Below are 70,767 nucleotides of genomic sequence, written 5' to 3'. Positions count from 1 at the left end.
AGGAAAACCCATTTCGAGAATGGCTTTGATAAAGCCATTGCGAAACTGAAAAGACCCAGATCTTAGAAACAGTGATGGTGGATCTGTGTGTGAGTTACAGCTACAAGGCTACACAAAGAAGAAAGCAAAAAAAAAAGAAAAAAAAAAAAAGAAGAAGAATTACAGATCCGTATACATAATCATTGCTGACAACATGTAAAAGAATTCATTTTTAGAAATAGATCGTAACAAATATAGAAAACAACGCAAAGATAAGGGATTCGGTTATTAAAAATGGAAAAAGAACGAGAGAAATGGCACAGATCTGTGAAAATTTGTACAGGAAAATGAAATGGGAAAAGGAGGAGAAGAAGAGAGAAACGAACCTGTGGAGCGAGATCGGATCAAAGCACAGATCTGATTTTGTTGTTGATCTGAGGATCTTTCTTTCTCTCTCTGTCTCTCTCTGAGTGGAGAAAATCAGGGGTGAGCGATAAAAGAAAGGCAAGATTGGGAAGGGGAACCCTATGCTATATGCTATGCTATGCTATGCTATGAGAATGAGATAACTGGAACCTTCCTTCAATGAGAAATTCTCACGCCACTGATAAAAGTGATGGAAGGTTAATACCACGATTATCAAATAGATGTGGGTGAGGCGTTATTGTTAAACTTTTTTTTTTTTTTAATCAAATTGAAAGGGAAATAAATTTGCATAATAAGTATGTAATAAATGATGTTTTATATTTTACCTTAATTAACACTTTTTTAACTTAATTAATTAGGTAAACACGTGATAAGTATTTATTAGTAGAGTATAGAGTCGAGTAAAAAAAGTAAGGCAGAAAATTTAGACTTAATTAATTAAGGGCTTCTTTTTAATAATTAAAAAAAAAAAAGTTAAATGCTATCAACTAATGAATGATTTCTTATCTCACCCCCCCCAACAAAAAAAAAAAAAACATGGTTTTTTTTAAATGATGTACATGGTTGCTAATAATTAGTATTTATTTTTTATTTTTTGAGAAACACACTCTCACACAAGAAAAAGAGGAAAATGTTATAATACAAAGACATATCACGACTCTTAAATCTTATATATTCAAATCTTTTATATATATAGAAAAGATAATTGCATATATTCTTTTCTACCTTTTTTTTTTAATAAGGGTAAAATTTATTAAAAATATATTTAGGATGACAAAAGGAATCTGTCCATCAACTGCCTTAGTCCCAGTAAAGGCCTATGAAGGGAGGGTGGAGCTTGGTTGCGGTCTACAAGTAAGTACAGAAGGAGTTCTGGCAAGTAAAATTGTGCATCGGCCCATTTAGCGATATGGGCTTAAAAAGAAAGAAAACTTAGAAAGTAAATTTGTATAAGAGGGCTTTGTATGTTTGTGGTGATTTAGTGGAGTTCTCATTCTAATCGGTAAGTGAAATAGGTAAAAACATAATCTGAATTATGACTTATCAACTATCTCAATTCATAGGTTTTTTAAAGGGTCAATCACAATATTAGCACCCCCTTCAATTGACAAACTTAAGACCTTGGTTACACCAGAATAAAGTGGTAGTAAATGAGGCCATTATTTCAAATGAATTTTCCAACAATTTTAGAAGATATTTAAAGATTAATAGGTATTTTGTTCAAGAAGTCAAATAGCATTTAATTGAGGTTTTTTTTAGGGAATATTTAACTTTTATGTTTTAGTTCTCCTAGGCATACAAGTAATTTATTTTGTTCATAGTTCCTATGAGTGAGTCAAGGTCTTAAAAATGTAATGTTTTTAATTGCTAATTTCATTCTCTTATGTTCTAAGCATTATATAAGTCATTTGGCTGAATTGAATAAAAGCATATTATAATGTTTTTTCATATTAAAAAGCTTTGTGCTTCAGAAGATGGATTTCTTCTTTTAAACTCTTATCCCTTTAAGGATTCCTTAGGTAGTGAGTTCTGGTTCGGTATTGAAAAGCTTGAATTTGTGCTAAAACACAAGAGCTTGTTTAGACACCCAATTTTAAATTACGGCGTAATTGCTTTTACTCTAACTTATCTAAGTGCAGAATAAGAATAAATGACGCGCAATAAACTGGAACTACTCTAGTGCATAAACATGAACAATAAATAATAAAAGTAAAGTACAAGAGTAACAGAAGAGAGATGCAAATACAAGATAACACCAAAATGTGTTATCGAAAAGGAAACTGAAAAACTTAGCGAACAACCTCTCTGCGACCCTCCAAGTTGAAATTGATCCACTAATGAATAAGTTGGAGTACACAAATAACAAAAGACTCTTCAAGCCTAGTCTATCCAATGTACTTGAGCCCTCCAAGCTCCTGTTACCAACGGACTTCTCGGAGTCTTGTCTTCACTAACTTTCCGGATCCCGCAATACCGCCCGATTGCATCCGCCAAGTCTCACCAGTTTCTTTTGGCAAATCCCCAAAGTTTTCCAAGCTCTAAAACACTTTCTACACTCTAAATATGTGTGGATTGTGTTTGGGTACAAATCTCCTCTCAAGGTATGACAATGAGAGAGAGAAGGAGAAGATGCTACAATGATTTCTCACTAAGGATGAGTAGCTCTTTCTCTAAAAATGTGGGTGTATTATGTTGTAGAAACCTTTCTAGGGTTTTTTTTTTTTTTTTTTTTTTGACCTATTTTACTTTTGTGGGTAATGAGGGTATATATAGTATGGGTGAAGGGTAAGAAAGTCACACTTAAAATCCTCCAGGTAGAGAGTTTCACGGGTACCTCTCAAGATGGCCTGTCTCGCGAAGTACTCACGAAATGCAATCCGGCACTTGACTCTTCAGCTTCCAAAATATGCTTCTCATGTGCCCTTTTCGCGAGAACCTTTCTCATGAACTTCTTGTGAGCTAGTAGCAAAAATGCACTGATCTTCATTTCATGCTTGATTCTTTACCAACTTAATACTAAACCCAATACAATAAAATCCCACAAAATACAAAGAAAAAATTTAATGCACTTACAACAATTTTTGTCATGGAATAAAACTAACATAAAATATAGTTGTAAATCACAACTTTATAGGTATCTCTTTGGGCAATGTTTTTGTATCCCATATAGTGATGAGTCATTTATCCCTTTTATTTATTAAGTGTTTTGTTCAAACCATTGTACCATATTGCATTCTAGCCATCCTTTACTCCCTTATCGGATCAATTTGGTTTTTCCCTTACAAATTTGGTATCACTTGGTATCAGAGTAAGTTTTTCCTGTTGGATTTGTTGCTATTCTCAATCTGTTCCAAATCTATCTCTTCATTGTATTTGTCAATTTTGTATTTTGTCGTGAGGAATTTGTGCTCTTGCCATATATTTTTGGAAAGGCCTATCTCTCTAGTTTCTAACCAAAAAAAAAAAAAAAAGCGGATCATGATTTTGAGTTTTCTAGAGTGAGATATTCACAATTAACTGAACAATTGTTAATTTCTCAGAAAATGAAGAATTTGCTTATTCTTGTTCAAGATGGCTCCAAGAAGTGTACAATCTAAGCTGGTTGAGATGAGACAACTTTGTGAAGCTCTTCATCAAAGGATGAATAAACTTGATAGTTAAATTCCAGCCTCTCTAATTCATATTTGTAGGAGAAAGCATGTGATTCCTTGCAAAGAAGTTGATCCTTCAATTTCTATTGCAAAATCTACTATTGAGGGTCAATGGCCTTTGGATTGTTTTGTTCAATTGTATTTGAAGATGGTGAGGATTGCTCAAGAGACAATGTTGTAGTGGATGGTATTCTTCACCAATCTTTGATGAGTACCATGATGAAGAACCAAAAGATGATTTGAATGAAGAATATCAAGATGGTAATTTGTGGTGCTAAAAGTTTTGATATCCAACCAATGATGACTACCCAAGGAAATGAGATAGCTTATTTTAAAGTTGTGGAAAATTACGAGAAACAAGCAACTCATGTTCCAAATGATGATCAAAGCTTGATTGAAAGATTCAATTGCTTATCTCTTGATGATAATGATGATGATACTTTTTTTTGTTCTAATACAAAAGGTCGTTGATTTTACGAAACATAATTGTTCAAAGGTAAGATTCATTGCTTTAGCCATAGAACAGAAGGGTATCAAGATATTATCTCTTGAAGAGAAATATCCACATGATGATTTTCTTGGGGTTGACAAGTATTTATTTCCTAATTATAAATTCGATATTGATCTTATTCCATCAATTGAGATTAAGGCTCCATGTCTTGAAGTAATTCAAGGGGGTTCAATGCTTACAAAGATAAGACCTCAAAAACTGTGTAAAGATAGAAATCAAGGATCAGTAGATCAATATACTGATTTGTTCTTCACCTTTGTTACATGTGATGTATGGAAAAACAAATCACAAATCAGAATTTGTTCAGTTAGGTTTATCATGAGCGAGAAAATATTGGTTAGCAGCATATCACCACATGTATTGTTGAAAATAAAGGCATGAAAAGGAATGATTGGACAACCAATTGATCAAGGCAAGGATCTGAACTTAAACTTAAGGACTAGTTTTCTCAAGAAAGGGAGTGACACCATAATAAAGTGGCAAAAAATAAGGCTATTATTTTAAATGATTTTTCCAACAATTTTAGAAGATATTTGAAGATTAATTGGTATTTTGTCCAAGAAGTAAAATAACATTTAATTAGGGTTTTTCTAGGAAATATACTTTTATGTTCTAGTACTTCTAGGCAAACAAGTCATTTATTTTGTTTGTAGTTCCTATAAGTCAAGGTCTTAAAAATGTAATGTTTTTAATTGTTAACTTCGCTCTCCCATGCTTAGAGGGTTGTTATAAGCATTATATAAGTCATTGGCTGAATTGAATAAAAGCATATTATAGAGTGTATTTTCAGATTAAAAAGCTTTTTGTTTAAGAAGATGGATTTCTTCTTTTAAACTCTTGTCCCTTTAGTGGATTATTTGGGTGGTGAGTTCTGGTTCTATATCTTTTTGGGTGGTGTTTCTATATCCCATAGAGTGGTGAGTCATTTATCCTTTTTATTTAGTAAGGGTTTTTTTTTAAATCATCGTACCATATTACATTCCAGCCATCCTTCACTCCCTTATAGGATCAATTTGGTTTTTCCCTTACAAATCTGGTATCACTTGGTTTGTAGTTGTTGTAATTGCAAGAAGTGCAGCCTTAATTGCTATTCAAACCAATGAGTGAGTGGTGTCTATTACAGTTGTAGATACCCATTTTCACAACACATTTTTTACAAACCTAACTAGACCAAGCTCAACCTCCTTGTGGACCTAATTGATGTATTATATTATACTTTATTCTTTTAAGCATGACCCAAGCCCATGTAATATAAAGGGAATTTAAGGAAGTGTGTTTTGGAGAACTGAGTAAACCTTTTTTAGGCTTTTTGCATGAGTCCATATCATGTGTGTTGCAAAGTGGGCTGGGGACACTTGTAACACCTAGAGCTCATGGAAATGGTCTGATACTTGAAATTTTCACATAGTTGAAGGTTTATTGTATGTGGCTAAACATTCTGACCAACTCATTTTAGCCCCTAGAACTTGGCTAAGAATGGCTTCCCAATGAGTTTAAATGACTGGGGAAGAATACCCAATTAGGTAGTCAAATAAATTCCTCAATTGTGCTTAAAACAAGCCAATCTCTTATCCAAACAAAAGCAAATTGAACCAAACCATCATTTTAGCATTTTGGTGGTCCAAAACTTTAGCCATTAGCCAAAAATTAGTCCTTAAGGATGACCCAAGCTTGATTTAAAACCCCCAAATTAGATCAAACACAACCAATTCACGTTTTACCCTTAGACCTAAAACTTCATAACAAAAGCTCATACAACCATCAAGAAGTTACACAATTCTGATGCCCAGGGGTGAAAATAGTGGTACTAAGGAGTCTTCTCTCTTGCCCTCACCACCTCTTTCAAATTCCTCTTCCTCTGTATGTGTAAAACATTTCTAGATTTAATGAACTATGCATATTTTCCATCTCTTTGTTGTTTTGCACTTTGATTTCATTCTTGTGATGCACCACTAGCTTCTTTCATTGAATATTGAAATTTTGGGCTTGAATCTCTCCAGGTAATCACACTTTAAAGAATCCAATAAGAGTTTTGGGCTTGTCCTAGCATTTTCAGCCCTTGAAACAAAACGTCCCCAATAACAATTTTGATGGATAAGATTGTACTGTGTGAGTCTCTACAAACTAAAGAGAAGAATGGTAAAATCAAAGTTAAATTTCATCTATCCTGAATGTGATCTTCAACCAAAGGTTAACTCTTTAGGGGTTTTAGATTCTCATGCTTCAATGTGGAAATAAAAGGCTTTTTTATTTGTGTAGCAGGTAGGAAGGGGGAAGTGGAGGTATTTTTGAAGATAAGCTTGACTTTGTGCCACTATATGCAATCACAAATGGTTTTAGCTACGAGAAAAAAATGATGTTCCCTCTATTCTATCAAGACCAAGATTTATTGTTGGTTCACAGAAGCATCTGATCCAATCTAGTGCTAATTTCCTAGTTATCGATTCGAGATTGATTGATCATTTTGTGTATCTTCATATAATTGTTTTAATTGGATGTTCAATGAAGATATACACCATTGTTTCATAGCGTCGGTAGTATGAGGGTCGGGTCTTTTATACGTTCATCTTATAATGAATTTATTTGTAGGGGAATGATTTCCACACAATTTTATAGAGTATTAACTTGGGTTTTTCATTGACTTCGACTCCATAGTTTCTTCCATTTGTTGGATTCTTGGTCCACACTCTTGAATCACTCAAGAACATTAATTAAGTAATTAATTAACTAGCCTTTTCACATGTGCTATGTGCCTTTTCAAGGCCTTTATGAAAAATGTATTGATGGTCATTTCAAACAAATTTTCTACAAGGGTAATTCCAACCAAGCCTGACCTTCTTATGGGTCCAATTTATGTATTACATTATATTTTGTTTTTTTTTTTTAAGCATGACCCAAGCTCATATGACATAATGGGAATTTGAGGGAGTATGGTTTGGAGGGTATGGGTGGACTCTATTGGAACTTTTGCATGAGCCAAGGATATGTGTGCTATTAAGTGGGTTGGGGATACTAACAACACTAAAGCTAATGGAAAGGGTCTAGTATTCGAAATTTTCATCCAAAAGTGGCCTCTAGCTCTTGTTGTTTGTGGCTAAACTTTTTGGCCAAACCAGTTTTAGCCTCTAAAGCATGTTTGGCCCCTTAGCTAACCTTGGCTACATGCTACCACTAAGAGGAGCTTCCCAAGGGGCTAAATCAGATGAGAATATGCAACCAATCATACTTGTTCAAAATATTTCCTTAATTATACAAAAAGCAAGCCAACCCTTTTACACCAAACAAAGTAAATTTGACCACTACCATTAGTTTAACATCATGGGGGGTCATAGCCTCAACTATTATGCTTAGACCAGTCCTTGAGAGCATCCTAAGCTTGGTTTAAAAGCCCTCGATTAGATCAAACACAAAACTAAACCACATTTTGGTCAAAAACCATAACCTCAGAGTAACAACCCATTCAACCATCAAAGAGTTATATAATTCTGAGGTTTGGAGGTGAAAACAGTGGTACCAATGAGTCTTTTCTCTCTCTTCCTCATCACCTTTCTCAAATTCCTCTTCCTACTATCTGTAGAAAAAAGCTTTAGCCTTGATGTTCTAAGCATTTTTGTTAGTGTAATTTCAATTTTTTTTCCTCTCTTTTTAAAGCACCATTAGCCTTTGTTCATCACACATTTCGAATTGTGGACTTGACTCTTCAAAAACAATCATATTTAAAGAACCTTAGTGGAGATTTGGGCTTGTTTTACATTTTGGCCTTTTGCCCTAAACTTTGCATGAATTTCACTTTTTGTCCCTAAACTTTAAAATTTTTGTTTTTCGTTCTAAAATTTTTAAAGATATTTTTTTTCAATAGTTTATGGACAAAAAGGAATTTTTTAAAATAGTCTAGGGATGAAAAAAAAAACTTTTCAAATAGAGAAATGATAAGTGACATTTTCAATAGTTTAGAAATGAAAAATGAACATTTTAAAGTTTAGAAGCAAGATACGAAATTCATGCAAAGTTTAGAGACAAAAATAATATTTTAGCAACACAAGATAAAAAAGAGAGAAAGAAACGACATATTTAGAACAAAACAAACATGAAAGAGTAGAGAACCCAAAAACTTAAACTTAATCCCAATTAATAAAGACTGAAAGATTAGTTTTCAATTTATTGTCAAAAATATGATGATATGAATAGTGATGAACACAAGAAAATCAGTAGGCTGAATGTCTCAGGTGTTGATCTCAAAGTTGACTGGAATGTCCTGAAAAAATAAACACAAGATCAGAAGAGATCGGGGAAGACCGGCCAAGGATCCTCCGATGATAAAGTCAATATTTTCTGAATTCCAATTTGTATTAAAGTGTCAGAATGAATTACCTCTTCGTAAGGGAATGCTTATATAGTGCACATGGAATGGTTATTTGTTTAATAACCGTTCCTATTGTCGAGGAATTCAGAAGATTCAGAGGTAACTTTCATAACTACCATGAAAGTTATTTTATTTGTATTGTTGTTCCATAACGGTTAGTTGGACTTGGCTTGTTATGGTGCAATTTGTCTCTTACGCCTGGTGGAAATCATGTTCATCAAAAGATCAATATGCTCATGGTCCAANTTACAAAGATAAGACCTCAAAAACTGTGTAAAGATAGAAATCAAGGATCAGTAGATCAATATACTGATTTGTTCTTCACCTTTGTTACATGTGATGTATGGAAAAACAAATCACAAATCAGAATTTGTTCAGTTAGGTTTATCATGAGCGAGAAAATATTGGTTAGCAGCATATCACCACATGTATTGTTGAAAATAAAGGCATGAAAAGGAATGATTGGACAACCAATTGATCAAGGCAAGGATCTGAACTTAAACTTAAGGACTAGTTTTCTCAAGAAAGGGAGTGACACCATAATAAAGTGGCAAAAAATAAGGCTATTATTTAAAATGATTTTTCCAACAATTTTAGAAGATATTTAAAGATTAATTGGTATTTTGTCCAAGAAGTAAAATAACATTTAATTAGGGTTTTTCTAGGAAATATACTTTTATGTTCTAGTACTTCTAGGCAAACAAGTCATTTATTTTGTTTGTAGTTCCTATAAGTCAAGGTCTTAAAAATGTAATGTTTTTAATTGTTAACTTCGCTCTCCCATGCTTAGAGGGTTGTTATAAGCATTATATAAGTCATTGGCTGAATTGAATAAAAGCATATTATAGAGTGTATTTTCAGATTAAAAAGCTTTTTGTTTAAGAAGATGGATTTCTTCTTTTAAACTCTTGTCCCTTTAGTGGATTATTTGGGTGGTGAGTTCTGGTTCTATATCTTTTTGGGTGGTGTTTCTATATCCCATAGAGTGGTGAGTCATTTATCCTTTTTATTTAGTAAGGGTTTTTTTTTAAATCATCGTACCATATTACATTCCAGCCATCCTTCACTCCCTTATAGGATCAATTTGGTTTTTCCCTTACAAATCTGGTATCACTTGGTTTGCAGTTGTTGTAATTGCAAGAAGTGCAGCCTTAATTGCTATTCAAACCAATGAGTGAGTGGTGTCTATTACAGTTGTAGATACCCATTTTCACAACACATTTTTTACAAACCTAACTAGACCAAGCTCAACCTCCTTGTGGACCTAATTGATGTATTATATTATACTTTATTCTTTTAAGCATGACCCAAGCCCATGTAATATAAAGGGAATTTAAGGAAGTGTGTTTTGGAGAACTGAGTAAACCTTTTTTAGGCTTTTTGCATGAGTCCATATCATGTGTGTTGCAAAGTGGGCTGGGGACACTTGTAACACCTAGAGCTCATGGAAATGGTCTGATACTTGAAATTTTCACATAGTTGAAGGTTTATTGTATGTGGCTAAACATTCTGACCAACTCATTTTAGCCCCTAGAACTTGGCTAAGAATGGCTTCCCAATGAGTTTAAATGACTGGGGAAGAATACCCAATTAGATAGTCAAATAAATTCCTCAATTGTGCTTAAAACAAGCCAATCTCTTATCCAAACAAAAGCAAATTGAACCAAACCATCATTTTAGCATTTTGGTGGTCCAAAACTTTAGCCATTAGCCAAAAATTAGTCCTTAAGGATGACCCAAGCTTGATTTAAAACCCCCAAATTAGATCAAACACAACCAATTCACGTTTTGCCCTTAGACCTAAAACTTCATAACAAAAGCTCATACAACCATCAAGAAGTTACACAATTCTGATGCCCAGGGGTGAAAATAGTGGTACTAAGGAGTCTTCTCTCTTGCCCTCACCACCTCTTTCAAATTCCTCTTCCTCTGTATGTGTAAAACATTTCTAGATTTAATGAACTATGCATATTTTCCATCTCTTTGTTGTTTTGCACTTTGATTTCATTCTTGTGATGCACCACTAGCTTCTTTCATTGAATATTGAAATTTTGGGCTTGAATCTCTCCAGGTAATCACACTTTAAAGAATCCAATAAGAGTTTTGGGCTTGTCCTAGCATTTTCAGCCCTTGAAACAAAACGTCCCCAACAACAATTTTGATGGATAAGATTGTACTGTGTGAGTCTCTACAAACTAAAGAGAAGAATGGTAAAATCAAAGTTAAATTTCATCTATCCTGAATGTGATCTTCAACCAAAGGTTAACTCTTTAGGGGTTTTAGATTCTCATGCTTCAATGTGGAAATAAAAGGCTTTTTTATTTGTGTAGCAGGTAGGAAGGGGGAAGTGGAGGTATTTTTGAAGATAAGCTTGACTTTGTGCCACTATATGCAATCACAAATGGTTTTAGCTACGAGAAAAAAATGATGTTCCCTCTATTCTATCAAGACCAAGATTTATTGTTGGTTCACAGAAGCATCTGATCCAATCTAGTGCTAATTTCCTAGTTATCGATTAGAGATTGATTGATCATTTTGTGTATCTTCATATAATTGTTTTAATTGGATGTTCAATGAAGATATACACCATTGTTTTATAGCGTCGGTAGTATGAGGGTCGGGTCTTTTATACGTTCATCTTATAATGAATTTATTTGTAGGGGAACGATTTCCACACAATTTTATAGAGTATTAACTTGGGTTTTTCATTGACTTCGACTCCATAGTTTCTTCCATTTGTTGGATTCTTGGTCCACACTCTTGAATCACTCAAGAACATTAATTAAGTAATTAATTAACTAGCCTTTTCACATGTGCTATGTGCCTTTTCAAGGCCTTTATGAAAAATGTATTGATGGTCATTTCAAACAAATTTTCTACAAGGGTAATTCCAACCAAGCCTGACCTTCTTATGGGTCCAATTTATGTATTACATTATATTTTGTTTTTTTTTTTTAAGCATGACCCAAGCTCATATGACATAATGGGAATTTGAGGGAGTATGGTTTGGAGGGTATGGGTGGACTCTATTGGAACTTTTGCATGAGCCAAGGATATGTGTGCTATTAAGTGGGTTGGGGATACTAACAACACTAAAGCTAATGGAAAGGGTCTAGTATTCGAAATTTTCATCCAAAAGTGGCCTCTAGCTCTTGTTGTTTGTGGCTAAACTTTTTGGCCAAACCAGTTTTAGCCTCTAAAGCATGTTTGGCCCCTTAGCTAACCTTGGCTACATGCTACCACTAAGAGGAGCTTCCCAAGGGGCTAAATCAGATGAGAATATGCAACCAATCATACTTGGTCAAAATATTTCCTTAATTATACAAAAAGCAAGCCAACCCTTTTACACCAAACAAAGTAAATTTGACCACTACCATTAGTTTAACATCATGGGGGGTCATAGCCTCAACTATTATGCTTAGACCAGTCCTTGAGAGCATCCTAAGCTTGGTTTAAAAGCCCTCGATTAGATCAAACACAAAACTAAACCACATTTTGGTCAAAAACCATAACCTCAGAGTAACAACCCATTCAACCATCAAAGAGTTATATAATTCTGAGGTTTGGAGGTGAAAACAGTGGTACCAATGAGTCTTTTCTCTCTCTTCCTCATCACCTTTCTCAAATTCCTCTTCCTACTATCTGTAGAAAAAAGCTTTAGCCTTGATGTTCTAAGCATTTTTGTTAGTGTAATTTCAATTTTTTTTCCTCTCTTTTTAAAGCACCATTAGCCTTTGTTCATCACACATTTCGAATTGTGGACTTGACTCTTCAAAAACAATCATATTTAAAGAACCTTAGTGGAGATTTGGGCTTGTTTTACATTTTGGCCTTTTGCCCTAAACTTTGCATGAATTTCACTTTTTGTCCCTAAACTTTAAAATTTTTGTTTTTCGTTCTAAAATTTTTAAAGATATTTTTTTTCAATAGTTTATGGACAAAAAGGAATTTTTTAAAATAGTCTAGGGATGAAAAAAAAAACTTTTCAAATAGAGAAATGATAAGTGACATTTTCAATAGTTTAGAAATGAAAAATGAACATTTTAAAGTTTAGAAGCAAGATACGAAATTCATGCAAAGTTTAGAGACAAAAATAATATTTTAGCAACACAAGATAAAAAAGAGAGAAAGAAACGACATATTTAGAACAAAACAAACATGAAAGAGTAGAGAACCCAAAAACTTAAACTTAATCCCAATTAATAAAGACTGAAAGATTAGTTTTCAATTTATTGTCAAAAATATGATGATATGAATAGTGATGAACACAAGAAAATCAGTAGGCTGAATGTCTCAGGTGTTGATCTCAAAGTTGACTGGAATGTCCTGAAAAATAAACACAAGATCAGAAGAGATCGGGGAAGACCGGCCAAGGATCCTCCGATGATAAAGTCAATATTTCTGAATTCCAATTTGTATGAAAGTGTCAGAATGAATTACCTCTTCGTAAGGGAATGCTTATATAGTGCACATGGAATGGTTATTTGTTTAATAACCGTTCCTATTGTCGAGGAATTCAGAAGATTCAGAGGTAACTTTCATAACTACCATGAAAGTTATTTTATTTGTATTGTTGTTCCATAACGGTTAGTTGGACTTGGCTTGTTATGGTGCAATTTGTCTCTTACGCCTGGTGGAAATCATGTTCATCAAAAGATCAATATGCTCATGGTCCAATAAACTCATCCGTCCTTTATTAAGGACGGACAAGGTTATTAGGGACGAGCATGCTTCTCATGTCCCATCTCTCAATTCTTCTCTAACAGACAACCCATATGGACGAAATAGGACTTGTGCATTTTCATTACACCATTAGTTGCCCCTTTGTCTACAAGGGTCGTCCAAAGGGGGTAACCAGGTGTCATTTCCTTCAGACGCATATGTTTAGCATCAGAGTTGATGTGCCATGTGTCATCATTTTATTGGTGACTAGTCCCGTCGATTTGTTCTTTCGAGGTGAACACCACGTGTCATCTCCTGATTGGTTGTGTCGTTTCATGTGCCCAAGTCAGTTGCCTATAAATAGTGGAATACCTCCATTACCCTTCACATTTTTGAGATTTTTCGTCTTTGACATTCGTCGTCTAGAGCCTTGTCTAGGAGTTTCTTCGCGTCCATAACCTCTATCCGTCTTAGAGCCAGGTATTCCCTCCTTTCTCATCTTTTAGGTTTCTCTTCAATTTTTTTCAAAAAATATCGGAAACAGTTATTTCCTCGTCTAGTAATAGCACAAAGAAAGCCATTGACAAGTATAATGACGAGAGTAGTTATAGTAGTTCTAGTAGCATTAGTAATAGTAATGGGGGGAATACCATGGATGAGGAGTATGTTTCTAGCATCCCTGGGTTTCCTTTAGAAGTCATGCAAGAACAGCTTAGGCAAGCCTTAAGGTCCCAGGCAGGCACCTCGTCCAACATCCCTCCGTCTAGTTCTTTGGACAAGGTTGAGATTATTGTTATAGTTGTGCGGGAGATATTTCTTCCAAAACGGATGAGCAAAGACTTAACAATCTTAGGACATGGTACCAGATCCTAGACGAGTTTAACCCTAGGTTTCCCTTCTGTGGAGAATGGTGTTGTAATCCTAATTTTGGGATAGGTGTCTATAAAGCTCATCTTTTGGGGGTCTAAGATTTCCTTTAAATGCTTTTACTAGAGAGTTATTAGTTAGGCTAGGTTTAGGAGTATGTTAATTCAATCTTAATGCATCGAGATTGATTATCTCTATGCAAATTTTGTGGAGGGAAGTATTCGAAGGGGACCATCCTCTTACTGTGGACGAGTTCTTTTACTGTTACAAACTATCAAAAATACACCAGTCCTTTGGCTTTTACCAATTCATAGCCAGGGTTACAGACTGTAGATTGATTAGGTCCCTGGCCTCATCTGACAGAAAATGTAAGACGAAGTTTTTCTTTATCTCCGGCTTTTGGGCTAGGAATCCTATGGATGTTGGCCAGGACACGTTTGGTCGTTACACTGGGGACTTAGGAAACCTTCGTTCTGAAGGTAAGTCCCTCCCCCCCCCCCCCCTTTTTTTTTTTTTTTAAACCTTTACTTGTTTCTTTTCAATCCATGGACGACCTTCTTTGAGCAAGTTCCACCGTGACCACATCCATAGGGTTCGTCTACACATGGATAGAGACTTCCATTCCTTGGTCACGCTCAGTCGACTTGCCAAGTGGGGATTAGGCCTAATCCGTCTGAAGAAGTACTTGCACACGAAATTATAGTAAGAAGAAGTAAGTTTTAAACTCAAACATTCTTGATCTTGTTTACCTTTTGCTTTAGTTCTAAAAACTCTTTCCTCCTTTTTTTTTTTTTTTTTTTTTTTTTTTTTTTTTTTTTTTTTTTTTACGTGACGTCTCTTCCACCTTCCCCTTCAATTTTTCATCTTTGTGATCCCGTCCAAGGAAACTTCTCAGTTTTCCTTGTCTGATAAGATTTTCAATCTTATGTTTTAAATCAAAACATTTGTCCGTGTCGTGCCCGTGGTCTTTGTGAAAGCGACAATACTTATTCCTATTGTGCTTATTAGGATCTCCCTTCATTTTCTCCAACCATTTCAGGAAAGGATCATCCTTGATTTGCATGAGAACCTGCTTAAGTGACACGTTCAAGGGGGTGTATTGTTGATTACGTGCTGAAGAGCCTGGTTTCTTATTGTCTTGGTCTCTCTTTTCTTTTGTTCGTCCCTTCTTTGGATAAGGACCTTGCTCGGAGTGGCGAGCGGGGTTCACTTCTATTCTCTCAGCTCTCTTCCTCTTTTTAGCTATGATAGCGTCTTCTGTGTTCATAAAGTTTTGAGCTGAATGAACGAGTTCGGCCATAGACTGAGGCTCTTTCTCATAGAGTTTATGTATGAATAAGTCAGAATTAACCCCATTATGGAAGGCCGCCAATAGTAACTTATCATCTACCTCATCCACGGTCAATGCTTCTCTGTTGAAATGAGTTATGAAGGACCACAGGCTTTCATTCTCTCATTGCTCTATGGTTAACAGGCTGAATGAGGAACGCTTGTGTCTTTGTCCCCCAATGAAGTTATTTACAAACAACTTGCTCAACTCTTCAAAAGAACTTACTGAATTCGGGGGTATTTTGCTTAACCAAACTCGTGCCGGACCTTTAAGGGTGGTAGGAAAGGCTCTATACATAATTTCATCTAAGACCCCTTGAAGGTGCATCGTAATCTTGAAAGTAGCAATGTGATCAAAGGGGTCACACGTTCCATCATACGAATCCAAGGAAGGCATCTTGAATTTTGGAGGTAAGGGGTGACCATTGATGGAAGCCGTGAAAGGGGAATCCATTTGGTGAACTAGATCTTCTATGGGATTTTTTCTCCTCATGTTCTCCTTCATCTCATCCATAACTTTCCTCATTTGGTCCATTTCCCTCTCAAAGTGTGGCATCCTTCTTGATGTGGTACCCCTCGATTGGCTTTCAGGCTCTGTATCTCTTCCATCTCCTTGGTTCTGGCCTTGTTCTTCTCCATAGGCCTCATGTCGCTGCCTTCTAAGATTGATCTCTCTAGTCAATTCTTGGTTCTAGCAGGTTAACTATGCCATAGCGGCTGCCATGGATTATACATTTTGAACAGAGGATGGTTGCATGGAGGGCGCAGATTGACGATCACAGTAAGGATTACTAGAGGCATCTCTACTCTCTTGATGGCCTGGACTAGTAGCCATCGATCTTGTCCAAACCATTACAGCCTTTTGTCGGAGAAATGAATTGTAGAACTTCAAAGATGAAATCTAACAAACTTCTTCCCACAGACGGTGCCAACTGATGAACACAAGAATATCAGTAGGCTGAATGTCTCGGGCGTTGATCTCAAAGTTGATTGAAATGTCCTGAAAAAATAAACACAAGATCAGAGGAGACCGGGGAAGACTGGCCAAGGATCCTCCGATGATAAAGTTAGTATTTTCTAAATGTCAGAATGTATGAAAGCATGAAAGTGTCAGAATGAATTGCCTCTTCGTAAGGGAATGCTTATATAGTGCACATGAAACGGTTATTTGTTTAATCACTGTTCCTATTGTTGAGGAATTCAAAAGATTCAAAGGTAACTTCCATAATTGCCATGGAAGTTATTTTATTTGTATCGGTGTTCCATAACGGTTAGTTCGACTTGGCTTGTTATGGAGCAATTCGTCTCTTACGCCTGGTGCAAATCATGCTCGTCAAAAGATCAATATGCTCATGGTCCAATGAACCCGTCCGTCCTTTATTAAGGACGGATGAGGTTATTAGGGATGAGCATGCTTCTCATGTCCCATCTCTCCATTCTTCTTTGATGGATGACCCATATGGGCGAAATAGGACTTGTGCATTTTCATTACACCATTAAATAGCGTGTAAATTTTCCAAACATCGATAGTTCATTTGCTATCCTCAATAGTAATGATGCAAATATCTAATATATTATTGAAACTTTAGAAAGTAGCAGAATTTGGTGAATCATGGAAAGAGAGAGGGTGATGATGATTCATGTTAATGGGATGTGCTCATGTTTTGTTGAAGTACCATTATTAAACTATATGAATCAAACTTAACTCAAACCATTTAATAGTAGGGTCAAAATCTATCAAACCTAATATGACCTATTTATTAAGTAGGTTGACGTGACATGACTCACGTGGTACGCTTAAAAAACAAGTCATGTTGGATTGATACATATATGACCCACTTTAACCTATTTGATAAACATAGTGTATTGGGTTGATCTAGACACGTTCCAATTTAACACACACACACACACATAAAAGACCCCAAATAACTAACATATATTTATACCTTCACGACTTCACCATCCTCTGGCTTATATTTGATAGCTGCTCAGGGTTCCAAACTCAACCAACCAAACACTAGGTGTTGGAATTTTCATGTGTGAGTGTAGCAAAGTAATGAAATCCCACATTGTATTGACAAAAATGAGTTAACTAACCATCATTAGCTAACTCAAACTTTAGATGGTTACCTTGAATAGTTACAGCTCCAAGTTCCAACTATGTCAAAAGTTTTGTTGCCATTTTTTTGTCATTAAACTTTAAAAAGATTTCTCCCCTAGACTATGAGATAATAGCTTAATTTTGCATATTTATATCATTATTAGAAAAAGCATTATCATACTTATTTTGAGTTAATTCATGCATTTTATAGTTGATTTTGGAATAATGCTGAATAATCAATTTCGTGCTTAATTGAATTTTAATGCGTAAATTTGTCTTTTGTAGGATAATGAAATTAAATAAGTGGATTTGTGCAAAGACGAAAGCTAATGAACTTTAATTTTACAAGGGCCATGATGAAATCAAAGGTTAACCCAATTAAATTCAAGTCCAATTGGAGCAAGGAATCAAAGGAAATTTGCACTTAATCCAAGTCCAATTCGGATTAGGATTCCAACTTGCGTACCAGTTAGTATTTGGAGCATAACTTTTGGCTCAGATGTCCAATCGAGATGATTCAAGTTGGGCAGAAAATCTAACTTAAAGGGCTACAACTTTTTAGTTTACCAGAAGTCCGAATTCTGAAGTTAATAGGGCCAAAAATGTCGGTTAAGTGAAGCTTAAAAACCTGGGATTTTCTCCAAATAGGAATTCAACTTGTAATATGATTTCTTGACCTATTTAAATGCTTTTTAGGGAAAAATTCAGGGAGAGCTGTTGTAGAACATAATTTAGGTTTTCTTAAAGTTTCTTTACAGTTTTTAGAGTTTTATTTGCGTTGTGGCTTGCTAGAAGCCTTGCTAAGGCAAGAGGTGAAACCCAACCGTTTACTGGTATGTTCTTAACAATTATTTATTGGTTTTAATGTTTATGTTTTTATGTTTTTGATTGTTTTACTCATCTAGAAAAGTGTTTAGTTCTGTATAATCTTTTGATTTATCATAGACTCTGAGCACGTTAAATGCTTAGTATACCCTGCAAACTAATTCACTAGTTTTGTTTTGCCTAAAATCAATCAATTGCACGAAACTACCTTAGATAATTAATTCTTGATTTTTTATTGTTAAATCATCTGACTAAGATCATCCTTCGTATGAATTTTAGTTGAGTTATAAAATAAATATTGTTAAGACTACCAATAGATATGTTGTGTGTGGATCCTTAAATCTTAGCGCCTTAATATATTGTTATTTTCTCTCAATTTAAATTACCTTTACTAAACTATCAAAAATCTCTTCAATTAAACTTTATTATTTTAGTTTTATTCTCTTATGGTTTGCTAATCAATTCCCTTTTCCCTGTGGATTTGACTTCGGACTTTCCGAGTTATTACTTCGCGACAATCATGCACTTGGGAGCATTATTTAAGTCTCAGCACTATGAAAACGCTACACTTTTTGTCAATAAACTTTAGAATGATCATTTTTTTCATTTTTTTCTTTTTTCATTCTTAAACTATTAAAAAAATAAATTACAAAAAAGAAAGAAATTATACATTATTTTCACTCCTAAACTATTCAAAAAGCTCTTCAAAAAGAAAGTGAAGCATTTTCAATAGCTTAAGAACAAAGTGGAAATTTTTGAACTTTAGAAATAAAAAGAAAAGTTCATACAAACTTTAGAGATTGAAACCATATTTACCACTATGCTCTGTAGCCGACGTCTACAATGGCTCACTCTAGCCTCTAGGTCGCCCTCTCTGGGAGGAGACTACAAAGCCAATTACTTAGGGTGGTGGTTGGCTCTAATAGAACTCATGGGTAAAACTCACCATTGAAAATCAGCTTGCAGGAGGAGGGTGCCTAAGAGTTTATATACACATGTTTAAGCTTACACTTAAGCAATGCAGGACATAGAATCATAACACTACATGTAATTTTAAACAATCTTACACTACTAAATATTTTTCACTTAGGGTTTGTTTGAAATTCTTGAAACTAAAATTTTTTTGTTGAAAATACTATAGATAAAAGTAAAAATTAACTGAACTAGTACAGTGAGACTCATAAATAGTATCAAAAAGTGCAGTGGGGCCAGCAAAAATAAGTTAAATAGTAAAATAAGCTGGCTTTTTAATTCTTTTGATACTATTCATAGGCCCAAACAGACCCCAAATGAATCATTGGGTTAGATTTTTCTCTGGGTTAGATTTTTCTCTTTTACTCTCCATACTTGTAAATTATAAAGATGAATGAAGATCAATAAAATATCTCATCTATAAAAGAATTAAAATTTAAGTTTTTGTATTTAAAATTAGGTATAAAAGATAAGTTATAACTTTATATATCAAATTGGAAACAATATTTGAGATGAATTTTGGTACGCCTGTTAACATGCAACAGGTAATTCAATGGGCAACAGCAGTGAAAAGAGGAGTAACTTATAAATGTGGAGCTTCTCTTCATAGTTTAAGATTGGTGGCGATTTCAGAACTCCAGTAAAACTAGTAAAGTGGAAAAGCTGCATCCAATCTGGCCATAGCCCATGATCACATTAATCAACACTTTGAATTTAATTTAAAATAATTGAGGCCAAAAGCTCCCATTTTTTGAAAAACAAGAAAGTGTCAAACTAGCCGTTGCATTCAAAAAAAAGCCCAAAGCACCATACCCACGCTCTCTCTTCTTCTTTACTTCTTCAACCTCTACTCTCAGATCCTCTCCTCTCCTTTCAATCAAGCTTTGCTCATTGCCAATTCCTTTTTCTCAAACCAAAAAGCAAACAAAAATGTTCACCGAAGGCCTGGATGAAAGCGCAATCAAGTGGGTCAAACAGGTACATTTTGTATTGAAAAAAATTATTCTCTCTTTTACATAAATTTGAGTTCTTTATTCTTTGTTTTTTTCTCTTCTCCCTTTTCTTTCTATTTCAAATTATGGTTCTATTTCTAATCTGCTTTTTTCACTTTCATTTTGATTCTATGACTTCTTTTCATCTTTTGAGTTTTGGGTTTTCAGGGATCAGATTTAGAAGTGGAAGAACCCCCACTAGTTCGATCTCCTCTAACAGAGAAGATTGGGTGTGACGCATTTCCAAAATCTTCTCTTTCGCACAGATCATTCAATGGGGAGACTTTCATGTCTCCCCATGTATTGCCTCCTCTCAAGTTCCACTGTGGCCTGCTGGCACCACACAGTTTGGTCACTCCTTGCCTCGACGACGACGATGAATATGAGAGCGTAGCTTCGGCTCCGGACGAGGAGGATACTAATTACTCGGATTCGGAGGATGAAGTTGATTTCTTGGATAAGCCAATCTTACAGTGCTATAATGATGAAGACATTTTTGGTTACACTTCCAAATCTAGTACAAATTTCAGTAGAGCACATGGGTCTTCTTTGAATAAAGGAGGGTTGTCCAAGGAAAAGCTTAAGATTGAAGTACCTGAAAATTTCAGAAGATATACTACTGATGGTGAATTGGGTACTAGCAAATGTGCTCAGAAGGGTTCCACTACAGCCCCAAGTGGTGGTGGCACTGAACTTCATAAACGGGTTCTATTCAATCTACATGTAGGACTTGATGTACTATTATTAACATTTAAGACAGTTGAAAAAACTGTGTTAAATAAAGAATGTTTCTTTCTCATTGTGATTAATGTTGGTGATGATTTTAATTTAGGGTCCTCCAACTCATGGAAGTGTGCAAGGTTTAGAGGACTTGGGAACTCCAAGTGCACCTCCCATAGTTGCTGATATCGGACGAGAAGAGAGAAGCTTTGAGGTCGAGGTTGACAGTCAACAGCGGAGAGCTTCTGAAGGTTTGTCAGAAATTGATCTACCTGATGAAGGGGTATGCCCAACAAGAGTATCAGATAGATTTTTTGAATGTAAAGAAGGTTTAGCAGAATGGAAAGCAGAGTCCTTTGAAGCCAATGAACTTAGGGAAAGGTATTGTAGTTTTTAACCTCATTAGACCTTTCTCATGTGTGGCCTAATATGTGGAATTTTCACTTTTAAATTGGAGGTTGAGTGGAGACACAGTTCGAACTTAGGACCACCTGCTTGATACCATGAATTATAATTTGTCACAAAAGCTTAAGCTGATAAGAAGGGGTGAATTTAATCATTTTACCATTATTCTAACAACTTGAACATTTTGTTGCTCTTTATTTCTCCCTCAATCTTGTATTGCAGAGTAAACAAATACATTAGTGGTGACAAGGAAACGCAATTTTCTTATTTTCAAGCCAGCCAATTGGATCATTCACCTTATTATAACACCAGGTACAATCTATGTGAAATTGAATTTGAAATTAGTCATTAGGAGATTGTTGTCTACTGCTATATCCACAAAAATTAATCCTTTTGTGTGTATCATCTCTTTATTTTATCAACTTCAACCAATTTTATTTCTATGTCAATATTGGATTCTAAAGTTATTGTTTTAAAATTGAATCATTGCAGTGGTCAGTATGCCTGGCAAACACTGATTTCTTATGATGCTTGTATACGCTTATGTCTAAATGCATGGGCAAGAGGCTGCACCGAAGCACCTGAATTTCTACGTGATGAGTGTATTGTTCTCCGAAGTGCCTTTGGGTAGGTTATCTTTGGCTGATGCTAGTGAAAATTAATATAACTGTTTAGGTCATGGCTAGTTACAACTTGTATTGAGTATTTCTCCTTGTTCTTTGAATGTATAGTTTACACAATTTTTTGTTACAACCCCGAGCTGCACAACCAACGGAAGGCAGGACTACCAAGAGTGTTGAACAAATATGCGGTTCTAAGAAAAAGAAGGTTGTTGGAAAAATAAGAGTGGAAGGTAAAATCTGATTGTTGTAACTGTACAAAATTTTATATTCAAATTAACTATGTGGAAAGATGTGTTTTGAGTTACATAACATCCCACTAGATATATAAGGCCACAAGATTATAACTTGATTTGGATTGTCTTAATTGGTATACTTGCTTCGTCTATGGTTCTATTTCTTTGAAGGTCCATATATACATTAAATGTGTTCAAGTATTTCTTGAAATTGCTTAAAGGATTCTATACTGATTATGAATTTGCTATTATCATTTTCCAAACAGAACATCTGAAGAAAGCAATTCCTCTTTAGATTTAGATCCTTTAAAATGTATTCTTAATTAGAACTAAAGTGAAGTTTTTGGATAATGTCAGTGAGGAAACTTCGAGTAATACCAAGGAGGAAGCTTAAGAGCACATATTCACAGAGAGGTGCAATCTACATGCAAGCGGGGGCAGAGTATGTTCGGCATGTTTCATCACTGTTGAAAACTGGCATAAATTCTCTGAAGATTGCCTCATTCTCAGTGACATCAGAAGGTTTGTTCTAAGAAATATTTTGTAATATGTTTTACTTATAAATGTGACTATAAATACACTTGTTGAGCCAAGGATAATGAAACTTCCAGTAAATCTACCATCTATAGTAAACAATACAAGCGACTAGCTCCATTAATGTTTCTCTAGATCTTATTAGAGTCAAAATCATACTCATTAAAATTTTGTAACAATTTATTGAGCAGGTCATTTTGTACCTTTCTCAATCATAATCCTCAAAATCTCCAGAGATCAAATGCTAAAAGAATTATACTCCTCAGGATGCTTTTAGTGGTTTTCACTTCATGTCAATCTTACATACCTTAACAATATTAAGGATTGTTTATACCTTTAAAACTTCACGCTAAATTGTTTCAGTAGACATCTCATAATTATCTTTTCATGCTTGTAGAGCCACTATCATGCTTATTTCAATTGAAGAGTGCTACAGAAGATACTGAAGTAGAACCAGGTTCTGCTATTTTCTTGCGCCCTGGAAGTGGTGACTGCCATGTCTTGTAAGTAGTTATTATTATCATGTCTTGTATGTACCATTGCTTGTGCCCTGGAAGTGGCCAGCTTTAATATTCTTTCAGTTCAGATAATTAACATGCTTGACAGGATCCGGATTTTAAACACAAACTTATTAGTCTGAAAATTCTTAACAATATGATGGTCTTGATGGAAAGAATTGTAAATTGGGTCATTGGCTTTTGATTTCATGTCAAAAAGTAGTAAAAATTGGACCCAATAGGTCTTGATGTTATATTGGCGTTTCACTTAAAGCATGTCCTTTTTTATGCTTGTTTAGTGGTGATTTTTGAACACTGTACATAAGGTTGTTATGTTATATTCTGAAGCATAGCTTACAACAACCAGACCATTGGTGAACCCCTTTAAAGGATGTCACTTGAATTTTTAGCGATAAATGTTATGCAATGAGTAGTGAGGGAGATCTTACACATGTATGTAATTTCAGTTACCCGGAGAGCCAAGGGGATGCTCTTTTGGTGGAAGTCCAAGATGCAAAAAAATCAGTCCAAGGTCGAACTACAATTCCAGTTTCATCCCTTACTGACAACCCTGTACGTATCCTTCCTTCATCTTCAATATCTCATATTGGTATAGAGGTTATCTTACACAATCCTTGTGGTATTTATTGTGGCTGTCTTACCATGCAGAGTGACAGAATTAGGTGGTGGCCCATATACCATGAAGATCAAGAATGTGTTGGAAAGATCCAGCTTTTTATTGGGAGTACAATCACAAACAATGAGACTAATCACATAAAGGTTTCATGTCCTTCAGCTCAACTGATTTGACTACCACAGATCTTCACTTTCCAGTATAGTAAAATAACATATTCATGGACAGTTGAATGATTTAAATATTTATTCAGTTATGAAAGTGCAAACTACTAGTTTATACTTTTTACTTCATATGAAATTTGTTTAGAAAGGCTCAATAATGGATTTAAGTGATATTTTAAAGATTACATCTTAAGTTTGTCATTGTTGTTGTGCTTTTTGTTTTTGCTTTTCCTGTAATAATGCAAATATTTATAAGGATGTGAATTGTTTCAGAAGCTGTATGTGTCAGATATCAGAATCTTATTACCAGAATTCAAAGAGATTATGGATTCAGTAATTTCATCTGTGTTAGGAGTTGGACTGGAAATAAATACTATTCATTTTATCCATATTCCAAGTTGGATCAGATAGTATTTGTGTGTTTGATCATTACAGCTCTATATGTGGAACAGTTTCTACCTTATTGTGTTTTATATTAGATTGTGCTCAGTTTCCATTAGTAGAATAACAAACTGCAGTACAAGTGATGATGATATGTGAGTGTGAGGCAGGGAGCTGGTGTCTGTGCTTGCTTGTGTAAATCTAACTTCAATCTGTCTTTTCTTTACATGTTACAGAGTGCACCTGTTGTAGAAACTCTAGCCTATGATTTATTGCTGGAGGCAGCAATGCGTGCACAGCATTTTCATTCCCGGAACTTGTGGTTACAGGGACCTTGGAAGTGGTTGTTGACTGAATTTGCAGACTATTATGGTGTTTCTGATTCATATACTAAGCTGAGGTACAACACAAATGTAAATTTTGTCAAGTCAGTTCAAAGTTACTAATAATAGTTCACTTTGTTATTAAAGGAGTGACTAAGAAATTTTAAACTGAGCTCTAACCCTCTCAATGCTTTCACTTACCTTGGCTTTTTTTGCAGATATCTTTCTCATGTCATGAATGTGGCGACTCCAACAAAAGATTGCTTAGAGCTAGTGAATGAGTTGCTTGTACCCATAATAAAGGCTAGAAGTGAGAGAAGTTTGACAAGACAGGAGGTAAGCATCTTTAGAAGATCCACATCGTGTCCCTTACCATTTACTGATATTTTAAATTAAATTGTGTGCTTTTGATTTACTACTAAGTGATAGTGGCCAAGTAGATGTTTTTGATGATGATTGCTTTTTTTTTTTTGTGGTAAAAGCTTGAAGTGGTAAGTACCTGGTGGTTGACGCAACAAAGGGGGGTGGAAGGGGCGTTGTTTACCTACATGGCCTTATTACTCAAAATATCATAGAAAACACAAAAAGAATTTAATGAATTCAGCACAAAAATATTATTGTAGTGCTATACAACTCAGGTAGGAATATATAACAATATTGATGCATGAATTTGGTGTTGGAGAAGTGTCAAATCCTAAACATAGTAAAAGGTCGATGAATCTGTTGATTTGCTGTGTCTCTGCAAAGAATTGATCGAGCTTCAATTACTGAACGAGGGGGCTCAAGATCTTTCTCTTGGAGGGAATTTCCTTGCAATCGCTGCATTTGCGATGCAAAAGTGTCATCTAGTATCTGCAAATTAAAACAAAATCAGATGAATGGTATAAGTTTGCGAAGAAACATGAGAAATAACTACACTAGTGCAGCACCCATCATAAACCTGAGCAGATACAAAATGCATAATGATCGTGATATACAATCAACTAATGATGCCAACTAAGTTCAAAGAAGAGACTAGATCTTAAATTCACTTACCCCAAGAGCATAATAAGATCCATTATACCATACTCGATTTTCTTTTCTGTCTTCAAGAAAATGCAGAACAATCTAGTTCAAACAGTTTAAAATTTGAAATGAATTAGAGTTGAAAAGAAATTTAGTAAATGAGGTAATAAAATATGACACTCTCTTCACCTGTCCCATCCTATCCCAGTATCCGCGACAGGTTGCAATGAATATGTGACTTGTAAAGACCTCATGCAAGTTGGATATAGAATCAATGAGTTGAGAGGTCAACATTTGCATTCTTTCACGGACCTCAGCCTCTCCATCTTCTTCCCTTGTTTCCTCTAAAATCCTTTTGAGTCGTGTATTTCTATTAGCTTGCATCTGATACAATCATTTTCAAAGAAATTATAACTTATGTTGATTATTTTTTCACTCATCCGGAGTAAAGATCAGCAACATGATGAAGAACAACACATTGAAATTCATTTACAAGCAGACTGAATGGTAGTAAAATAGAACAGAAACAGTAAAAAGGCACTTGACTGTGGGGCAGGACTCAAAGGTTGTTGGATTGCTTACATTGCTAATGAACTTCCCTACGATTGCCTGCAAGTAATTCTTGTATTTTGTTCTTAAGAGAACTGTGATCCCATTCATTTGCTCTCCAAATAGTGACTTCTTATCACCCATGACAGGCAGACATGCCGCCCATGACTTTAAAATTTCCTCCACTCTGCAGTGTAGGACATCAAGAATTCTCTTCATGGTGTTTAGAAAAATTCCCAACTGTCGAAAAAAAAATAACGGTGAGATATATTAATATATAAAGAACTGCAAGTCCCACTGATACACATGCAAACACCAATATCTGTCTGTGTGTTACTGACTAAATTTGAACTCAGTTCAATTCAGGCAACTTTTTAAATTCCTGTTGACCATATATTAATACCATGCTCTGGAATAATTGCATGTAAAGCACTCACTTGATTAGGAACAGAATATATTGCCATTGATTGCCTTCTTGTGAGCTTCTGAACCTGCAAATTAAGCTTCTTCTGAATGCTATCTTTCAAAGGTGTCAAAATATCATTGTATTGCCTCTCCAGTGCTTTTATGATTGCTCTTTCCACATTTGCAGAAGCCTTTCAGGAATCAATAAACCAGTTGCAAAGTGTTAGCAGATGCAAGAATTATGGGAAAAAGTGCATATACAGAAGCACACAAATGCTTACAAAGATAGGACTAGGTGCTTTGATGCTAACTGTAGGAAGAAAATCATAACTTACATTTTCCAAAATCAATGAGTACTGAGGCCATCGATTGATTACCACCTCATACTGATTAAGGCTGTCTCTAATCTTGTCGTACATTTCCTCAGCAAATGGTGAAGTGGAATGATTTGTCATCACTCCTGACCATGGCACCTGCATCATTAATTGGACCGAATAAGTTAATCATGTTCATCATTAACACTAATATATTTGTTTTGTTTCAGATTAATGCATATACCTTTTCCGCTTTGCAAAGCTCAAGTAAATTAAGTTGCATATCTTGCACCCACACCATTATATAATTGTGAAACAAATTCCTGGAGTCTACACCACCTTGCACCATACTTAAAGAAACAGAAAATAGCATGTCAGAAAAGAAGCTTCCACTTCTACAATAGGATGCAAGTTGTATTGCTACCACATTTTTGCTACATTGTCAGTAATTCAAATATATGAGAACTTCTTCTTGTATATCCAATAAGGAGCTTGGATTTTCTTTCACAAACCTGATATTCCATAATTCAAGATCCCTTTCAAAATCAGCAGTTGCTATTAACAGTTCATTTACATGTGGCTGTGGGCTAGCTGGAGGCCATGCAGCAAGGAAACCTCTAAGCCTGTTACACAACTCAGTGCTGTAAACGGCAGCGGCAATGTTTGACAAGTCAATGGAGCTGGAAATAGCATATGTGTCAGAAGATATATGATACTATAAAAGCATGCAAAATTAAAACATTTAGAAATTTATAAATATCTAAAACTGTAAATCCATTAATAAACTGAAATTTGACAAAAAGAAAATGATTTCAAAACTCAATACAGAAAAAAAGAAAACAAAATTTGACAGAAATCTGGTAGCTAAAGCTGACTCACCATCTAAAATAAAAAGAAATAAAGAAAGAAATTAAAACAATAAAAGGATTTTTTTTCCTTCTGGTATGTGGTCTTGGTAGTTGGGGCACATGGGAAGTAGAGGTGTGTAGGAAGCAAGTATTCAAGTCTTATTAGCTTAGAATCTTAAGATCCTTTCCTGTGTCATACATGAGTTATTGAACCTTTTAAGGTTTTAGTAAGTTTTCTATGGACAAATTGCCAGTACCTGGGGAGTACATGCTGGTTGTGGATCTTGATGTCTGCCTGAATTTCTTTACTTATGTTTATACATAGATTCTTCATCTTTAAGTATGCTGTGGAGATGGTAATGGAATCCATCAAGAAACCTTCAGAGTTATTTGAGACAAACTCATCAGTCTCAACCATGTGCTTCCGACATCTCCTTTTTGCTGCTGTCTGCAAATAACTTCCATTTGGTTTAGAGTTTCATTTTGCCTGATTTGACAAAGAAAAGTGCAAAAGGAGACAGACAAGTCCTGCTGCTAGTTCATACAATGAGATATTATGGCTAATCACTTATACACCATGCCTTCAGTCCCATTCCCCATTATCCCACTAATAAATATGTTGGGAAACTGGCATGTGATGCATGGAAGATTTCAGTAGGAGCTAAGAGGTCAGTTGCATCAGGCTGCACGACAGTCTCTTTCTCTCCTGCTATCTAGTCTAGTCTAATTTTTAACAACAAATGTCCAAAGGCGGAATATTGCATGGAAGGCCCAGAAATTTCATCTTCTATGTGCATTTATATTTGTAAGCCTATTTGAGGAAGTAGTGTATAACGGTATGTTATCATTAGTGACAAGTTTAACTTACCTGCAAATAGTTTCTCAACGTGTTTTGGGAATCTAGAGAAAGGATATCATGAAGGAGAGTGTAGACTTGGACAGCAGGTGCTAGAGCTGGTGCTGCAGATTCTTGCATTGGACCAAACAAGTCTGCTAACCCTGTAGGAGAGTCTTCATCTAATGATTTGTAGTTCTCAAAAACATTTTCCAATAGACTCTCTGTCTGGGTTTCACAATCCAATAGTAAATTTTTCTGCAAGACATCAAACAAGAAAAGTTTTAACTAAGATACTTTTCCCAGGGTCATAATGAACAAAATAGAAATCTCACAGGCATAATTTGGACCAATTTATGACAAAAAGAACAAGTCAATCTCAAATTGGCCAAATCCTACAACAAAGCAGTAGGAATGCAAATGGAAATTAAAATAACATAGAGAACATGGCTCACAATGTTTCTTCCACAATCTAAGAAGCCCTAGCTCTGAAAAGAAAAGAAAATTTATCATCATTTCACTCCTTAGCAACATCAAGAGGCTCTGCCTGTTTGGTGAGCATTGTTACTCAAATGGACAAAGGTAGATAATTTTTTCCCATTAATCCCTGCAATGATCTCTATTGATTAATCCCCCCCCAAAAAAAAAAAAAAGGAAAAAAAATAAAAAAAAGACTATGTTTAGATTGCACATAATTTTTTGCTTATTATCAAGAAATTAATTTCAAAGCAGATGTTCTTATTTCTGTGTCTTTTTGTCAAATTACTTTCTTATTCTTCCTGTCCTCATGTAGAATCTCAGGAATACTCTTACAATGGTAAACATTTGCTGGTACAGGGCTGCATGTAACTGTTAAAAACTTACTGCCGTACCCCTGCAGCTAAGGAATAATTTTCATCCTTTCATCAGTGCATTACCATTTATTAAAATTTAGATTTTCAACAATGTAACATAGAGCTCAGCTCATTAAATCTCTGCATACTTCTTGTGTCATGGTCATTTATACCAATTCATTTGAGCTCAAGGGATAACGAGAGATAAAAATCCATATTTTAGGTAAATGATCATGACATACAAGAAGCACGCTAAGATCTCGATATTAGGGACCTCTTTTCAAGTTAAAATCAATATGGACCCCTATTCTAGAGAAGATGGAGTGTAAATTATCTGGTTGGAAGAGACTTTACTTGTGGAGCTTTCCTAATTATTATTTATCCTTATTTACCATCCCAGCTAATGTGGCAAAAAGGATTGAGAGATTATAGAGGAACTTCTTGTGGGTGTGTGGGAGGTGCGTTCTGCAACATTTGGTGGGATGGGTATGGTTTGTATGCTTGATGTTCACGGAAGCATGGATATTAGGAAGCTTGCAATTTTTAACCAAACTTTGCTGGGTAAGTGGCTTTGGCGCTTTGGAGTGGAGGAAACACGTGTATGAAGGCGTGTATTGCATTGAAGTATGGCGTAGAGTGGGATAAAATTTTACAGTACACCCATTTGGATGTAGGCATTGGTAGTCTGATTTGGTGTTGGCATGACCATTGGTGTGGAGATCAACCTTTGAGGATGAGTCATCTTCTCTTGTATAATTTTCAACAAATAGAAACAAGTTAGTGGAGTCTTTGTGGGTGAGATAAACAGAGGAGGAACGAATGAGATGGGATGTAAGATTTCGTCGGGATTTTAATGATTGGGAGCTAGAGTTGGTAGCCTTATTTCTTAGTCTTATTTACTCTAATGTACCTCTTAGAGAGGGCTGTGATAGAATGAAATAGATGTTGAAGATGAGTGGGGTTATACACGGTGGCTTTACTTTGAGTGGGGAAACATCCTTATTTATGAGTAGTGGGGAGACAATAGATCATCTGTAAAGCTTTGAGTTGTAAAGCTTTGTTTTTCAATCCTTTGGGATTTAGCGTTTGTTACTGAAAAAAGGTCATTGATTTGCTATTTGGATGGAGAAATTGACTTTGCTAAGCGTTCACTGGAGATTTGGAACCCCTCATCAAGGGTGAAAAGAATGCACAGAGATAAAGGCGCAAAATAAATCGGATCTGTCGGCTGTTAGTGCTATTTCTTTCTTTACAACACCCCACCATAGTTCAAAGGCCCTTCAGCCCCAGAGCTCAAATAAGAAGTCAACTTCCCATATTAAAGTTGTGGGTCAGCCCATATCTTCATAAACAATGGGGTTCCCCATTAAAAATGGTGACTGCGTGTTATTTAAACCAATTACAGTACCCCTATCATAACAAGGAAGAATACAAAAAAAAGATGTTCACATCATGATGAAACTAAGCAGGAAAGGACACTGGCAGCTTCAATTTCTTCCAAAAATAGTGGCCATAAGAACTAGCTGGTCAGTTAAGTCAGAATGAAACTTAAAACAAGTAGCATGATCATAAAAAAAATAAAAATAAAAAATCAATCAAGATACAGCCAGTCAGCAGCTGACTAGAAAACCCAGAACCTATTTGCAATTTATACATAATTGTAAATACCAAGATCCTTTGCAAAATATATAGACTGTAGCCTTCTCCTAAAAAGTAATTTCCATTTCCTGCACAGTCGGTCAACTTCATTTTCCTTGTTGGATTTGCTGAAGAAGAGCAGCTGCCAGCTGTAATGTTGCCTGCAGTCGTTTCTGTGGATCTGCTTCTGCTTCTTCCTGTGCAATATTATTTTGCAGAAGTTGATTTCCCTGAGCTGCTGTCTGAAGTTCTCTTTGAACCATGTGAGGTGCTACAGGCGCATTTGATGTCCGCTGTTGTGGCTGCTGAAACTGTTGAACTTGACTAAAATGCGATGTTGAAAGCTCAGAATTAACTTGATTATTCTGTGGAACATATCTCTGGGATGTTCTTAATGGGTTGTCAGACTCATTCATTGTGTTTATCTGCCTAAAATCATCACCCATAGATAGATTTGGAGTGCTCCCAGACTGTCTCTGCTGCCCAAGAAGAGATGATGCCAACTGTGCAAGTTGATCTGGTTGCAGGGCTCCAATAGGCATAGACATAGAAGCTGAAGTTTGGGTTCCCTGAATAGATGACTTGCTATTTCCAGATAATGGAATACCAGAAATTCCACCTTTATAATGACTTTCTTGCATTCTGTTTGGCAGGACTGAATGATGCTCCTGAACAACAGGAACAGCACTATTGGATGCCCGTGATGGTACATTTCTGGTACCAGAAATTGAATTCTGCGGATGGTGAGAAGAGAAATTTTGTCCCAACATAGGGTTTCCCTGACGTGGTGGATAGTCATGCCTGTTCCCATTGTAAGAGTTGGATATGCCACTGACTGCATGAGCAGAACCTGAAAATGATGCAGGTGGAGCTGATGTAACCACATTCCCTGAAAAGGATACATTGGGAACTCCTGCTAATTGAGGAATAGCTCGCATAGGTGTTGATGGCTTTGTGTATGATGAATCCCTGTTAATGGGCACTACATTTGTATTATTTTTCTCATTTTGATGGTGAAGAGACCCAAAATTGGAACCAGGGTGCTCTAACCTCAAAACAACACCAGAGATACTCAGTTTCCCAGGTACTTTAAGTACTTTCTGTGAAAAGTCTGATGGGGGTACAAGAAACAAGGTGGTCTTTTCATCCAACTTAGCAACTGCTGCTCGCTGTTTCTCTCCAAGATAATGCATGAATTCATTATAGAATCCCATGTCAGCATCAGTTTCTGGTACAAAGAAGACAACCCAAGCATTAGCCGCTTGATAGTAATGCTTTGAGAGCATGTCTAGACCAGTTCTTGCTGTGCAATCTAAGAATTCAGGCCTGCAGCACAATATTAGAGTTGTTAAAAATGAGTTAGAGTGGGAGTGGGAGTTCAACAGCTAGGTGGTAAAAAGAAAAAGGAAAAAGAGCATCTGTATACTCTACTCTGAGTTCTATAGTCTCAGCAACTACATAACTGCATTTGAATTTCCCACAGAATTAAAACATACTACTATATCAACAAAATATTTCAGAACAAATTGTCATATATAGAAACCCTTATATGCATTGAACACTGGGATTCTATGGAGAGCAAAAAGGATATTTTCCATTTCCATGGGGCACATAAATGCATCTTCAATGAACATATGTACTTACAGATAAAAGAATAACATGATAGAAATTAATGCATTTACTTGTATAAAACTAAGTCAAAGCCTTCTAGCAACTATAGAAGGAGACAGGCACAAAAAGAAAACAAACGGGCAACTGGAGGCCCTTTTCACATCCACACTCCTGTTTAAAGCATATCATGACAACTATCCAGAAATCTCCAATTAAGAATGCTTTTACTACTTACAACATCATGTCCAGGACTTTTCCCACAGGAAAGCAGCGAGCTCGACAGACGGGAGTTCCTCCCTTTGCTATAGTCCCTTCCCATTTCCATTCAGTCATAGAAGACTGATCAGATTCAGGTGTAAATCCTTTTTTCTCAATAGGATTTGATGGCAGAGAACCAGAACCCATCTGGAAATTTTCATAAGATTCTTTCCAGTGATCACTCCTTTCTCCATGAGGTACAACTAAATTCATTGTGCGATTAGGAATCGGTTTATACCCAACAGGTACAGCCTCAAAGCTTCTATCAAAGGCCTCAGGTTGGGGAAAATCAGAGAATACCTTAGGGAACATATGTTTCTCTTGCTCAAAATCAGAAAAAGGATGCTCTGGAAGGTCTTTCTCAGGTGGAAAGGAGCCAGTCTTCAATTTCTTGGCTCCATGAAAGAATTGGACATCTTCTGGTAAGTCCCATGGCTCATCATAGAATGGACTTGTTTGACGAAATCTCTGAGGATAATCATGTGAATGTCTCTCTCTTGCAGGACTACTGTGATGTTCATAGATGTCCTGTGATAGTCCTAGAGAATCCACTTCTCCAAACCTTCTCTGCTCAGATGTATCATTTCCACCAGCCCATAAAGTGCGCTTCCTATTAAAACTATAGGCATCAGAATCTCTAGGATCCATATCTGATACAAATTGAGGAGATCTTACGCCAAGATCTCCAGATAAGCTACCAAAATTCCTATCCTGCCGAAAGTTCTCAGACGATCCTGAGCGAACATTTGACTTGAAATGTGGTGACAGCGAGGAGTTCATTGAGCTCCTTCCACTGTTGGATGAGCCAGCTTCATTCTTTGCAAAACAAATATGTACACGGGGATTGCCAAATAATTTTCCCTGGAGAGTTTCTTTTGCCCTGCAAGCTGACATTACACTCCTGAATCGAACAAAGGCATAACTACGACCAGGAAATGCAGTAATCTTCTCAATCTCACCAAATGGTGAAAAAGCCTTCCCCAAGATCATTTCGTCAACCTTCAATAATGATGGAAACCCTATCCACAAAACTGGACTAGGCTCTAAATTTTTGTCGTTCAAATTGGATTTGTCAGGATAAAAAGGATCAGGACTAATTTGGCGTGCTCTGAACTCCCTTTGAGAGAAAGGAGATCCTCTCGACACTGAGCGCTGTTCATCTCGACGTTGAGAGTAATCTTCATCACGTGATGCTGTTGATGCCTTGTCCTGTGATTAAAAATCTCATTAGGTTCAAGTGCAAAATCTAACCTGTATTCAAAGCAGTCAAATTATCAAATACGAGTTGGACTTATGCTTCAGAACACATTTCAGAAGAAATTAAAAAAAATTGCAACTAAGCTTCATCCTAATAGAATTGAGGGTCTCACAATAAAAGAATTGGTACTAGGCTTCAAATATATGATGGATAGAAGATGGGAGAAATAGAATTAAATTTGTATTGAAGTGTGTGTGACTAACAACTCTGTTCCGGAAACTATTAGGAGGATATATGGGATGATTAGTGGCAAGGCAATCTTCATAACTTATTTACTTAACAAATAAAGATGGACAACTGTCTCCTACTGATTTTACAAATTCAAGATGAATCCACCATTAGTTTTTCTTTTATTAAGTTTCTCTACTGCCAGAATCTTTCCATATGGCAGGAATGCATCGACTACAAAGCACCCAAAATACTAAGTGAAATTGTGCATATGACACACCAAATCATCACGTTTATTAGGTAGGTCAGCCCATCCTGATGCAACCTTACAATATAAAGCACAAGCACAATATAATACTAATCAAATACAGGCCACGTGAATTTGTAAACTTAATCAGCACAAAAGACATTGTCTAACCATTATCTGATCAAGACAACAACTACAACAACAAACAAACCTTAGTTCCAAAATTCTGGGTCAGCTATGGATCTTCAACAAAACTAGTCAAGGTCAGCCACATGTATTCTTTTCCAACATTCTATTCTATCCAAAGTACTCTTTGTTACTTTTTTAATTGACATGTCATTTTTTACTACTTCCATTAATGTTACTTTTGGTCTTCATCTACCTAAAAAAAAAAAAAAAAAAAAAAAAAAAAAAAAAAAATCAATCAATCAAGATACAGCCAGTCAGCAGCTGACTAGAAAACCCAGAACCTATTTGCAATTTATACATAATTGTAAATACCAAGATCCTTTGCAAAATATATAGACTGTAGCCTTCTCCTAAAAAGTAATTTCCATTTCCTGCACAGTCGGTCAACTTCATTTTCCTTGTTGGATTTGCTGAAGAAGAGCAGCTGCCAGCTGTAATGTTGCCTGCAGTCGTTTCTGTGGATCTGCTTCTGCTTCTTCCTGTGAAATATTATTTTGCAGAAGTTGATTTCCCTGAGCTGCTGTCTGAAGTTCTCTTTGAACCATGTGAGGTGCTACAGGCGCATTTGATGTCCGCTGTTGTGGCTGCTGAAACTGTTGAACTTGACTAAAATGCGATGTTGAAAGCTCAGAATTAACTTGATTATTCTGTGGAACATATCTCTGGGATGTTCTTAATGGGTTGTCAGACTCATTCATTGTGTTTATCTGCCTAAAATCATCACCCATAGATAGATTTGGAGTGCTCCCAGACTGTCTCTGCTGCCCAAGAAGAGATGATGCCAACTGTGCAAGTTGATCTGGTTGCAGGGCTCCAATAGGCATAGACATAGAAGCTGAAGTTTGGGTTCCCTGAATAGATGACTTGCTATTTCCAGATAATGGAATACCAGAAATTCCACCTTTATAATGACTTTCTTGCATTCTGTTTGGCAGGACTGAATGATGCTCCTGAACAACAGGAACAGCACTATTGGATGCCCGTGATGGTACATTTCTGGTACCAGAAATTGAATTCTGCGGATGGTGAGAAGAGAAATTTTGTCCCAACATAGGGTTTCCCTGACGTGGTGGATAGTCATGCCTGTTCCCATTGTAAGAGTTGGATATGCCACTGACTGCATGAGCAGAACCTGAAAATGATGCAGGTGGAGCTGATGTAACCACATTCCCTGAAAAGGATACATTGGGAACTCCTGCTAATTGAGGAATAGCTCGCATAGGTGTTGATGGCTTTGTGTATGATGAATCCCTGTTAATGGGCACTACATTTGTATTATTTTTCTCATTTTGATGGTGAAGAGACCCAAAATTGGAACCAGGGTGCTCTAACCTCAAAACAACACCAGAGATACTCAGTTTCCCAGGTACTTTAAGTACTTTCTGTGAAAAGTCTGATGGGGGTACAAGAAACAAGGTGGTCTTTTCATCCAACTTAGCAACTGCTGCTCGCTGTTTCTCTCCAAGATAATGCATGAATTCATTATAGAATCCCATGTCAGCATCAGTTTCTGGTACAAAGAAGACAACCCAAGCATTAGCCGCTTGATAGTAATGCTTTGAGAGCATGTCTAGACCAGTTCTTGCTGTGCAATCTAAGAATTCAGGCCTGCAGCACAATATTAGAGTTGTTAAAAATGAGTTAGAGTGGGAGTGGGAGTTCAACAGCTAGGTGGTAAAAAGAAAAAGGAAAAAGAGCATCTGTATACTCTACTCTGAGTTCTATAGTCTCAGCAACTACATAACTGCATTTGAATTTCCCACAGAATTAAAACATACTACTATATCAACAAAATATTTCAGAACAAATTGTCATATATAGAAACCCTTATATGCATTGAACACTGGGATTCTATGGAGAGCAAAAAGGATATTTTCCATTTCCATGGGGCACAGAAATGCATCTTCAATGAACATATGTACTTACAGATAAAAGAATAACATGATAGAAATTAATGCATTTACTTGTATAAAACTAAGTCAAAGCCTTCTAGCAACTATAGAAGGAGACAGGCGCAAAAAGAAAACAAACGGGCAACTGGAGGCCCTTTTCACATCCACACTCCTGTTTAAAGCATATCATGACAACTATCCAGAAATCTCCAATTAAGAATGCTTTTACTACTTACAACATCATGTCCAGGACTTTTCCCACAGGAAAGCAGCGAGCTCGACAGACGGGAGTTCCTCCCTTTGCTATAGTCCCTTCCCATTTCCATTCAGTCATAGAAGACTGATCAGATTCAGGTGTAAATCCATTTTTCTCAATAGGATTTGATGGCAGAGAACCAGAACCCATCTGGAAATTTTCATAAGATTCTTTCCAGTGATCACTCCTTTCTCCATGAGGTACAACTAAATTCATTGTGCGATTAGGAATCGGTTTATACCCAACAGGTACAGCCTCAAAGCTTCTATCAAAGGCCTCAGGTTGGGGAAAATCAGAGAATACCTTAGGGAACATATGTTTCTCTTGCTCAAAATCAGAAAAAGGATGCTCTGGAAGGTCTTTCTCAGGTGGAAAGGAGCCAGTCTTCAATTTCTTGGCTCCATGAAAGAATTGGACATCTTCTGGTAAGTCCCATGGCTCATCATAGAATGGACTTGTTTGACGAAATCTCTGAGGATAATCATGTGAATGTCTCTCTCTTGTAGGACTACTGTGATGTTCATAGATGTCCTGTGATAGTCCTAGAGAATCCACTTCTCCAAACCTTCTCTGCTCAGATGTATCATTTCCACCAGCCCATAAAGTGCGCTTCCTATTAAAACTATAGGCATCAGAATCTCTAGGATCCATATCTGATACAAATTGAGGAGATCTTACGCCAAGATCTCCAGATAAGCTACCAAAATTCCTATCCTGCCGAAAGTTCTCAGACGATCCTGAGCGAACATTTGACTTGAAATGTGGTGACAGCGAGGAGTTCATTGAGCTCCTTCCACTGTTGGATGAGCCAGCTTCATTCTTTGCAAAACAAATATGTACACGGGGATTGCCAAATAATTTTCCCTGGAGAGTTTCTTTTGCCCTGCAAGCTGACATTACACTCCTGAATCGAACAAAGGCATAACTACGACCAGGAAATGCAGTAATCTTCTCAATCTCACCAAATGGTGAAAAAGCCTTCCCCAAGATCATTTCGTCAACCTTCAATAATGATGGAAACCCTATCCACAAAACTGGACTAGGCTCTAAACTTTTGTCGTTCAAATTGGATTTGTCAGGATAAAAAGGATCAGGACTAATTTGGCGTGCTCTGAACTCCCTTTGAGAGAAAGGAGATCCTCTCGACACTGAGCGCTGTTCATCTCGACGTTGAGAGTAATCTTCATCACGTGATGCTGTTGATGCCTTGTCCTGTGGTTAAAAATCTCATTAGGTTCAAGTGCAAAATCTAACCTGTATTCAAAGCAGTCAAATTATCAAATACGAGTTGGACTTATGCTTCAGAACACATTTCAGAAGAAACTAAAAAAATTGCAACTAAGCTTCATCCTAATAGAATTGAGGGTCTCACAATAAAAGAATTGGTACTAGGCTTCAAATATATGATGGATGGAAGATGGGAGAAATAGAATTAAATTTGTATTGAAGTGTGTGTGACTAACAACTCTGTTCCAGAAACTATTAGGAGGATATATGGGATGATTAGTGGCAAGGCAATCTTCATAACTTATTTACTTAACAAATAAAGATGGACAACTGTCTCCTACTGATTTTACAAATTCAAGATGAATCCACCATTAGTTTTTCTTTTATTAAGTTTCTCTACTGCCAGAATCTTTCCATATGGCAGGAATGCATCGACTACAAAGCACCCAAAATACTAAGTGAAATTGTGCATATGACACACCAAATCATCACGTTTATTAGGTAGGTCAGCCCATCCTGATGCAACCTTACAATATAAAGCACAAGCACAATATAATACTAATCAAATACAGGCCACGTGAATTTGTAAACTTAATCAGCACAAAAGACATTGTCTAACCATTATCTGATCAAGACAACAACAAACAAACCTTAGTTCCAAAATTCTGGGTCAGCTATGGATCTTCAACAAAACTAGTCAAGGTCGGCCACATGTATTCTTTTCCAACATTCTATTCTATCCAAAGTACTCTTTGTTACTTTTTTAATTGACATGTCATTTTTTACTACTTCCATTAATGTTACTTTTGGTCTTCATCTACCCTTTTTTGCTCCCTCACTTGAATCAACTCACTCTTTCTCACTTGTGCATTGATCGTCTTCCTCTAAGCATGACTAAACCATCACAAGACTATGTTCAAAATCTAGCCCACTTAAACCACTAATGAGTAGGGAAACCAAGATTCAGAGAAGACAACTAGGATGTATTTGGAAGCACCCTAATCATGCTCTTATAGAAAATAAACAGGCGATGAGGAACAATTAAAAACCTCTTTTGCATTGTCAACAAAAGCCCGCCCTCATTTCATGAAGGAACCATTTTCAGGACAATGATTTTCCTGTCAGGAGTTGAGAGAGAATACTTTGACATCTATGTCAAATACTTGAGCCACTCAGGAAGAGCAAAGTAGGAGTGAAACAAGAAAACTTGTCAAATGTTTGACAAGTATGTCGGCAACAATACCTTCATCTCTTCATAAAGAAATTTAGAAGGGCTGAAGTCATTTTGGCTGCTTTCAAACAAGCTTGACCCTCAATTGATGAATGAACCGTGTTCAAGACAATGGTTTGCTTTAATTTCCCAATAAAAGGGAAGAACAAAGAAATCTTCTCATTAGTTCGCATTACCAAAAAAACTACCACTTCAAAACAATAAAAATCCTACAAGGAGCATAAATTGATACAAAGCTCATGCAATAACAATGCTCAGTTTGCTCAGTTCCCTAGTTAAACTATCACTCTCTCTGTCTGCTTCCTCTTCAGTGGAGACAGATTTGAACTTCTATAATAAGTGGAAACCTTCTAATGAATGAATAAGCCTGGCCAGAAAAAAATATGCTCCACCATGAACAACTCAACTAATTAACCCCACATTAGTATTTTTAATCTCATACTGTTTTTCAAACAGGCACCAAATATAATTGAAACGTATGCAAAGAATCCCAATAATTGCTCCAAGAACCAATAAAGGTATCCCAACAATATTTTCAACCAGCTCACTCATTACAAGCCCTGATTTTTAACTACCTATGAAATATGAAAACAAAAGCAGAGGAGACAGAGGCAGAAGATATTAACATATACTTTAAACAAACAAAAGATGAATCAATTAGACATGACATGGAAATGCAATGCCACCAAAGAATTGATGCAGAAAAAACCAATACTGTGCTTATATAGACAACTAGGAATAAACCCTAATTCTAACTGACACAGGAAAACCCTAATTCTAATTCCAATTTACTAAGGAAACTTAATTCTAAATGACTTGGGAAATCCAAATTATTGAATTACACCCAATACCTTTGACTCTAGGAAATTAAATAAAAATACTAATTACACCTAATTAACTACTAATACCTAAAATAAAATACAAGTGGTTCCATAACTAAGTAAAACTAAATTAAAATAAATATTTTTTGTGCTTCCCCCATCAGGAATGTTCCATCAGCTCCAATTAATGGGAAAATATTTCATCTTAATCAAGTCAAACCACAATTTTTTTTTCATCGAGCAACTGTCTATCTGTGCAGACTTGCAATTCCAAAAGGAGTTGCACAGAGAATTATATTATGTAGAGAAGAGAAGGCAAAAGGCACAACTTCAGAAAGGGGCATTCTCAAACCAAAAAGATTTTATGAATAATATTAGGCTTAATCTTGAAATTGATATAGGGAAAGAAATTAGAGGTGGATAGGGGTGATAAATCTCTACCTGCATGAATGCTATTATATATTCCTTGGAAAAAAGGCCCATGAGTAGCAAGATCTCACATTTGCTTAAAACGGAATCATACCACAGACCATGTCATTAAAGGATCTAGTTCTTAACAACCCAAATTACAATAACATTAAAAAGAATTTGTCTACAGGAATAGAAAGGGTGATCTCCCACCATTGGAAATGCAATTAGATTTAATTGACCAGTGATTGCAAGATCTTATTAAACAGTGCTGCTCTTAAAACCATGATACTTTGCAATTCCACACTCACTTCTAAGTATCTATCAATTAAAGCAACAATTGCAGTCAATATCTACAATTCTGTAATCTCATCAAAGCTAATGAGATTTATGAACTGGATCATATGTCCTTTCACAACTCCATGAAACTTGGAGATATGATCATATATACAACATTAGTGATTCTGTTACTTGATTTTATATTTCTTTCACTAACAATTTAAACCATATAGAAATATATGATATTTAGCAATCTCTATCATATGCCTCTTCACTTCCACAAACTGTGAAGCTTATTGCACATTTCTCAATAAATATTGTTTTTTATAAGCACAAGATCATACAAGTAGTATAAAAAACTGTGCTCAGCTCAATAAAGACATAGTTCACCCACTAATTTGACATTAAATAATGTACCTGATCCTTCAGTGACTACTTCGTATTCTCAAAAATTATAACTATATAACTACCTTTGTGCAACAATATGAGCTCCCACAGATTACCATAAATATGGTCTGTGGAGTGTGGCAAGAGAAGTGATTTACATGCAGTATGTCAAACTAAAGGATAAGAAACAAAAGTCAACTTCAGATTTCATATACAATTAAACAACATGGGAAAATGTGTAAAAGAAATTCAAGTATTTATTTTTGTTCACTTGGTCATAGTAAAATAAAAGAAACCAATAAGCGGTTGGGGCCAATACATTACAGTATGTGCAGAAACTCTCTTTTTTGCTCAGGCATAGGAAATTTCATGTAATTCCTTATTTAAATACTTCAAAAGCCTTGTTTTTACAATTTCCACAGTTGCAAAAAATATTACATTGCATTTTATATTGTGTATATGTACAAGACGCACATGGTACATACACATGAAAAAGATTAAGAGGAAGACTCAGGACCCAAAAAAAAGACCAAAAATTAAGATCACTGGGATGTTAAGGCAAACCCAAAATAAGTAGGTGTTGTTTGGTAGAGTATACTTGACCAGAATTTGCACTCTCTAAGCTGCTGCTTTTGTGCTACACTAAATACTCAAACATTGAAGAACTGCTTAGAGTGCATCATCATTCAAATTATACTTGCAAATTTGTATCCCACAAAACTCTGCATTGAATAAATCCAAGCGCTAACACTGCAGATCAAATAATTTGTATTTCTATCACCTTGCATTTTTAACCTTCTTTAGAAACAAAACCTTGATTGAAAGTCCCATTAAAAAAGACTTGGTTGTTTAACAGCAACTCAGAGACCACTACAGAAGGAATAAACCAATGATTCCAACCTCTTCCCTCCACCTCACAATTGAGTTTCTATTGAATAAAGCAATCAATTATCAATTAAAAGAATTACTGTGTAGGCTAAATAATTAAATATGACATGTAGCCCAGCAGGATGCCTGTTAAGAAGTATTTGATATGCTATGACATTGAGGTAAAATTTAGCTGCTGCAGTAACATTATCAGATGCACTAGGCCATTACACTTGCACACATTTCATTCCTTCCTCACCATTCCCAACTATAATACCATATATTCAGAAGCATTAGTTAGCACAAAGTGGAACAACAGTACTTTTGTTCTGTAAATTGCAATACATGGATATGTAATCCTTTTTTTATAACCTCATATAAAAATGAATTGAATTATTTCAAAATGGATAATTCCTACACAAAAGCAGCTATGAAAAATTTTGAAACAAGGAGATATGGATCATGGATATCTGATGAGTGTGAAGCATTAGTACCTGCAGGATAACATCACTTTTAGATTGTAATTTATTGGTGATTGTTTAGCAGAAAGCAAACAGGACTTCCCCAGAATATGGGTTTCCCAAGGATAATATTTAAGACATTGGTAGACAAGTTACAAGGTGCTTTTTGTGTCAAGAAGATGAGTAAAGTGCTCAGAGGATCAAATATGAAAAGATAATAACAATCTGCTCTGGCTATGATGTTATGCTGAATGGCGTATGCCCCTTTTCTCAACTGATATGAGCTCAATTAGATACACTTTCAGAATATGTCAAAATTACTACTCTGAGGATATCCTGCAAGTTGCATTGTACTTAATTTTGTGATTAAAATTAAGAACAGATTTTATTGGTGGACAGTTATCTAATGCATGAAGCATCCTCTTTTTAATAAAATCTTAAAGTACTTATTAAGAATGCTGCCTAAAGCATGAGGCACCAAGTTTGTTGTATCTTTATCATAACTGATTTGCATTGCCTCTTTAAATTCATTTTTCCCCTCATTATTTGATAAAAATAAGAAATCTCCAGAAATTTTAGAATTCATTCAAGTGAGTATTTTCATCAATTGGCCACTGAGCAGGCGCAGTCCCATCATAACCAAGAAATGTGATGAAACCTCTACCACAATTGGCACAGATATGTCAGTTACACTCAGATTTTCTGTAATAGGTTGCAGTGCATTTGAATCAGCCATATGGATGCTTTGAGGAAATTGACCATAATAAATTATATAATCATGATTTATATGGCACCTCATGATCTTAAAAATTGTGTTCTGGACATGTTTATGTGCATACAGTTTAGTAATCCAAGAAGCAACTCAGTGACTATGGAACCATAGAATATTGATTATTAACACACACAAGATACTGTGCTTATTCCAAGAGACTTTACTTCCTCTTGTGACTCAAGCTTTTGAACGACAAAGGATGTTTCAGATATACGTCACTCTGGAAAACATGTGCAAATCTGAGATTAAGGAAAGAAACAGCAATTGAACATACATTGGACCTGTGGTGGTCCATATAGAGGACTTATCAAATGCACTAAGATATTGGAAACGAGACTTTATTTGACAGTCATGATAATCTGTAACTCATATTTCATCAATTCCTCCCCTGTCTAGGTAAATGAAAATAAAACTTCTTGTATTCCTCTCATGAATCAAGTTGTATTGACATTGAATGAATTTGGAGAGATGAACCCTAAATAACTCATGCAATGTGGACTTTTCACCTTCTCAGTTTTTGGAGTACAATGGGTAATGCCCAAGAGTGTATTTGAACTACTTTCTGAATGGAGGAACTAGTTTGGGAACTATTCTTCATTTGCATGGAAAGGAACTCTTTTATTCCTTTTTGTGGACTTTGTGGAAGGAAAAGAACCGATGTACTTTTGAGGGTGTGAATGCCTCAATTTCTAAGCTAAAATTGTCTTCCCTAAGAACTTTTTTTTGAATGGTCTCATGTTTTGGGACACGGTGATATAAATTCCATTGCAGATTTCATTGATCCTCTTTCATTTAGATTGTAATATCACTTTTTGCATCTCTTGAGCACTACTTTGTGTACTCGTGTATGTGAGATGTTCTTTTTTAATAAAATATCATTGTTTATCAAAACTCTTGTAAGGATTTCAGTCAAATTGTTAGCATAATGATAAAGCAACATATAGTGGTTCTTGCTCTACTAATGACCTATATCTCAACTATTACCATATAGCCGCCTTTTAATGAAAAGCAATTCCAAACTTTCCACAAGTAGTGTCTATTCTAATAAATATCGCTTCACTTCTCTAGCAATTTCTAATGATTTTAAATACCTAGCTGAGAATGTAGGGAGAACACCATCTTTGGTCATTCACTAAAGACTATAACCCGCTACAATACATCAATCTACTTTTAAGGTGTTTGTCCAGATGGATGCTCAAGAACTCAGCCAAATACAAACATGTTGCCCATGTACAACAATTGGGAGAATAAGTAAATTGAATTTCTCCAACCTGTCATCACAACATAAAATGTGCAACCGAAAATAAAAATTTTTAAGCACTTCAAATATTCAGGAAGAATTGCTTTTTAGATGATAGATTTTTCTGTGCAAATTTGATGATCTACATCAGTTTTATGAGAAGCTCCTTCCCCATCTTCACACTCTTCGACTAAAAAAAAAAAAAAGGAAGACTGTTACAGTCGTTTTTTTGCTGCTGCAATTTATTTTCTCCAACTTGCATTTGGTTTCAAAGTATTAAAATTAAGGAATGTCTTGATGTGGAAAATTTTCCTGCAAATTGACCATACTTCCCAAATAACTATGCAGCTACCAAAACAATTCACACACACTCATTACAATTAAATCTTTGTCACCTATGCATTGGGAAGATACACTGCTTTGCATTTTTTTTAATTTTTCTTTTCGTTTCCTGATAAATACTTTGCTCGTGGTTCTTTCTGTTAATTTTGAGACTACTGGGAATCTGAGACCAGATTATATATGGAATTCCTGGGTAAGAGCACATAGGAAAGGAAGTGGAAAGCCAAATAAATTGCATGCCTCTCCAATTTGTGATATAGAAGGCAGATTCGAGCCTTATTAGTGGGAACACTAATGACCTAAGATTTCTAATATTAATGAACATATGGACATTGGAGCGTGGAACCTGTCAACCTGATGATAATGCTTTGCAGTTTTTTTTTTGGATAAGTATAATGCTTTGCAGTTTTTGATTGAATATTTAACTGAATGGAGGGTGGGGTGGCAATGTTGTTAACTGCGATATTGTGTACATCCTGGAATGCTTTCATTGGTTTGGTAAGTGAGTTAAGATGAGTCACATTTCTCTTGCTATTGTTATTGCTTGAAAACAATGAAAGGAAGCTGCTATTATGGCATTGACAAAACGAATTGCAATTTAACCAACAGTATATATTATACATAGATCCATACATAGACACATACACAATAAACTTAACCGAGAAAAGAAAAGCATTGCGAAGAATGTAACAACAGGCAAGACAAGAAGTGTGGGGGGCAGGACTAACCGCCTTGGTAAACTCAATTCTAAGTGGGTTGCCGGCAACAGGGAAACCTTGAAGCGCGTTAATGGCGGCGAAAGCATCATCATCCCTCTTGAAATTGAGGAACGCATAGCTGCGTCCGGGCTGGAAAGCCACACTCTCGAGCTCTCCAAACTGCAAGAAGTGATTGGTGAGCTCGTGCTCTAGTATGCTGTGGGACAGATTCCCAACCCAGAGATGCCTCGAGGCCGGATGGCCACTGTTATTACTATTGGAATTGGTATTGGAATTGGAATTGAGATTACGCCCGGAACCCGAATGGCTACTCATCTTGCCTTCGAATCTCGATGGGTAGTCCCTTCGAAACCGGTCCCGCCCTCCTCCTCCTCCTCGGCCCGACTATAATGCCAACACAAACACAAATTGCTACTCAAAATACTTAATAAATAAATAAATAAATCCTACAATTGTGTGTTGTAGTACATAAGATGATAAGAATGTGAATATTGCGAAGTGGGTTTTGGTTAGTTAATTGATGAATTGAATCTTAGTAAACCATTAGAGCACAAATTAAACTAGGCTATGGCTATGGCGATTTTGTGATGATTTGAATGAAATCTTAATCTGGGGTGGTACTAGAATTGCTAAAAGAAGTGATAATGGTTTGATTGATTGAGAGTGAGTGAGTGAGTGATTGAAGATGCAAAGAAAGAAAGTGAAATATGTACAGCTTACCATTTGAAATATGAATTGAATTGAATAGAATTGGAGCAAAGCAAAAAAAGCAATAACGTAACGAACCAAACAATATATTCGGTTACTGCCTCCTCCTTAGTCGTTTTTCTAGTCTCGCCACTCTTGAGAAAAGTTTTGTTGTTTTTTTCTTTTTAGCTTTTTAGGGTTTGGAATTGTGCTGTGGAAGAGAAGTATATATTATCCATTTGAATGTGAATGTGATTTTAGTTTTCTCTCTCACACACACACTCTCTCTCTCTTCTTCCTTTTTATTTTTTTATTTTTTTTAATAAATAAATAAAATCGTAAGGTATTTAGGAGATGAGGTCATATAATACGTGGCAAGTGCGCAGTGAGTTGACTCTCTCACTGCTTGCGTGCGGGCGAGAGTTTTGAGTTTCATAAAATCCAACAGGCCCAATATATTCAAAACAGAGCAATTTGGCCCGCTTGTTATGATTGTTTGGAAGTGTTATTACGTGTTTTGTTATTTGAAAATATATATGAAAATATGTGTGGGTAAAAAATTATGTAAAAATGTATGTAATATAATTTAAAAATTGAAAACATGTGTTTGAGTTGTTATATCAAACGAGACATAAACATTGAAACAGTGTTTAAACAATATTACACATTTTTTTACATTTTTTTACCTACATGTATTTATAAAAAATACAAATAACGTTACTAGAAATCTCTTACCAAACGGGCCTTTGATTTCTAAATCTATTTTAGTCATAAACTTCTAAACCATTACTCATTTTTCTCTTCTCTTACGGTGATTAAGGATCAAGTTTGTAAGTTTTGACATTTCTTTGATTTGGCTGAGATTAGCCTAAACCTCAAGAGTATTATTATATTTAACCCTACAATATATACCTATAATCTAGACTATTATAGCTCCGTTTTTTTTTATGGAAAACCTTGTGTAAAGATAATTTTTCGGTGTTTGGTAGTATAAAAAAAAAGTCAAAGAAAAATTATATTTTGTCAACATAAAAATTACGGCTTATTTTTAGAGATTGTTTTCCACTAAATCTTTTTAGAAAATAATTCAATCTCAAAGCAAGCTAAATAACGGAAGTTAAGAAATTGTTTTTCAACTCATTTAAGATTACTACCAAACATAGGAAAAATGGGATAGTTTCATAGAAAATGCTTTTTGAAAAATAACTTATTTTTTAGAAAACATTATTGTTGAAACAAACAGAGCATAATAATATTTAAGCAGCTTCCAAGCTCACTTCTATTCAGTGGACTAAGTTTCCATTTGGCTTGAGCTTATTTGTTAAGCTTTACAGCTTTTTAGAAACTTATTTATTTTCTCGCACTTTCAAAAAACAAATATACATTACTACATTTTCAACAAAAAAACAAAATAAAGATGATGCCAAACCCACAATAACTCCACGTTTTTAGCAATTTACAACCTCCTCATCTCTTAACATTTTTCAAATTGAAATGAACTCATGTTGATATCATATTTTGTCTAATTTCAAATTTCGATAGAAGTTTTAGCCCTAAATTAAAGGATTTCATGACTTTAATAGTTGTACCCCATTTTTTGTTGATTTTCATCCATTTCTATGTGGTTGGCTAAATTTGGTTGATCTTTAATTGAATGATAACCGTTTAATTAGGTTAATTTTGGTGTTATATATAAGATCATGATATTACCTTTAATTTGACTACATATGGGCAAAAATCGGGCTTCAATCGAATGAGATATAACTCAATTAATGAAATTTGCATTTATATTGTGGAAAAAGTATGTAATTTTCTAAAGAATGCATGCTAATATTCTTCCCTAATTTCCATGAAAATTTGGTACTAAATATACCATTTTGATCTCTCTTTCATTGAGCATGTCTTTAAGATTAGAGCATTAAATTGATTAAGGAATTTAACTAATTTTCTTAAATTACTTATGTTGTTTTTATTCAGATCCATTTACTTTATCATATTTGATCCCTTTATTTTTATTAGGTCATACATGTGATTTATAAGGAGATCAAGTTTATTTATTTTAATTCTTTCTCAAAAAAAAAGTTTATTTATTTTAATTAATGGGCATGTCAAATTTTATTGTGAATTATTAACGGTTGATTTAAAGTCCATACAATTCCTTAAGTGCACTGCAGTCTAGGTTTTAATCATTGCACTAGTGAATTAAGGAAGTCCATTAGTATGATATGTGTCCTCGTTGATAAAATATGGTAGTAACATCATTCATTCTTATCCTATTCCATTCTTATCCACAATCTCTAAAACCCTAGGGAACCCATATATAAACCCTCACTTTTCCCTGTTCATCAAGAATCATCAGCCCCTTGGAATTCCCAAAATTTCATAAATATTCTCCCATACCCAAGGCTCCTCAGCCCTTCCTCTTTGGGTATTCATCCTCCAACATCCCTGACCTCTATTCTACCCAAGAACCCCATACATTAGTCATCTTCAACCCATTTAAAAGCTCCAAAAAACAAAAACCCAGGAATAAATAGAAAAATCCCACTTTCTTTTATCTACCCGAAAATTCTCAGAAACAAACCAAAAAAAAACTACCTTCCACTATAATCCAGACCAAGCTCTACCTAAAAAAAAAAAAGGAAACCCTCCCCTACATAACCAGAAAACCACCTTAGAAAAATCCTTCCTTTTTCCCTTTCTCACCAACACAAAACAGCAACTACTTCAATCTTTTAGAAATCCAGCCCAGTTTTCCTAAGCCCACAAACCCAACACAAAACTCACCTCAAGGCCTTTCCCTTCACCAAGCCCATCATGTCCCTCTCCCAACGTTTGGCCCAACCTGATAACTTCAAGCCTATTAGCATAAAACTCCACCAGCCCATTCGGACAAAGCACACAAACTTCAGCCCACTCGAAGAGTAAAATGATCAAGAGATTCAAGACCAATTCAACTTAAAACTCAACTCTTCCAAGCCCATGCCTCAGTCAAGCCCAACCTGAAAATCAAACTAAATTCACATAAGCCCAACTCGTGGACCCATAAGCATACAAATTCACAAAATTACACCTTGACTCCCAAAACTCTCAAATTTATACTTGTTTATTTGGAAACAACTTATCTAACTTTTTGTTAAATTTTTTATTGTTGTTGAAAGTGAGTTAAAATATATGTCTATTTTGAAAAAAGTGAGATTTTAAAAAGTTATACATAAAAGCTAAAAACTAAGCTTATAAACTCATGCCAAACGAACATTGAACAATTTCCAAAATTATACTTGGGCCCCACAATTACCTGAAGTCACTTTCAACCCCAAAATTTTTCAAAATTATGCATCAACCCCAAAATTTGTAAAGATTGCATTTCAACCTTAAACTTTCACAAGATTATGTTTTTAACCCCAAAACTTTTCCATAATCACAAAAATGACCTCCAAAACTTTTAAAAATTGCACAAAAGACCTTGGATCATAAAAATGCATTTTTAATTGTTTTGTGCACAAATAAAATATTTTCCTTAAAAATAATAAAATTAATGATATTATTATCAAACTTTAGAGTAATTAAACATTTGTGTCCCTTTTGCAAGAGATAAAATACTTTGTAAAAGGGAATTGCAAAATTAGATTTCTTAGGCTATGCTTTGGAGTGATGTTAGTTATATTTAATTCAATAATGCAATTTACCTTTTAATAAATGTCATCCAATTACTTGCTTAACTATGCTATTTTGATCTTGCTTTCCAAAGGATAAATTACACATGTCATTTGTTTACATATCATCCTAGGATAGACTACTCGTCATTCATCTACATGTCATCCTAGGATAGATCATACATGTCATACATCCACATGTTATCTTAGGATAGGCTTGCTTTGTTTTATTGCACATGCACATGCATAATATCATTTCTTTTTAAAACCAAATGTCAAATATTTTAGCTATTGTTTAAATGGTGAAATTTAAGATTAAATTCAAAACGAGATACTATCATTTTGGATAAGCATTGTGGGGTGCTTAATACCTTCCTCACATGTATAATTTATAAGTTTTCTAAATTGATTCATTAACAAATAATCTAAAAGTGTCCATTAACCAGACCTAATTTTATTTTTGAAAAAAGAAATATATTTAATTAGAAGATATAAACAAGAAAGTCCTTATGAAAGTGATTTTATAAATTTTGGTATTCTTTATCATGCGTGTTCATTTTATTTAGTTCAAAATTTCAACAGACTTCTGATTTTCCTTTAGAGATTCAAGAGATTAGTGATATCAATACTATTTTCTTAGTCTAGTATTGATTTTGCAATCCCAAAATCTCTAGTGTCTTTAAGGCTTCAGTTGGGAGTTGATAAGGGAATAGAATGAAATGAAATGTAATGATCATAAGAGAATGGAAATAAATAGAATGGAATGAAATGTATTTAAGAAAGGGAAATGAATGGAAAAAGAATGGAATGGAATGAAATTAAGTAACCTTGATTGGATGTTTTAAAATAAAGGAATGGAAAGGAATGAAAATGAATGGAATGTAAGTAATCTTGTTTGGGAGTAACATGGAGGGAATGGAATGGAATCATTTTATGACAATATTACTATTAGACCCTAATTTTAAAATAAAATGTTGAATATATATAGGGGTATTTTGGGAGTTTTACTAAAAAATTTATTAAATCTAATTCTATTCCCTCCCATTTTTCCTAATTTTGGAGGGAATGAAAATTTGAGATTTTAAGGGAATAGAGAAGAATGAGTGTTCTTTCCTACCCATTTCATTCCCTCCCACCCATTTCATTTCCTCCCACTTAAACTCCCAAACTAGGAAATAGTTTTTTCATTCCCTCTATTAAAACTCTCAAACAAAGGAAGAGAAGAATATTCTAAAATTATAACTACAAAAAATGCATTTTTAGCTGTGTTTTACAAAAACGAAGCTACAGGGGGTAATTTGAATTGCGTTTGTGAAAAACACAGCTCCACCCTTGGACGTATAGCTGCGTTTACTAAATTGGGCATCTCAATCTTATCTTGAGCCATTTTCTATGGGGTTTGCATGATCCTTTCCATTTATATAAACTTACATTTTGGCCTTTTGGATCTCTGTTTAACTATAAAGTATCATTATAGAAAGCTTATGATGCCTATTTTCTAACTCCCCATGTCATTTTTTAGAAGCTCGAAAATGTATCTCTATGGATTCTCTTTGTTTGTGTGAAATTTTTGTGGTCCAAACCTATCAAATTGAAGCTTCCCATAATATATTTCCAAAAATACCTCATTTGCATCAAACCGATGCCAGTATAAGCAACAAGTTAGGGAAGAGGGAGGAAATCCTTCTTGTAAAAAATCCTTGTATATTTTTTGTGATGTACAAAATCTTGTATATCTTTTGGCAATTTTTTGTTGGGAACTTGTGATTTTGTGATGTAAAAAATCCTTGCTTATGGAACTTGTAATTTTGTGATGTAAAAAAATCATAAGTTTCTATTTGTGATAGTAGGGAAAAAAAAAATGAAAAAAAAAAAACCTACATCCGCGTTTTTAAACGTAGCTTAAAGCGGGTCTATAGCAGCATTTTCTAAAAATGCAACTAGTATAGGCCTGGTTTGTAAACGCGGCTATAAGAAACGCAGCTATATCCTATAACTGCATTTTTGGGGTCTAAATGCGGCTATAGACCCCTTTTTTTTGTCGTATATTTTATTTATTTATTTCCATTCCATTCTATTCCCTCCTCTCAAACGAGGCCTAAAGAAAATCCCCTCTTGTTTGTTCTTTTATACAGGTATATATTATTCTAATCTTGTTTTAATTTGTTTATTTTGTTATTAACATGCTGTAATTCTACTTTATTATTTGTTCACGTGATGATTATTTTGATCATTTGTTTATTTTATCGTTTTTTTATAAATAAAATCAAAATTAATTTCTTAGATTTATTCTTTTTCAAAATAAATTCCAGATTTGTTTTTCTAAATAAATTCTAGATCTTTTTTCTACCTAGCTTTTTTGGATTTTCGTTCTTACCTTGTTCACACTGAATTTTGGGTTGAGAAATCCTCCTACGGCATCCAACTCTCCAATATGCCTCCCTTCCTCCCACTTTTATTTATAAAATCTTAGTAGACTACACTAGGCCGTTAGTCGCATCTAAATTTATTATTAATTGATATTATGCCCGTGCGATGTACGGTTTAATTAAAAATTATATATATTGAAACTATATTAATAATTTGTGAGCCACATGATAAAAACTAATTAATTTTGAAACATGTAATACATACATGTATTGAGTCACTTTTTACTATGGTAAAATCTATATAAATATTAAATTTATTTTAAATTACTTGAAACATTTGGTAATAGAATTTTAAGTGAAGTATAATTTAAAAATTTTTAGAACTTAGAAAATATAGTTTTATTCATAGTAAATTGTTAGTAATAGAGTTTAATCTTCGATAACAAACTTAATAATAAATGAAAGTATAAATTATATATTTTACTCACATTATCAAAATTATCTTAACAATTATTGAGGCACTTCAAAGTTGAAAGTTTAACAGAGTTTCACCTAGAATAAATCAAATGGAAATTACTTTAATACTCTTTTAATAAATGACCATTTTGAGGAGATAAAACATAACATTTTAGCACTATTTCAACTTTCTTGATGTATCACCATGCACCCTTGTCGTGATGGTTACTTTACAAGTATTAATTAAGTGCTTGTGAGGTGCGGGGTGCAAAGGTCGGGGTTTAGGTCTCTAGAAGATAGTTTCACACATATATACACTTAGATTAAGTTAGAGTAGAATTTCTATATTGTATTAATAAAAAAAAAAAATTTCTTGATGTATAACGTAAACGAAGAAGGAATGAGTATTAACCTTATGCATTGAGTAAGCTTACTTGAGATGATTAAATATGAGATCTTTACATGCCTTCTTAGTTTATGTCAACCTCTTTGCTAATCTAACAAAACTTCATGTTTAATAAAAAGTTATCTACATAATTCCTCATCTTGTATTATGAACATTTTCTATCTTTCACACTCTACAATCCTATCAACGTTTATAATTCTAAGAATTTATTGTCATGCCGATTGGGTCTCAACAATGTTTTTGACAAATAAGTAAAACCCACCAAAAATTTGGGAGGAAAATAAAAAAATACCTAGCATTTTATGCTCCACATGTTTGGTTTCATAAAACCCTCTTTTATGAATCTCAATTTGGATTCTCTTTGTTTGTGTGAAATTTTTGTGGTCCAAACCTATCAAATTGAAGCTTCCCATAATATATTTCCAAAAATACCTCATTTGCATCAAACCGGTGCCAGTATAAGCAACAAGTTAGGGAAGAGGGAGGAAATCCTTCTTGTAAAAAATCCTTGTATATTTTTTGTGATGTACAAAATCTTGTATATCTTTTGGCAATTTTTTGTTGGGAACTTGTGATTTTGTGATCTAAAAAATCCTTGCTTATGGAACTTGTAATTTTGTGATGTAAAAAAATCCTAAGTTTCTGTTTGTGATAGCAGGGAAAAAAAAAAAGAAAAAAGAAAAACCTATATCCGCGTTTTTAAACATAGCTTAAAGCGGGTCTATAGCAGCATTTTCTAAAAACGCAACTAGTATAGGCCTGGTTTGTAAACGCGGCTATAAGAAACGCAGCTATATCCTATAACTGCATTTTTGGGGTCTAAACGCGGCTATAGACCCCTTTTTTTTTTGTCGTATATTCTTTTTATTTATTTCCATTCCATTCTATTCCCTCCTCCCAAACGAGGCCTAAAGAAAATCCCCTCTTGTTTGTTCTTTTATGCAGGTATATATTATTCTAATCTTGTTTTAATTTGTTTATTTGGTTATTAACATGCTGTAATTCTACTTTATTATTTGTTCACGTGATGATTATTTTGATCATCTGTTTATTTTATCTTTTTTTATAAATAAAATCAAAATTAATTTCTTAGATTTATTCTTTTTCAAAATAAATTCCAGATTTGTTTTTCTAAATAAATTCTAGATCTTTTTTCTACCTAGCTTTTTTGGATTTTCGTTCTTACCTTGTTCACACTGAATTTTGGGTTGAGAAATCCTCCTACGGCATCCAACTCTCCAATTTGCCTCCCTTCCTCCCACTTTTATTTATAAAATTTTAGTAGACTACACTAGACCGTTAGTCGCATCTAAATTTATTATTAATTGGTATTATGCCCGTGCGATGTACGGTTTAATTAAAAATTATATATATTGAAACTATATTAATAATTTGTGAGCCACATGATAAAAACTAATTAATTTTGAAACATGTAATACATACATGTATTGAGTCACTTTTTACTATGGTAAAATCTAAATAAATATTAAATTTATTTTAAATTACTTGAAACATTTGGTAACAGAATTTTAACTGAAGTATAATTTAAAAATTTTTAGAACTTAGAAAATATAGTTTTATTCATAGTAAATTGTTAGCAATAGAGTTTAATCTTCGATAACAAACTTAATAATAAATGAAAGTATAAATTATATATTTTACTCACATTATCAAAATTATCTCAACAATTATTGAAGCACTTCAAAGTTGAAAGTTTAATAGAGTTTCACCTAGAATAAATCAAATGGAAATTACTTTAATACTCTTTTAATAAATGACCATTTTGAGGAGATAAAACATAACATTTTAGCACTATTTCAACTTTCTTGATGTATCACCATGCACCCTTGGCNTTTTATTCATAGTAAATTATTAGCAATAGAGTTTAATCTTCGATAACAAACTAATAATAAATGAAAGTATAAATTATATATTTTACTCACATTATCAAAATTATCTCAACAATTATTGAAGCACTTCAAAGTTGAAAGTTTAATAGAGTTTCACCTAGAATAAATCAAATGGAAATTACTTAATACTCTTTTAATAAATGACCATTTTGAGGAGATAAAACATAACATTTTAGCACTATTTCAACTTTCTTGATGTATCACCATGCACCTTGGCGTGATGGTTACTTTACAAGTATTAATTAAGTGTTGTGAGGTGCGGGGTGCAAAGGTCGGGGTTTAGGTCTCTAGAAGATAGTTTCACACATATACACTTAGATTAAGTAAGAGTAGAATTTCTATATTGATTAAAAAAAAAAAAAATTTCTTGATGTATAACGTAAACGAAGAAGGAATGAGTATTAACCTATGCATTGAGTAAACTTACTTGAGATGATTAAATATGAGATCTTTACATGCCTTCTTAGTTTATGTCAACCTCTTTGCTAATCTAACAAAACTTCATGTTTAATAAAAAGTTATCTACATAATTCCTCATCTTGTATTATGAACATTTTCTATCTTTCACACTCTACAATCCTATCAACGTTTATAATTCTAAGAATTTATTGTCATGCCGATTGGGTCTCAACAATGTTTTTGACAAATAAGTAAAACCCACCAAAAATTTGGGAGGAAAATAAAAAAATACCTAGCATTTTATGCTCCACATGTTTGGTTTCATAAAACCCTCTTTTATGAATCTCAATAAATCAAGTGATGAACAAAATGGAAAAAAAGAAAAGAAAAAAGGGAAACAAAATTTTAGTTAAAATAGAATTTTAGTTGAAATAGAATTTTATATTTTTTAAAACTTAGCTAATAGGGTTTATTCTTTCTTTAACGTACAACTATTTTTTTTTATCTAAAAAAAAATGTTCTATTTGATTTATCCAAAAAAACCTCTTAGCTACTGGGCTTGAGTCTATCCAAAAATATCTCTTCGTTGTAGGACTTAAATTTCTTTGTTTTTGTTTTTATGGGATAAAAATTGTGTATTAAAAAAAAGAAAAGAAAATTTGTAGATTATTTATAACGTGAAGAAAAAAAAAAAAAAACTTGATATTAACATTAAGTTTTTGTGTCTATCCAAAGATAAATAGAGGAAAGTTGATAAGAAAATTAAAAATTTTGTGTTTATACGAAGATTATAGACGTTGATAAGAACAAATAAGATGCTTTTGTGTCTATCCAAAGATAAATAGAGGAAAGGTTGATAATAAAAATAATTAAGAATTTGTGTCTATCTTAAAAATTGATTTTAGGGTAAATTGCAAATTACATTTCTAAAGTTTGGGAGTGATTGAATTTTACACCCTGAAATTTCAAGATTTGAATTTTACCCCTTGAAGTTTGGGATGTTTGGATTTTATACTTTGACATTTTAGAATTTGGATTTTACCCTCTAAAGTTTAGGGTTGTTTGGATTTTACACTCTCAAATTCTGAAACTTTAGGGTGTAAAATTCAAACATCCCAAAATTTTAGGAGGTAAAATCCAAACACTGCAAAAATATAGGGGGTAAAATCGAAATTTTGAAACGTTAGAGTGTAAAATCTAAATATCACCAAACTTCAGGGGGTAAAATCCAAATTCTAAAACTTTAGGGTGTAAAATCCAATCACCCCCAAGTTTTATTTACAATTTACCATTGATTTTAAATTGCTGCAATTTGGTGTAGTCACTTGATACAGCCACGGCTTCTAAGTCTAATTTTTATTATATAATATATATGATAATATTATTTATTTTATTTTATTTTTTTGATTTAGGCTGAAGCTTAGGGCTTATAGCCCACTAACATATTTCCTTCTAGGTCATAACTCTTCCTCATTCTTGAAAAAAGAAAAAAAGAAAAAAGAAAAAAAAAAAGGAAGGTCTTAACTCTTCCTTAAGCCTTAAAACCTTCAAGTAGGCCCAAAGACATAATACCCAAACTTATCTTATAAACTATTTAAATATATTTTTTTAAATAAATAGGATAAATTTTCAATTTATGCCCCTCTCTATGATATTTGTTCTTTATCATCAAGCTAATACACCAATTAGTTTTGAGCATTTTGGTGTAGGCAAGGTTCGAACACTTAATGTCTTATTGGACGGTAAGAGATTTTACCAGTTGAGGTAACTCGAGCCCATAACTAATCAAATAATTCTTATACAAATTCTTGGATGATTAAGAATTTGTTTAATGAAAACACTGAGTATACAACGCTACATACAAACCAAAAGACAAGCTCAAAACACAGACACAGAATCCACAAGCAGTATGAGCTGCAAACAACCCAGCATACAACATATTTATAAGGCCTTTCGACCTCAACTAAAACTGTACCACAGATTTTAACATGTAGTCTGGAGGATCAGCATATGACAGGCCTATAGAAGAGGTATGCATTGAATATTAATGACACAAGGGTTGAAGACAGTGCCGTTCTCAACCACCACAACCACCACCACCACCACCACAATCACCACCACCACAATCACCACCTCCACCTCCGCAGCCACCACCATCACCACCACGTTTGTCTTTGTTAGTAGGATCTTTACCATTTGGACCATCAACACATGCAAAAATTATCATTGATATGATTGAAATCACTAGAAAAATTTGGCTAAGTAGCAGAAAGCAATCAGAGAGATTACCAACAATCTCACCCCCCATGTTTTCCAAGGGTCGCTCCATCTATGTGAGCTGAGATTTACACTTTCACAATCCTAGTTCTGAAATTCTTACTATTACACTCTTCCAATTATAGAGGAGGCCCTCTCCTGAGTAATTAAAGCTCTAAACACGACAAAGTTCCTTGTATATTCCAACAGCATACTACACCGCTATCCTCTTTTTCATTTCTTTCCAGGCAGTTTCCTTGTGATAAAAACAAGGATTGAGAACTTTCTTTATACTTTCCTTTCATGACAGGAATCCGAAATAGAACCAAAAAGAATGATCAAAGGACAATTCAATTTTTGTCCTACTTGATAGGAAAAGGGGTGGGCGGTGGGAGGGGAAACAAAAACAAAATAAAAAAAACACAAAATTAAAGCCTAGACTAGGAACAATATATTCTGGTAGAAGGCTGAGTGGCAATCCATTTAACAATGTTAAAATAGTAGACAACTTTCCCAATGTGTATATAATATGTAATAATAAGACCTCTCCATAGTATACACTATACTTGCCTTGATTAAATGGAGAAGTAAGAGACAAAACATATAGATGAAAAAATAAGTCCACTTTGTATCAGCAGTTACTAGTTAGTAACCAAAAAAAGAAGAGTATCCTTGAGACTTCTCACATTTTGACTTCAACTATTCCTACCCTGTGAAATTCAATACAAAACCTAGATCCTATATTCAAACAATTTTTCTTTAGTTGTCCGTGAGGGACAAGAAAGTATCCATTGCCCACCGCATCAAAGAAGTGCACTAAAGAACACCTTAAACTTGGATCTTGGAATGGTTCAATGTTGGATGCTATGCACTGACAAGATAAACCTTGAGCTTCCAAATATCAACCTTCTTAAAGTTTACCCATGAATTGACTATGTTTTAGGGAGTTTCTGCAAAAACACTTCATCACTGCACAAAGTGGGGCTTGATCTTTAGCAGATTCACTTTATAATACAATGTCCTCAATGACTTGGTTTAGGGGGCTTGTCTGCTGCAAAACCATATTCCCAGTGTGTTTTAGTTAAAGCATAAACAAAAAATTTAGAGCACACTGATGTCTTTGAGAGTGTGTGTGTGTGAGAGAAACTGGCAATCCATTAATTAAGAAATTATTCTTCTTTGTTTTCCAAGAACAAACTGATTATCCAAAATGAGGAACTACTAAAAAATTATAATTTTTCTTGTTGCAAAAGATATTGAAAGCATAATATTTAAGAAATAAACTAACGCTGTGGGCATAAATAGTAATGAGTGAACACAATTCAAAATTTCTAATAGTTATGTGTAAAATAGGTGATAACTAACCAATTGAAGAAGGGTCTATATGTACAAAGAAACTTGCAGCAACTATTAGGTAGCAAAGAACGAGCATTAGTCCTTTTAAGTAATTAGAAGTTCCATCCTGCATGGTCAAAATGGTAGTTATGTAAAGAACAATCCAAAGAAGGTAAAAATTTTCAGACAAAAGGCACTACAAATTTTAATGTTTGTGTGTGTCTGTCACATTTTGTGTGGTAAAACACTATTAGAACATTATAGTTATAAAATGTCTTCTCATTGCTAAATATTAATGTAGATTGATCTTTTCCCAGAATAACAGTCATCTAACACAATGAAGGTTCAACTGCCTACCTGCACCATGAAGGCTACCACCAGAACAGTTATAAAAAGTGTAGCTGTCTCAAAAAGTTGAAAATTTAAGTCCATGGGACGCCCCATGACCCAACCAGCGACCACACAAAAGGGAATCTGCAGTCATAGCAACCATTTTATATGAGTCAGTGGATACTTAACACAAAGAGGGCAAGAAAAAGTGTTACATATAACAATGGACTACCCCATAGTACTGACAAGATTTGTAAGTAACCATGGTGCTTAAGCATTTTAAGCAGATCAAACACTCCTTAGGACTGTTACAAAACTATAATAAGCTTTTTTTGTTTTTTTGTTTTTTTTTTTTGAGAGAGTTTCAACCTAATTGGCCAGACAATGCAAGAATATTTCCGTTCATCATTCCAAAATAACCATTCCAAGTTCTGCCACAATCGACAAAGAGAAAAAGAAGCACCTTTCAACACATTTTCAGCAATTCACAAGAAAGATGAAAAATGTACTTCAGTTCACAAAGACCATATCTTATATTAAAAGAAACCCAAATAAATTCTTCCTATATATATATATATATTATTTTTTTTGTTCTTTTTATTTACTTTTACAAAGAATATAGCTAGGATCATTTCCTCCAAGTTGGAAAAATGTATACATCAAAGCAAGAATAAAATGGTTTTTTTGGTAAGGGGCATAAATAAAATTTGCTATGGTTGCACTCAAAAAGAAAATGGCATTAAGAAGAAATAAATGATCACTATATAATGTTTGAAACTCACCCCAAACATAGCTATCTGTGTTGATGAGCCTATTGCCACTCCCAAAGATATATCCTACATAAGATATTGAGTAAATTAAAACTTCAGTACATTAAAAAAGTATGATTGGTCATGCATAGTTGTAGAATTCCACTAGCAGTATAAGCACTTACAAGCTTGTCTTTCATGGCAAACATAACGGCACCTGCATGCTCTGCTGCATTCCCAACGATTGGGAGCAAAATAACACTGATAAATGCTACCGGGATTTTTAGTGAAGCAGATGCCCCCTGAACGCATAATGATTAATGACTTCTATTGTAAGAAAATCCCAGAACTACATAAAAGATACAAACCAATTCCCTCCACTATACAAGAAACTAAAAAAGATATTTATTATATAAGAAGACATTTGTTTAAAAAGAAATGCAAATTATGTATAAATTAGAGGAAGATGAAGGGTTCTTTTTGTTGAAAAAACTACTGGAAATCTGATGAACAAAATCCATCAAAGATCAATAATAATTTAGTTAAGACAGTTTTAAAATAAAGAAATAGACACCATTTCCACCAAGGGGTAAAAAAATATGAGTTTTCATCTTCAGAAGTTACCTCTATCAATATCCATCAATATCCCAATAGAAGATATATTAAAGATGTGCAAAGAATAGCACAGATTCACAACATAGAATTACCTCTATGGCATTAACTAAATATTCTGAGAGGAATGAAACCCATGCAGTCAAAATAGATAGCCATATTATTGATTCCCACATAGAGATTTCAGGAGCTTCTTCATCATCCGAACCTTCTTCAGTCTGAGTCTCTCCCTGAATTTATTCCATTTATAGGACAAACCATTAATAACAGATGAAAGTAGAAACTTGAACAAGCTTTCAAGAGCTTACATAAGAACTGAATGAATATTCTATTACAACCTAGTCTATCCATACCATTCTACTGTTTGCTTAAGCTTACACACTATATGTTTCTTATTTGATCATGGACTGGATCTTCTTATTAATCTCACACATATCATAATAAATATACAAACTTATCTAATACATGTTGATCTGATGCAATTATAAGAAACTTACTATGAATAGAAACAGCTAGAAAAGCAATATCAAAAATTTAGTACTAGTTCTAAGCATAATTTTTGAACCTAAAGGAATTCATCATGTGTTTACAAAACAATAAATTGGTAACAGATCCACATTACAAATTATGATAATACAATGATTTAAACTTTTATCAGTACCCTATAGAAGATTGACGGTGTAAAATTAGTAAACATTGTGTAATGTGTTCAATGTCAAACATCAAAAGCAAAGATCCAAAGAGAACGTATGTAAGAATTTGATATCAAAGTACTCACCCCATCAACTGGGATGTATTGATTCTTCTGCCTCTTCAGTTGATAAGCAAGATAGGAAGCATATGCCACAAGCATAATACAACTACTAAACCTTGAAAGAGCTAACTCTGACTTCCCAAAATGTAACTCTGTGTGTGTAGAATGAAGGACAGCGGGAAATAGTAGTCCCATGACTGCCATTAACAGCAAACCAGAGTCAACTGAAGCAGTTGCCTGAGAAGAATAGAATAATTTGAACATTATTTTTAACCAAGATTTGAATGAATCAAGAGCGAAAGTGTAGTCAACCAAATATGGTTCTTTTGTTTCAAAGGCTAAATAGTAAATATGCTCCTCCAGTGATGAAAAACATACCTTATCGAACACTTGTTCCTTCTCATAAAACACAATTCCACCACTGAAAAATGCGCATCCAAGCACCAACAACATGTTAGACAAAATTGAGCCCAGTAATGACTGTTGAACAACACGTATCATGCCACTCTTCAATGCATAAATTGATATTATCAATTCTGTAATATTTCCGAAAGTAGCATTTAGAAGACCTCCAACTGCAAAGCTCAAATGAAGGGATAACAATTTATCCAAAATAGAAAATTATTAGTCACAGTGACACATACACACACAAAACCCATGTAACTTTTATAAGTGGAGATTGTGGGAATAAGGTTTTAATTCAGCCTCCATTAGTAAGCAATTAAGCATGGTTCAAGGAACCCATTAAAAAATGCATAGCCTAATACATCCTAATTGGCCTGATCTAATCCAGATCTATTGTCAATAAACAGGATGGATTTCTCTAGATTATTGGAAAAAAGGACAACATGTTATCAAGTGAGCCATCAAGACTAACATAAATTAACACACAACATTTAGCGACAGAAGAGATAACACAAACCGACTTCTCTCTCTCCTCAAATAAAAAAAATATTAATTGCTTGTCAGCTTTACAAAAAAAACACACACACACATACCAAACGTACAATTATATTTTTTCACACACTGAAACATGTTATTTGAAACATGTTTTCACAATACTTTTTAAACCACAGTTCTCATATCATTTTAAACAACGATATTAGAAATCTTCAACCAAATGGGCCCCAAAGGAAAAATGAAAAGAATCTTTCTCATGAAATGGAAATTATTATTCTCTCTTGCAATATCATTTAATAAACTTCATGCTAATGGTGCATACTTTCAGGGTATTTAAATTTATGTAATAAACAACTTTCAGTGCAACATTAGTATTTAAGATGAATACAACAACATATGAAAACTAACTTTTTACCAAATAACACGTAATGATGTGCCTTCCCCAATTCATTAGTTCAATGTATGTGTTTATGCCTATTTTTAAACTATGCTATCATTGTTTTATCAGTCAATACTCTGTTAATGTTAATGTTAATGTTAATGAAACAAAGCTTAAAATCACACAAAAGGACAGAATTTGTGTTGAAATTTTGCATAACAGATCAACATAAACTAAAACTTCATGTTACACTTACTAAAAAAAATTCATGTTTTATGAGTATTAAAGATTTACAAGTGGAGAAATTTAGCAATAAAATTACCTATTGGTCCAGTAAAGCAAGCCAGCTGCCTGCATCAAAGCAAGCCCAAGCATTGTAAAATACTTCATTTGTCAATCCAAATAAATGCAAAGTTAGAATTTCACTGAAACGAAAAAGTACTCGGCTAACATTATAGATAAGATGTGAGATAGCTTACTCTGTAGCATAGCCTAGACGTTCAGCCAAAGGTATAATACCCAATAAGCTTAAAAAGAAGACCCAACCCTGAAATGTAATTGAAGAAACAAATCATCAAAACAAAACACAATATATCATCCATATAAAAATGATGTAGAAGAAGATACTAATTAATGTGCATAAACACAGTTTGCTCACATGACTGCCAGACATTTTATCAACCAAGATTGCTAGAGGGCCAAGTGGCATGAGTATGTTGATTTTGGCTGAGAAAATTACGATCTTGATGCTATCGATCACACTATTCCTCATGTATTGTTTATAACCTTTTGCTGAAGTAGCAGCAGATATATGCGTAATCTCATGAAAAGAATTTTTGTTTGTAGAAACTGATGCAGCAGCAGGACTAACTAGGCTCTCATCCTCAAATTCAATCACTGCTCTTCCATCTAAGGACCCCATCTGTCATTAACAAGGAAAAAAAGTTGGCAAATGCCACACATATATATACTACAGTTTTTAAGAACAAATTAAGAAGAAGAGTTAAGAAAAATGAACCTCCAAATTGTAATGGATCGGAACAATTGGCGTTGTATCTTCGTTATGGTTATCCATGAGGTACAGCTAGGCCAAAATAACGAAGAAGGGTTCCATTTCTATATTCAAGCATCACGTTCTTTGCTGATTAAATCACATAAAAGAAACAGACTTTGTAACAGACAGTTGAAACAAATGTATGTACAAAAGCCAATTTCTTTCTTTCTGGTAAAATAGAGATCAGCATAATCATCTAGAAGAAAAATAAAAAGAAAATGGAATTCTTGAAGTGGGTTTTCATTATTTTTCTTGTTTATGTGTATCATTCAGAATGAAATTGTGGTTGGGACTTGGGACCCAGAAGGTTGAGAAGCTATTATTGGCAATGGCTTTAAACCGTTTGATTGTTTAGAAAATTTTAAAAATAAAAAAAATAAGAAGAAGAACGCGGAGAATTAGGTGACATAATCCTAGAGCCACTAGATCCCGGAATGGTCGGCTTTCATATTCTATTTTAAGACAGACATAGACATTCTTTCTTTTGTTTCATTTTCTTTCTGTTTAAACAAACAAAATTTTACAACAAAAAAAAAGGAAAAAAGAAAACCAAAAACCAAAAACCAAACAAAAACTAACTCGTGAACAATATGAACGTTGTTGTTTGTTTCTTTCTCTTTCTCCGTTTCAGTCAGAGGAAACGTTGGATGTCAATCCCGTGGTCGCATTTAAAACCTCTGTCTCTCTCTTTGCATTTTTATTAAGTATGCACGTGAAGTAATGTCAAACGGCTGATATATCATAGAAGACTAGAAGTTGTATATGGCTATAACAAAGAGTAATGTTAAAACTACAACTTATTCATATGATAAATTGTGGGTGATTAAGTTATAAAATCAAATGGACTTCATATTTTTTCTCTACCATTTACAACTTACAACGTAAACAAATTGTGTCACAAGTTATAGTCCTGAAATTTTTCTTATGACAAAACAATCCAAACAACAAAAAGTCCATACATACACGTTATTCTATAAACTTTGTCACAATTAAATAACAATTAAATAAGATTCATTGGCTTTTGTGTAAGAGTTCGTCCTAAGTGGTAGGTTATGCATATATTCATAATAAATTTTAAGTAAAATTTTGTTTTTGGTTGTTAATAATGAAAAAAAAAATAGTAGTATATTTAAATTAAAATCAATAACAACTTACTATTTAGAATTTATTATGAAAATATTGTAAAAATATTGTGAATTATTACAAACGATTGTGCACCTAATAATGCATTTGTGACACTTTAGATACAACTGTCTTTTGCGGCGAATTACTGGGAGAAAAAAATGGGGAATCTATGTGGTAGTCACATCATTATTTGCCGCATAAAGCATTTGTGAGTTGCAGTTGCGACAAAGAGAGAAAGCGTGTGTAATAGCACCAATATCGCCCCAATTTGTGTCATTTCCGTGTCTCTCCATGTCTATGCCCTCTCTCTCAATTTTACACATTCTTTTTAACTTTGACTTTTAGCATTTTAGTTTTGACTTTTAGCATTAGCTTAGTCGGTGCTTTTTACGCATCAATATCGCCCCAATTTGTGTCATTTCCGTGTCTCTCTAGATCTATGCCCTCTCTCAATTTTACACATTCTTTTAAATTTTACTTTTAGCATTTTAGTTTTGACTTTTAGCATTAGCTTAGTCGGTTCTTTTTACTTTCCAACCACATATTATAAGTCTTCTCTTTAGATTACCCGCAGGGCCGGCTTAATAACTTTTGGGGCTTTAGGCAAAAATTTTAAATGAGGCATTTTTATAATTAAATATTAATCAAATAATATATATATATATATATTGAATTTTTTTTATTTAAAATTTATTTTTCTTGCATTTTGAGATGCAAAATGACTAATTAAGTTTTTGTATTTAAGTTCTTTTAACATTTCTTTTTCAATTGATAATATAGCTAATTCATTTAATCTTTCTTGTGACATAGTAGACCTTAAAGCCATGACCAATTTAAAGTTAAAACCTGCACAAATAAAAATTAATTTAATGTATGATTTAATAAATTAGTGTCACTATAATAAAAATGAGTTGACATGATACACATCAAATTATTAATTGATATAATAATTTATAATAATAGATAAAGTGTCAGATTATAAAAAAATAAAAAAAAAGTGAGAAACCGTCAGCTACTCCACTACTCCTATCATCCTATGGCTAAGTTTTAAAGAAAAAATGTGTCCTATCAATTATCATGGCAAAGGTCCAAAGAGAGGCAGAATAGAAAAGCTATCATAGCTACAAAAAACGTGTCCCATCCCATCAAACAATTGTGCAGTGCATCAATGAAAGTGTGAAACAAACAATATATATATATATATATAAAATTTAGGTGAAATAAATAGAAGTCTAGAAGACTATGAGTCTTGTTCCTCATAAAAAAAAGAAAAAAGAAGAAGACTATGAGTCTTCATTTTCGGAAAGACAAAGAGAAAGAGGGGGAGACTGAAGAAGAATACCTATGACTGTAGATTGGTACGCAGGAGCCTGGACTCAACAAAGAGAAATTTCAAGCTAAAATGACCGAGTTTATGGAAAAAGATCAAGAATCAAGATGAAGATGAAGAAAAGAAAGGTAAGACCGTAAGAATATTGATGGAGAGGTAGAGAGATAAAGAGATGAGAGGTTTTTCTTTTGTTTTTGAAATTTATAATCTCTAATATAGCATATTTCACAACAATACGTTGTATTATTAATGAATTTGTTTGCTATTAATTTTGATTTTAGCATATTTCAAGAATGAGTTAATAAATTTGTCTCCTACAATTTAATTTTGTTAGCTGAAGTTTGTCTATTTTTAGTTTTTCCTTTTTAATCTTTTTCATTTTAGGATACAATGGGACCTTTTTAATGCATTTTATTGACCAATAAACGTGCTTAATTTTTTTTTAAATTAAAATATATAGATAAATATATTATATATATAATTTTTTTTTTTTTTTTACAAGTGGGGGCCTTTTTTTTATTTGGGGCCTTAGGCGATTGCATTAATTGCTTTACCTAGCCAACCGGCCCTGATTACCCGTGCCCTCCTTTCCAGTCTCATATTAGGATTTGGCTCTCTTCAAAATCTATCTTTGGCTTAGAGCATTCACAATTGGTATAGCATATGCCAAATATAAGGAAAATTTAGCATGAGAGGTCCAAAGTAGCTCAGCAGTTGGAATGCTAAACATGTAAAAATGTAAAATTTTTTATTTTTATTTTTTATTTTGTTTATCATAGTGCTACAGTACCATTGTAAATATATGATGGTAATGTAGTTAAATGGTATAAACAAATATAATTTTTTAATACACTCTCTCTCATACTTTTTAATTCCCCAAAATTTCTCTCTCCTCTCTCTCATTATTTCTCTTCTCTTCTCTCTCTTCCTTCTCTCTTTCTCATCTACTTTCTCCTCTCTTCAGACCTAAAACCCCATCTGCTCTCTCCGATGACGCTCTCTCTCTCTCTCTCTCTCTCTCTCTCATAGACAGTCACTTTGGGAGTTCAACCTTCAAAAAGCAAAGAAGCTTCTTTCACTTCAACAATACCTCCATAACCACAACCATAACACACACACCAACCATTCGAATCAAACTTAGGCCTTAAATCAACAATTCGAAAAACCAAACCTGGACTTAAGTGCCACACTCTCACTCTCTCAGTCCTCATCTCTTTCATCTTCGCTTTCTGTTTCCTCTATAAATTCGTCGAAATCCACCGCGCTCAACTTCCCTTTCGCAAAATCGATTCCCTCTTTGTCCCAAATCGGATCCAGTAACAACCCCTTGCTTTCATTCCCTTGCCATTTCTAAGCAATCTTTGTAAATTTCAACAATTCCAACGCGGAAACCCTAGAGTCTTTGATTTTTTATGAATTGACCAAATTGACTTCCAACACAACCTCACAAATACAATACTTTATCAGTAAAACTCGTGAATTTTGGTCCAATTTGGTCTTTGATTGGGGCCGTTGATTTTGGCAGTGATGATGAGAGTGTTGACGAGGCTTTGGTGGGTGTGTTGGGTGGTGAGAATGTGTATAGTGTGGTGGTGGTGAAAGGGGAGAGTGAGGAGGTGAAGGGGGCGGTGGGGAAGTATAGGCGTGGATGGGTTGTATGGAGGGTTTCAGAGGTGGAGGCGGCAGAGAGGGTGGCAGAGATGTTTGTTAAGGTGTTTGTGAATGGTCAGAAGATGTTTGTTGGTGGTTTGTTGGTGATTGGTGGTTTTCTGATTTTGGTTTGTTGGCGTGGTGGTGGTGATTTTGCTATGGATTTTGAATTTTGATTTTGCTATGGATTTTGGCTGGGTGGCGAGATCGGTGGTCGGGTTTGATTTTGCTATGAATTTTGGGTTTTAATTTTGCTATGAATTTTGGGTTTTAATTTTGATTTTGCTATGGATTTTGGCTGGGTGATGAGACTAGGATTCTGAGTGGGTGGGTGGGTGATGTAACTATGTTGCTTAGCGGAGGTGGGTGGTGTGACTGAGAAGCTGGACGGTGGTGGTGGGGGTGGTGGTGGGTGGTTGAGAGAGTAAGGGTGTGTTTGGTTGGAGGGGTGGAAAAGTGGGAGGATAGAAAATGGTGGGAGGATAGAAAAGATTTTAATTTCCCTCCTTTTTGTTTGGTTGGGAGTGAAAAAGTGGAGGGATGGAAAAAATGAGTTTGTAAAAATTTACTCATATACCCTTATTAAAAAATGATGCACAATTAAAATAAAAAAAAATGACAAGTAATCAAAAAAAAAAAACCCAAATTTATTAAACAATAAAAATTATGTCCGGGAAAAAAAAATCATGTCTAATTAAAAAAAAAAAAAAACATAGCACTACGTACAGCCCAGAAAATCAAAAGAAAAAAGGATTAAAAAAAAAAAGAGAGTAGGCATCGTTCTTAGAAAGTGAAAATAATAATAATAATAATAATAATAATAATAATAATAATAATAATAAATTAAAAAAAAATAATGCCTTAAAAGGAGCAAACGCTTAGGAAAGCAGGCAGAAGAAAAAAAAAAAAAAAAAGACAATGGGACGAAATTAGTGCAGTGGGCAATTTTGTCATTTAGCCATAAAACTCCTTCCACACTATTTTCTCTCCATTTTGGAGAGACAAGTTTTAGGTGGGCTCGGGTGGAAAATGCCTGGGCCCCACCAAAAATTTTCCTCTCCCTCCCTCCTTACCAAACAACACCCTTTCTCATTTTCTCTCCTATTTTCTCTCCAAATTTTTCCATCCTCCCTAAAATTCACCCATCCAAACATAGTGTAAGAGAAATAGAGATCAAAGAGAGAAGTGAGAAATATTTTTATATTATTTTAATGTGTAGTATGGTAAAATAAAAGTTGAGATGCTAGGTGTATTGTAAAATGACATTGTATAATTGATAAAGTAGGTTTTTGAGATGGTAAAATAGAATAAGATAGGATTTGTGGTTGTGAATGCTCTTACCAAAGACCATTTTCAAAGTGGTATGAAACTTTGAATAAGAATGGCGTTGACAGCTAGTGTTTTTATTTGAAGGTACAAAATTCTTCTTTAGTTCTTCTCCTTTTTCTATTTTTTTTTTTAAATTTCTACTCTCAATGGGCCCACACGATGCACGAATAATGCTATAAGTTGTTGAATAAAAATGTTATATATAGAATGTTTAAAATATTTTAAAGTGATAACATGAATTAATGTTGCCATAACATGAAGAATGTTTTTGCTAACTTAATGATGCATTACAAAATTAAGGGAAACAATAATTTAGACTATAGAGTAAATGTTATAAAATTAGAAGTTAGTTATTAAGTGGTGGTTATTATAGAAACGGTACAAAAACATCCTCATTTTGTACTGGTTTAAATACTGGGAGTACCAAGAGCATTTTAGCTGTATCGACAGAAATACTGAATTTCGGCTGGAAAATGGATACCTGCCCGAAACAAAAAAACAGATTTCTTTGTAGTTTTTCACTCACCTAAGATAATTTCTTAACAAATTTCACGATTTGATGCATCTCTCTTGTATCTTGGTCTCTTTTCTGCTTAGCTTTCCATTTTTCTTCGTGGTCTTTGCAATGCCTGTGACTCTGTGTTACTCTAGTCTTCTTCTTCTTCTTCTTCTTTGCTTTTTAAGGTCTTTAAGTGTTTCTCAGAGAGTTTTGCTTTGGGTGCCCACGTGATGATTGACCAAAGGTAAGGAGATAAGACTAGCTTTTTGAAATTTGAAATGAGACAAGACTCAGTGGAGGTAAACTTGTGGAGGAGATAAAATCAATATAAAAATAAAGAAATATAAATTGTAAAAGTAAAAGAGAATGGTTGGAGGTAAAAAAGGTGAGTTATTAAAAAAAATTTGTTGGCAGAGGGTAGTGGAAAATTGAGATACGTGTATCAAAAAAAATTCTTTATAATATTTTTACAACATTTTCACAATAAGTTTTAAGTTTTAGGTTGTTATGGGTTTTTATTAGTGGGGCAAAAAAATTATTTTAGTGATAAGTTCAAATTAGAACCAATAAAAAATAGTCACATATGATTTGTTGTAAAAGTCTTGAGAAAATATTGTGGACGTAGCACATTTATAATATATATATATATATATTAAATATATAAAAAAACAGTAAACCCAAAACGGTACACACCAGCATTGATCGATATCGAAATATATCATTCCACTGGCCAAACCAGTACAGCCTCTGGTACGAGATTGACTCTCTTGCCAATAACACATCAACATAAAAACAAATACGTAATAGTTAAATCAAGTTCTACATTACT

At 34.3% G+C, this 70,767-nt stretch overlaps 6 protein-coding genes across 11 annotated transcripts in view; 1 reads left to right on the top strand and 5 right to left on the bottom strand.

Annotated features, from left to right (window-relative positions):
• Nucleotides 1-591, bottom strand: part of LOC112036191 (transmembrane 9 superfamily member 12) — a 2,934-nt gene extending 2,343 nt beyond the window's left edge. Inside the window, exons 1-2 of the mRNA XM_024068998.2 lie at nt 366-591; nt 1-108 (exon numbers count right to left, since the gene is read on the bottom strand). The exon at nt 1-108 is cut by the window's left edge and continues 2,343 nt beyond it. Of these exons, the coding sequence (XP_023924766.2) occupies nt 1-38 (38 nt within the window). The 5' untranslated portion in view covers nt 39-108; nt 366-591. The remainder of the gene's footprint in view (nt 109-365) is intronic.
• A 19,224-nt stretch (nt 592-19,815) lies between these two features.
• LOC112036205 (uncharacterized) lies at nt 19,816-25,089 on the top strand. The gene is made up of 12 exons (XM_065779426.1): nt 19,816-20,165; nt 20,348-20,902; nt 21,012-21,280; nt 21,527-21,616; nt 21,797-21,931; nt 22,036-22,157; nt 22,518-22,682; nt 23,092-23,197; nt 23,659-23,764; nt 23,861-23,971; nt 24,607-24,770; nt 24,912-25,089. Exons 1-12 carry the CDS (start codon nt 20,118-20,120, stop codon nt 25,087-25,089), a joined length of 2,049 nt encoding a protein of 682 aa, XP_065635498.1. The 5' UTR covers nt 19,816-20,117.
• A 192-nt stretch (nt 25,090-25,281) lies between these two features.
• On the bottom strand, nt 25,282-29,649 carry LOC136061554 (uncharacterized). Its single transcript, XM_065779425.1, has 12 exons — nt 29,632-29,649; nt 29,416-29,523; nt 28,683-28,907; nt 28,072-28,262; nt 27,479-27,646; nt 27,211-27,316; nt 26,988-27,125; nt 26,685-26,843; nt 26,281-26,487; nt 25,888-26,082; nt 25,729-25,800; nt 25,282-25,545 (listed from the first exon to the last, which is right to left on the bottom strand). Exons 1-12 carry the CDS (start codon nt 29,647-29,649, stop codon nt 25,381-25,383), a joined length of 1,752 nt encoding a protein of 583 aa, XP_065635497.1. The 3' UTR covers nt 25,282-25,380.
• Nucleotides 29,650-30,944: 1,295 nt separating this feature from the next.
• On the bottom strand, nt 30,945-34,089 carry LOC136061349 (flowering time control protein FPA-like). Its single transcript, XM_065779409.1, has 3 exons — nt 32,967-34,089; nt 32,171-32,446; nt 30,945-32,089 (listed from the first exon to the last, which is right to left on the bottom strand). The coding sequence occupies exons 1-3, from the start codon at nt 33,977-33,979 to the stop codon at nt 31,228-31,230; spliced, it is 2,151 nt and encodes a 716-aa protein (XP_065635481.1). The 5' UTR covers nt 33,980-34,089; the 3' UTR covers nt 30,945-31,227.
• A 1,024-nt stretch (nt 34,090-35,113) lies between these two features.
• On the bottom strand, nt 35,114-46,726 carry LOC112036202 (flowering time control protein FPA). Of its 3 annotated transcripts, XM_024069010.2 has the most exons (5): nt 46,474-46,726; nt 45,763-46,137; nt 36,980-38,211; nt 36,184-36,459; nt 35,114-36,102 (listed from the first exon to the last, which is right to left on the bottom strand). In XM_024069010.2, the coding sequence occupies exons 1-5, from the start codon at nt 46,474-46,476 to the stop codon at nt 35,241-35,243; spliced, it is 2,748 nt and encodes a 915-aa protein (XP_023924778.2). In that variant the 5' UTR covers nt 46,477-46,726; the 3' UTR covers nt 35,114-35,240. The 3 variants fall into 3 exon arrangements, with proteins under 3 accessions (XP_023924778.2, XP_023924775.2, XP_023924777.2); XM_024069007.2 differs by having other exon boundaries at nt 35,114-36,459; XM_024069009.2 differs by having other exon boundaries at nt 35,114-36,459; nt 46,540-46,726.
• Nucleotides 46,727-58,346: 11,620 nt separating this feature from the next.
• On the bottom strand, nt 58,347-66,584 carry LOC112036201 (vacuolar cation/proton exchanger 3). 4 transcript variants are annotated; one of them, XM_065779407.1, is made up of 13 exons: nt 66,473-66,584; nt 63,970-64,092; nt 63,610-63,873; nt 63,431-63,498; nt 63,274-63,302; nt 62,051-62,247; nt 61,697-61,909; nt 61,014-61,148; nt 60,492-60,608; nt 60,340-60,393; nt 59,585-59,701; nt 59,258-59,354; nt 58,347-58,943 (listed from the first exon to the last, which is right to left on the bottom strand). In XM_065779407.1, exons 2-13 carry the CDS (start codon nt 64,024-64,026, stop codon nt 58,915-58,917), a joined length of 1,377 nt encoding a protein of 458 aa, XP_065635479.1. In that variant the 5' UTR covers nt 64,027-64,092; nt 66,473-66,584; the 3' UTR covers nt 58,347-58,914. The 4 variants fall into 4 exon arrangements, with proteins under 4 accessions (XP_065635479.1, XP_023924773.2, XP_023924774.2 ...); XM_024069005.2 differs by lacking the exon at nt 66,473-66,584 and adding an exon at nt 64,585-64,703; XM_024069006.2 differs by lacking the exon at nt 66,473-66,584 and having other exon boundaries at nt 58,347-58,940; nt 63,970-64,503.
• Nucleotides 66,585-70,767: the final 4,183 nt, after the last annotated feature.

This window comes from Quercus suber, unplaced genomic scaffold, assembly GCF_002906115.3.
Source record: "Quercus suber isolate HL8 unplaced genomic scaffold, Cork oak 2.0 scaffold_207, whole genome shotgun sequence".
NCBI classification, from domain to species: domain Eukaryota; kingdom Viridiplantae; phylum Streptophyta; class Magnoliopsida; order Fagales; family Fagaceae; genus Quercus; species Quercus suber.
Note: the sequence above shows the minus strand (reverse complement) of the source record. Positions and strands in the feature narration are given on the sequence as shown.

What these genes read in the sequence shown, in the direction of transcription:
- LOC112036201 (XM_065779407.1), bottom strand. Translation starts at nt 64,026, where the DNA reads ATGGATAACCATAACGAAGATACAACGCCAATTGTTCCGATCCATTAC. An exon ending in TTGCTTTACTGGACCAATAG is followed by an intron (nt 62,248 to 63,273) that starts GTAATTTTATTG and finishes TGAGCTTTGCAG; the next exon opens with TTGGAGGTCTTCTAAATGCT. An exon ending in ATTTAGTTAATGCCATAGAG is followed by an intron (nt 60,609 to 61,013) that starts GTAATTCTATGT and finishes TTATGCGTTCAG; the next exon opens with GGGGCATCTGCTTCACTAAA.
- LOC112036202 (XM_024069007.2), bottom strand. An exon ending in GAATTGAGTTTACCAAGGCG is followed by an intron (nt 38,212 to 45,762) that starts GTTAGTCCTGCC and finishes TTTTAACCACAG; the next exon opens with GACAAGGCATCAACAGCATC. An exon ending in AAAGTCCTGGACATGATGTT is followed by an intron (nt 36,460 to 36,979) that starts GTAAGTAGTAAA and finishes ATTGTGCTGCAG; the next exon opens with GCCTGAATTCTTAGATTGCA.
- LOC136061349 (XM_065779409.1), bottom strand. Translation starts at nt 33,979, where the DNA reads ATGATCTTGGGGAAGGCTTTTTCACCATTTGGTGAGATTGAGAAGATT. An exon ending in AAAGTCCTGGACATGATGTT is followed by an intron (nt 32,447 to 32,966) that starts GTAAGTAGTAAA and finishes ATTGTGCTGCAG; the next exon opens with GCCTGAATTCTTAGATTGCA. An exon ending in ATCTCTGGTGTTGTTTTGAG is followed by an intron (nt 32,090 to 32,170) that starts GTTAGAGCACCC and finishes GCCCATTAACAG; the next exon opens with GGATTCATCATACACAAAGC.
- LOC112036205 (XM_065779426.1), top strand. Translation starts at nt 20,118, where the DNA reads ATGTTCACCGAAGGCCTGGATGAAAGCGCAATCAAGTGGGTCAAACAG. An exon ending in GCCAATGAACTTAGGGAAAG is followed by an intron (nt 21,281 to 21,526) that starts GTATTGTAGTTT and finishes CTTGTATTGCAG; the next exon opens with AGTAAACAAATACATTAGTG. An exon ending in TCACCTTATTATAACACCAG is followed by an intron (nt 21,617 to 21,796) that starts GTACAATCTATG and finishes GAATCATTGCAG; the next exon opens with TGGTCAGTATGCCTGGCAAA.
- LOC136061554 (XM_065779425.1), bottom strand. An exon ending in CTTGAATTATGGAATATCAG is followed by an intron (nt 27,317 to 27,478) that starts GTTTGTGAAAGA and finishes TGTTTCTTTAAG; the next exon opens with TATGGTGCAAGGTGGTGTAG. An exon ending in AGCTTTGCAAAGCGGAAAAG is followed by an intron (nt 27,126 to 27,210) that starts GTATATGCATTA and finishes TTAATGATGCAG; the next exon opens with GTGCCATGGTCAGGAGTGAT.